Here is a 72,089-nt window from a genome sequence, read left to right as displayed (position 1 = left end):
CACTCATGGAATCATGGAATCACCCAGCCACTACTCAGGCAGTCATCGAATCAGTGATTCACTATCCATGGAGTTATTCAATTATCCAGAAATATTCATGTTCTCTTGCAAACAGGCAGGCAGATAGTATGTAGTCATTGAAGTATGCAGGCACTACGTATACATTCATCTATTCAGATAGTTTACTATTGACTTATGCAACTAACAAGGCTATAACATTATAACATTTGCACAGAACCTTTGCAGCCATCTAAACACCCACTTACAACCCATGCAGTTATTGAAATACTGAGGCATACAAGTGCACTACTCATGCCCACATATAATTAGAAAGGAAAATTGTAGTAAAACTATCACTCATCCAGTACCTATGCAGTCATTTAATTTCTGAGCCAATAGTCTTGCATTAATACAATAACCCCAGCAGTATACTCACTTTCATCCAATCTCTCAAGCTTTAACAATGGAATCATTCAGTCACTCAGGCACTAGTCACAAAGGAGAAAGTTAAATTAGTATCTTACTTAATAGCTACAGTGACAGTTTATGTATGACATGTCTATATATGTGTTTTACACTTGTCAAAAACTCCTGGAATTCGCAGTCTACCTTTGGCAATGGCAGTCATAGAATCACATAGGCACTACCTGTGCAATCATTAAGGACATCCTTTCTCCAAATGCGCCTCCTGGCATGGATGTATGACGTTACAACGCATACTTTTACAACGCCTACCTTTACAACACATTTTTTACAACGCAACATCCATTACAACTCATTCCATTACAACGCATGCATTTACAACACATTTTTAAAAACGACCTTTACAACGCATTCCATTACATCGCATACTACCTTTACAACGCATACCATTACAACGCATAACATTACATTGCATATAAGGTAAGTATTGGATAGTGTAGGGGTAAAAATTACTATTCTAACTCCAGGGGGTGCAACAGTAGGGTAAGTGTTGGATAGTGTAGGGGTTAAAATTACTATTCTAACTCCAGGGGGTGCAACAGTAGGGTAAGTGTTGGATAGTGTAGGGGTTAAAATTACTATTCTAACTCCAGGGGGTGCAACAGTGGGGTAAGTGTTGGATAGTGTAAGGGTACTATGTGTTGTAATGCTATGCGTTGTAATGGTATGCGTTGTAATGACTGTGTTGTAATGACATGTGTTGTAGTGGTGTGCGTTGTAGTGTTATGCGTTGTAATGGTTGCGTTGTAAATGCATGCGTTGTAATGGATGTTGCGTTGTAAAAGTTTAATTGTAATGGTAGTGCGTTGTAAAGGTTGTTCCCCCCTGGCATAGTACTAGTTGGGAGTTAAAGTCTCCTTGGCTATTGAGGGTATTTGGTGGTCAAGTATCCCTTTTGATACCTCTAGCAAGTTCTAAAGTAAGCCTCCTCTGGGAGTAGTAGATTCTAGTTTCACAGTATTCTTTCGCAGACAATGTTTTAATTCATCCAACAATCCTTATCCATTCAATCAAGAGAATCACTGTAAACACCAATGATCTACGTGTTGGCACAGATACCTACAATTGATGCATTGATATGCTGACTTTATTAAAATTGTAATACAAGATTAAAAACATTTAATATTAAGAGAGAAGCATAAACAATAAATCAACAATTTCACAATATATTCATAAAAAACAGAACACGAGAGATAATAAAGACATTAGATTTTTGTCATTAGGTACCACAACCAATACCAAAGGTCTATACACAAACACCCCAATGTTTCAAAATTCATCAATATTTGGGGTGAATTGAGAGCGTTGGGTTTATGGTGAACAGGCGTCAACGCGTTTCAAGGGTATAGTATGGTTGGACCTTCTTTATCAAGACTACATACGATTGCTCTCTCGGTGATTAAAATATCTATAATACAAATGCATATAACAAATGAATCAGTACTAAAAACTAAAACACAAATATATAGTACATGAGAATAGAAAAGCATTATCATAAATAACATTGTTCCTCCAGTTCGTACTATTCTTTTTTTAAAAGGAGAAAAAGAACAAGAAAAGACATCTACAGTTTGTGATACCAACACATCAATCCTCTTGGTCCCAACAATGCTCTCATTACATCCATAGCATATACTCTACTCCTAATTCACCACATAGTCATGAACATCCTATTGTACGTACCAATCTACTGTCGGTATCAAAAACAGCGCTTACCTATGGTGAATATTTCTTTAAAATCAAAGTGCTTAATTGGCCACTGTTACATAGGTCCCAATATCTATATGGGTGAACCGGAACTGGTTTCACCTGCTGGAAGACCACATGAAGAAACAAACAACAATATTGTCTTTTTTAGTTCAGTGGTAACCTCAACTTGTTTTTGATGTTTTCAATTTTTCAACCAAATACGGTTAAATAAACAAAATAAAATGCCCTACTTACTGCTATATGCTTTGTAAGATGAAAGCTCTTTTAAACACTTGGCAATGTTTCCTCATGCCCATTTGAACAATACTCTAAACTGTTCTTTACCTACATGTAGCAAATAAGGCACTTATTATTTTATAGACACATAAAAAAGATTCTATATTTCTAGTCGTTCTTATTAATATTAAAGACTATACTTCGCCCACCTCAGGTCAACTGTTAAGGTTTAACCTCTAACCGAATTCCCTTCGTGCACGGTGGTTGTTGATCCGAAATTCCAATCTACACAGAAAATGAAAAAACAATTTGTACTATTTTGAGTTTTTCACTGAATTGTTGCTTAAGTGCATGGTCAATAACTTACTTTTATATTTGCAATCTTTGGGTCCTTTTGTTTTCGTGGCCATTTCAAAGACTCCGAAAAAAAACGGGATGATTATTACCAATGCGATATTTTATAGAGGACCTAAACCACCATAAACTCGCCACTTTAAGAATTTTATAACGCTTGGCCCCTTCATGGACTGTGAAGGAACCGGGATAATTATAACCCTTGCGGTGTTTTCAAAAGCGACCTAGGCGGCTGCTGACTCACTACACTGAGGTGTTAGTAGCCCACCCCGTCATGTTCTACAGAACGGCTCTATCCCAAATTAATTGTCAACCGGCAATAACCGTCAGTTTTATATTAATGCTGGAAACTAACAACACCCCTCTGGACGTAGCTCTATCGCTCAAATTCCTACGCTCCTCCAAACTGCCCCTGCCCATGTTCCTTATTTATTGCTTACCTCGTACAGGGAACTGGCGTGTCTTAAAAGCTTCCGTCTATTTGTATACGGCTAAAAACGCTGAACCGATAAGGTCAGCTGTTTAAATAGTCCCAATTTTCTTGTACAACATTGACGTTAGCGTGAAGGACACGTGACTTGCGTCTTCACGCTACACGGGTCGGTTGTTTTTTCATACTGTTACCTGAACAATAAGAACTTTATTAGAACTCCAATGTTGGTCCTTACACGCCCTAAAAAAAGTTTATTTTAAAAATACTATACTCACATAAAGCAATTTAGTTCGTTCCTGATGAGTTACCTTGTTTCAAAAAGACACTAAGTATCATTAAAAACTGGGACAAAACAAATATCGATAAAAAGTAGAAAGATATAAATTTTTGATGCAGAGGGCCCATTCCTAGCTACATTATTAAAGGAACATTAATAAAGGAACATAGCTCCAATGGGAAATCCACCTCATTCAGTCTTCCGCGATGGTTACAAATGACCGATATTCTATCATCAGTTATCCAGACAACTATTGAAAGAATAAAGAAAACAATACATTATTAATACAAGGTGCCATTGCTCGCTCCATTGACCAAGGAACATAGCTACAGCGGGAGAATCAGATAGTACAATATTTCAGCCCGATGATTACTGATGACCAATATTCTATTATCAGTCGTCCAGGCAACATTCAAAAATAAAATTACTTATACCTATTCTAAACAGAGATCATTATTCCTCTCTCATGTACTGTGAGACGCGGTACTATGAAATAATAGACCTCTAGCAAGTTCCAAAGAGTCAGTCTGCTATGAGGTCTTTGGAGGCCACATGCCCTTTCTGCACCACTCTGCAAACACGTTTCTTGGCATACTACTGGTTAGGGGCTAAACTTGTCTTGGATGCTAAAGGACGTTGGGTACCAAGAAGCCCTCCTGGTACTTTCTATAAGTCCTACTCTGCGAAATTTCTGAGAGCTGGTCAGAGGCCCGCCCCTTTCCAGACTATTCTGCAAAGATCATTGCTACTTTAAAAAAACATGGAAATTCACTTGAAAAATCAAAGGTTACAGGTAAGTTATTGTTAGGAATTAGCATTAAAAAAAGCTTAGATATTCACGGAAAAAAACAAAGGTTACAGAGACGTTATAGTTAGGCTGACATTTCAGTTGTACAAAACAAGAAAAATTCAACAGTTATGGTTAGGTGAGCTAAATATGACTTGTGCCCCCGCAATGCACTACTTATAACTTCAAATATTACATCACTCATGACATGGTCAGTGACATCACTGATGACCTCTCAAACGACATCACTGGAATTGTACCTTTTCACTGCTGTGCTAAATGTGTGAAACATATAAATATATATATATATATATGTATGTGTATATATATATATATATATATATATATATATATATACATATATATATATATGTATATATATATATATATATATATATATGTATATATATTGATGCTCGTGCTTGGCTTCCAGTTGCTTGAAATGCACTCGAACTCCAATGCGGGGCTCCAAGCTTGCCCCAATAAACGGTATGAGAGATGCCAGCCAGCTACCCTTTCACAGTCAGTAGCACATTGCCCGACGTATTTCGAAATTAATTCTTCCTCAGGGGCGTGGTAGTTGAATCAATGTGTATATATATATATATATATATATATATATATATATAAATGGAAGAGAGAGGCTATGATCTCTAAACAAGAATTTGACTTCCTACATGTTGAATTTCCAGTGTTGCCGAAACTATATCTCCTCCCTAAAGTTCACAAAAAGGTTGTCCCAGTTCCTGGCCGACCAATCATCTCGGCCATTGCTGGAGTGGCGGAACATGTCACTGAGTATATTGACTACTTCCTACAAGATTTAGTCAAGGATTTGCCAACATATATCAAAGACACTGGAGACTTTATCAGTAAAATCAAGGATATTCCATGGAGTGATGACCTACTCTTAATAACTCTTGATATTGAATCGCTCTACACCAGCATTGTGCATACAACTGGTTTGGCAGCTTTGGAGCACTTCCTTGGTAAAAGACCTATTAATTGTTATAATCATAACAAAATGATAATTGAACTCACAACATGGTGTCTCAATAACAACTTTTTTTTATTTGGCAACAATATCTATGTCCAGAAACGTGGTGTCGCGATGGGGGCCTGTTTCTCCCCCAGATTTGCACGTTTACACGTATGCTAGTGGGAGGAACAGGTCCTCATGCGTACACACGGAGCAACCTATAACAAACATGTGGTGCAGTGGATGCGTTATATAGATGATGTTTTTGTTATATGGAGGGGTGATTATGTAAGTGCCAACAACTTTCTTTTGTCTATTAACACTAATCAGGAGAATTTGAGATTCACTTCAAATATCAGTAATTCTGAAGCCGAATTCCTTGATGTGAAAGTATTCATCCATGATGGTCGTTTAGCAACCAAACTCCATAGAAAGAGCACTGCGGGCAATAACATCTTGCATGCCAGCAGTGCCCATCCACGACATACAATAGACAACATTCCTTTTGGGGAGCTGCTCAGGTTAAAGAGAATCTGTAGTACTGATCGCGATCTGGCTATCTGTACTAATGAAGCCTTGGACAGATTTAGGCGCAGGGGATACAAAGAATCCGTTTTGAAAACAGCAATCCAAAAAAACAATGCTAGGACTCGTGAGTCATTGTTAACTTCTACTCACAATAGTTCTTCAGGAGCTGAAATTAGTATCAAGGATAAAGCCCCCAGGTTGATTACCATCTACATCAAACAGGCCAGACAGATTAAATCCATTATGAAACAGAGATGGCCTGTTCTAAAACCTGATCTATTTCTAGCACCTAGGCTTCCAGATAGTCCTACTATTACTTATCGGAGGGGACCCTCCCTTAGATCTAAAATCAGTCATGAATTCCCTGAGCTTGAGAAAAGGGAAGATTGGTTGAAATCCCGGCCGGGATTTAAACGTTGCTCTACTTGTAGGGCTTGTAAATTTGGGAGAAACACCACTCAGTATTCAACACCATTCAGTCCAGTTATGATGAACATTAAGGGTTCATTCAGCTGTAAGACTGATTTTGCTGTCTACGTCCTGACATGCACCTGTGGCCTTAGATATGTGGGCAGCACAAAGCTACAGGTGCATGCCAGGATCCTCCAGCATTTACGTGCCATCGTTAACAATGATGGCACATATCCAGTGGCCAGGCACTTTAAAGCCATCCATAATAACAACTTGCAGTGCCTGGAATACTATGTCATCGCCTCGGTTCCAAAGCCACGCAGAGGCGGTGACAGAGATAAAATGCTCAGGAGATTGGAATCACAGTTGATCTTAGAATTAGACAGCAGATTCCCAAACGGGTTGAATACTACAGAAGATTTACATGTATTTCTATAAACCATTATATTCTTTCCCTTTTTCATATTTCATTTGAAACATTCCGTCCTTTTCTGCCTCTCTAGCCTATGAAATTTTATGAATTTTGCCTTTATTTCACACTTTTGTTTTACATTTTATGTTTTTTTATACACATGGTTTTTTCTTTTTTTGGAAATAGGTTTTATTTTAATTTTTGCACCTTTTCATTGGACATAGACACTCTGACATTGTACCTGGTTTTGTTTTCCCAACTTAAAAATATCACTCATCGTGTGGGTCTTTATAAATTCATTTATCATCTGAGTTTGAGTCCTTTGACACTACGGAATTTGAATATATAATCGCTGCTGTGAATATGTTTGTGGCCGTTATTGCATTAATGCAGAGATACCTGAAAATACTGTGATGAACTTTGCAAATGATTTTATCATTGTTTGATTTTACCATGTCAATTTTTACACATTGGTTTATCAACAACGTTTTATTATGTAGTCGATTTTACATCTATGCAATTTTGCACAAATCGTCCCGCGTCATTTGCACAGTATATATTTGCACTTTATTTGCGTAATTTGCATTAGTGTGTACAATGCGAGGTTTGCACATTTGTAATCTGTATTTATATGAACAGTATTCGGGTCGGCTAGAGCATTTATGCTTTAATAAACAACATATTCTTTTCTATATTGATTAGCAGGATGTAAATATTTTATAATTCATCATTAGTGAATTATAAATGAATTGGACTCTATTTTAAATTTAAAATATGATATTTGTAACTAATTCATTCTACACATTGATGAGGTTTCTGTGTTTTTTGACCAAATGTTTGGAAAACAGACTGCATATGTCTATAGCTTGTAGTGTGTCCTTGCTTTCTACTTACCACATGGTGTAGCTGTTTGTGAAAAAACTGCATTGAGAAAAAAACGTGTAAAAAACGTATTTAAAGGGTGTTTGGTTATTTACCTGACGATCTGTGAGCAAGGGCGGACGCCCGAAACGCGTCAGATTTGGTAACTCTCTTTCAAATAAATCTTTGCCGATAATACGTTTGGACTTGCGTGGTCTTTCCTGTCCCTGCTTTCTGGGTGGCGGCGTTGTGGAAGACTGTTGTTGCGGTATATATATATATATATATATATATATATATATATATATATATATATATATATATATATATATATATTACCTACTGGCGGTCGCCAGTAGGTATATATAGTTAGGATTTTTTCTCTATGGGATTTTTGAAAATTCTATGTCTAATAACTTTGGCGTTTTATATATATATATATATATAGTGAAAACAAATCTTCACACATTTAGTACAACAGTGTACAGTCAAAAGGACATTTAAACAAGTGTTTGCTGCCTAACAGATAGCCTGTTACAATGTTTACAAAACAGTGCTTACGGAGTATGCTCTACTACACAATGTTGCTTCCTTGCATCCTGGTACAACTTAAAATCTTTTTTAATGCACATATGAAATAAAAAGGCATGGCATGGACTTCTTGCAGTAGTTCCAATTTCTCCATGGGTAGCCCCTATAAAGAGCTATTTGAGTGGGCCTTAAGGAGTTCTAACACCTAAGGCAGTGGTTCCCAAACTGTGCGCCGCGGTGCCCCGGTGCGCCGTAATGAGGTGCCAGGGGCGCCATGCACAGTCTAGGGTGACCAACCTTCCGTAAATTCCACGGTAGCCTTTTGTATATAATTTTGGCCATCACAGGGAGCAGCGCTGCTACCCTGTGAGAGGCCTCACCCCCCCTGATGGGGCCGCCTTGCGCTCCCCCTGGAGCACAAGAGCAGCCCCACCCACCCATTGAAATTCTATATGTGGCTGATTGCCACTTACTGAATGACAATAGGGCAATCTGGGGTGTGACAGCATGTGGCGGCCCGTCTCCAGCCTCAGTGTACAGAAGGGCATTCTGTTAGATAAAAAGTAAAACGCCCAAGCTGCAACGTTAGAGAACAGTTAATTTAAAGAAGCCTGTAAACAAGTTAAAAAGAACGGGTTTTCGTTCTTTCACTGTCTCGTCATTTAGAACTCAAGTATTTTCAATATTATATTCAACAGAGCCATGGTTGCTGCTTTTTTATTTTAAGGAACTAGCAACCATTGACAAAGCCGATAGTCCTGGCTTGTTGTTGGTGTAATGATACTTGCTGTAATATATATCTGGATGCAATGACAGAAACAACATAATACCAGTCGGGCGCAACACTATGCTAAGCATAGATTTTTAGCCGAGGTGTTTTAAACAGCGCTCTTAATTACATCCAACACCCCCTTTGAAGAGACCCCCCAGTTTTTTTACACCGCTTAAAGCCCTGGAAACAACACCATGTCACAGTCACCTCACATCCTGGCACTGTGCATCATGCATGACTCATTACTTCTACGTTTTCAGTCTGCCTATGTGCAGGGGTATAGTGAACCCTCCACCACCCCATCCCTTGCTGTAGTTCGTTCTTGATAGGCCTCTTCTGTTTGCAACTCTGCAGACAAAGGCTCAGCTCATAATGTGAAAAGGTGGGTGAGTAAATAAGTGAAGGAATGTCTGAATGGCTGGATGGATTACTGAAAGGATGAATGCAAGAATGAAAGGGGGGATGGATATATAATGAAAGAAAGGATGGATGAGTGAATGAGTGGAAGTATGGATGAGAGAAAAGGTAAATAGAGGGATGTATGGGTGGAAGGGTAGATGGATGGATACAAGTGTAGATGGGTGTGTGAAAGGATGGATGGATGAGTGGAAGGGCAGCTGATGGGCGAGTGAATTGGTGGATGGGTGTGTGAAAGGATGGATGAATGAAAGGGTAGATGATGGGCAAGTGAAAGGGTGGATGGATGAATTGATAAGTGAAATGGTGAATGGATGGATGAGTGAAAGGGTGGATGTAAGGATTGATGAGTGAGTGAAAGGGGGTAGATGGACAAAAGGATGGATAGAAGAGTGAAGTGAAAGGGTGGAGATGAGAGAACGGATGGCTGCATGAGTGAACAGATGGTTGGATGAGTGAAAGAATGGATGAGTAATAGGATCAATGGATGGATTCATGAATGGATGAGTAAATGGGTGGGTAGATGGATGGATAAGTGAAAGAGGGATGGAGAGAGAAAGGGAGGATGAATGACTGAATGGGTGGAAGGATAAATGGCTGGGTGAATGGATGAGTAAGTGAATGGGTGGATGGATGAGTAAGTGAATGGATGGCTGGGTGGAAGAGTGGATGGATGGATGACTGTACAGATGGATGGGGTGAAAGGGTGGGTAGATGAATAATGGACGGATGAGTGAAAGGGTGGATGGAGGGATGGATGAGTGAAATAATGGCCAGAAGGATATATGGTGGATAGGTTTGCAAATGGTTGAATATGTTTGGATATAGATGGTCACACAGATGGAAGGACAGACCTTTTTAGTGTAAAAATAAGGCTGGGGATACTGATTACGACAGACCAAACTCAATGTTCCATTTCTCAGAGCGGGACTCAGTACCAAAAGCTACTGAAAGCAGCAGCTGGCATAAATAAGGGATTGGGACCAGGCACTCTGTTGTGGAAAAAAACGATGGATTGGGATGCAGCCAAAGTGATTGCCAGTGGATGAGATTAATAATTCAAGCATTCCAACCATTATAATACCTTCATTGCATCCCAATTACTTTAAGGAAGTTAACAGGAGGTACATACCACCCACCCACCATAAAAAAAAATGGTGGGGAGCCACGGCCAACTGCCGATTAGGTCAAGGGAGCCACAGGTCAAAAAAGTTTGGGAACCACTGACCTAAGGAAACTCAGAGGCACCAAGTGCCTCATTATGATGTCAGTGGGACCACCACTGACAGGACGTTGGTGGCGGTCCCACTGTCAGACAGCCCTTCGGTCTGGCTGACACATTACAATGCCGGTGGTTGGACCCTTTTCTGTTGGGGGAAGGACTGCTGCCTCTGCCGGGATCAGTGATCCCGAAGAGGCGGTGGTCAGAATCATGATCCCGAATGGAGGAAGTGCCCAGACAGGCACTGGCGTCAGGATTACAATATCCCTCTCCAACAGCCTTTTCATGGCGATCCAACTGCCATGAAAAGGCTGTCGGGAAGGAACTTTGGGGGCCCAAAACAGGGCCCCATCTCTTGTGGGACACAGCAAAGTGGCCCAGGGTCCCATGTGGTGCCCCACACACATTTATTCACCGTGTGCCATACATCACATGGTGCATAGCGCATAGTGCATGGATGTACACAAAGTGCTCTTTCACACTGCGACTCGTGCTGCAGCCGTTTTTCTGGGTTGCAGCACAAACTGCAGTGTAAAATAACACTTTCCAACCAAGGCGGTCATATCGTAAGTGGGCGGTCGGACTGCCGACTGCTTGTCGGGTGGTCTCCAGACTACCACAACAGTGGACGGCTGTCCAACCGCCAATATCATAATGGGCCCCAAGTGTGGAGTGAGGGATTCAGAGGTCCTCCACAGTCACAACTTACAAGCAGATGGAGGAGGATGGGGCTGTTTCAGGGCTTCCGGACCTGAAAAACTTATGGGCTTGTGGAACATCACTGAAGGCATAGAAGTATTCTCCACTCCCACAGAAGGAAGAGAGAGAAGGCTGCAGGAAAATCGGAAACTACCCAGTTGAGAGGAGCAGCTGAGGCTTTTCCTGAAGACTCCTTGGTGGAGGACATTGCCATTATGAGTGCAGGAGGAAACTGAGGCAGCAATCAGCTCTTGGGAGAACAGCTGAACAGAACAAAAGTACACTGATGGTCAGCCCAGAAAAGAAAGAAAGAGTGAATACTGAAAGCAGAAACTTGGAGAGCTAGCATGTTCATACTCATCTCACTAAACATACAGGCCTGAACTCCCTTGGTAAGAGCAGTATAGTATGGAAGTATTTCTGACATTAAATCTTGGACAATTGATATTGCTACAAGAAACCAACTTGCGGAAGGTGGATCAATTCGAAATGAAGTATAGAAACTGCCCGACACAATTTTTGGCTTCAAGTAAAACTAAATAAGCAAGGGATACCATCATATGTAGGTATGTAAGATGAAATACTAGTAGCTGGCAATTATTCAAATATTCCTTGAAAACGTTTTTATTTACCTCGAAGGGACTGTAGGTCTGGCAGGGACCAAGATGTGGATCCTGAGTCACAGGGTACACTCTAAATTCGATTTGGTTCCCAACAATTCTGAAAATGTCCGGGATTGCTTGTTTCCACAGTGTGTATGAAATATGGCATATTAGCTCAGACTGTAGAGACGATTTTTAATATTTTTGATCCATGACAATAGTGGGACAGTGAACAATAAATGGACTGAAATGTGGTCTAGAGTTATTACTATTTACTGACTTAAATTCAAGCATTTCCCTTTTGTGTGTCTCAGTGAGAAGGCATTCATGTCACGAGGACCTAGCTATCAGTCCCAAGGTTTATTGTGGCTTTGGGAAGAAGCCGCAAGCCAATTATGATGCACAGCAAACATGAAAGATGGTTGTGGTTCCTTGTTTTCTAGTGCTGAGGGGATGAGGACTAGTAGTTTCTACTGGACTGTACGGCCACGTTTGATGAATACGTTTGGTCCTTGGCTATAGTGGCAAAAGAAAGCAAAAAGTATTATAGGTATAGACTTGATAAACAGCACCTTCTTCAGGACAAAGTATTGACAACAGAAGTTTAACAAAAAAATACATGAAATACACACAATTGCATTAGAAATGGGCATATTTACATACACAAGTTCAGTGTTATATAGGTCATTAGTACTTTCCAACCCGTCTTCAATCAACTGACATGTTTTTTTCTTAAATAAACTTGATAAACTTCTGTTGTCAGTACTTTGTCATGAAGAAGGTGGTGTTTATCAAGTCTTATCCACCAAAACGCTGCGTCAACAACCTGTGTTATTTGTGTAATAGATTAGAGGATCATATGATACGAGTTTTTAACTTTGATGATGTGTATATTTGATTTTATTGTTAGATAAAGTCTACCTATTATATACTATATATATATATGGATTCATGTATTTACCGCATGACAAGGATAATATTGACAACATTTTGTATAAGAAAATAATTTTTGTAAGTGAGACATTTTTACATATGTTCAGTGTTTAGACTATAGAGTGACTGGGAATAAGGATATATTGAGCCTGAATGAGATTTGATAGAATTACCTTACAGAACGGATAACTAGAGTAAGTGACACGAAAGGGACCTCTTTTTATTTTTACTATATACTTGTCAGGGACTGTACGGGACTATGTGGGGAACATAGTCAGGGACTTGGACAAGGACTGGGAACTGGGTAGAAGACATACACAGAAAGGAAGAGTACAGTGCTGCCCAGGATCATACAGGGAGACACAGGAGAAAAAGGGATCCAAAGGAGAAGCCTGTACAAGTGAACAAGATGGGTAAGACTCAGAAAGGAAGGGCACTCACAAGGCAATTTAGCATTCAGACTAACTACACCCAGGACAGACATGCAAGACATATATATAATACAACATTAACAATAAAGGGGGGTGTGGGGTAAATCACTCAGGAGCTCCACATGGTAAGAATGAAGCTCAGTAAGTCTCTTACCCACAATTGCTGTTACAGATACTGACTGCAAATACCCACATGTAGGATATGCATGCAAAGGCAGGGTCTGTGGAGCTTATACCTATGGTGATGTTATAAATGCAACTCATAGACAATACTCACAGTGAACAAGAAACACCACCAAGGTAGTCAGCTGTGCCCAAGGATCCTGGTGATCAAACAGGAACACGCAAGGCAGTAACAGCAAGGGGGTAGAACTAAACACAAGCACAATATACAAGGAGCTAGCAAGGAGGAGTGCTTAACAGGAAAGGAAGGAAATCACAGGGCACATTTGGCAGAAAGTAGGTAACAAACATACAAGGTAACAGAAGCAAGACAGCAGAATAGAAAGACCGCAAACTAGAACTGGAACCAAGGAAATGGGGACTGGAAAGGGGTGTACAGAAGGAGAGGCTATAAAGGTATACTAGAATAGTGCAGGTTAAAGATTCAAGACAAACAAAGTAGCATAGAAGGCAGTGCTGGGGCAGGAACAAGAATTGAGCTAACGCTCAGGAGTCTAGGTAGCACTGCAGGCAGGGCTAGTTTAAGGAACAGGGAATTACTAAAGCTTAGGAGTCAAGGTAGCACTGCAGGCAGGGCTAGTTCAGGAAACAGGACATAGCTATAGCTCAGGAAACAAGGAGTCAAGAGAACACTGCAAGCTGTGCAAACCAGGAACAAGGAAATAGCTGAATCCCAGGAACAGGAACACAGAATAACTATAGCTCAGGAACTCAGGAAACCAGGTACAAGGAATAGCTATAGCTCAGGAACTCAGGAAACCAGAGCACTGCAGGCAGTGCTAATTCAGGGACAAGGAATAGCTATAGCTCAGGAACTCAGGAAACAAGGTAGCACTGCAAGCAGTGCTAATTCATGAGAAGGGAAACTGCTGCAGTTCAGGAACAAGGAATACTAAGCCTCTGGGGTCAAGGTAGCACTGCAGGCAGTGCTAATTCAGGAACAAGGAAAACAGCAGCAGGTCAGGAACAAGGCATAACTAAAGCTTAGGAAACACTGGAAACAAGAATAGCAAAAGCTCAGGGAACTCTGGAAACAAGGATTGGTCTCACCGGTAAACAGCTACAATGACCAACCTTGGTCTGAAGGGAGCTGGGGCTTAAAAGAGCTCACAGTAATCATATGCATCAGGTGTGAGCAGGCTAGCAGCAGCCAGCCACAGGTGAGCTGAATCCCTCCACCTATCCTTGGCCTGCAGGGGTGGAGACAAAGCAGTGAGCAGGTAATTCTGGGTAATGGAGTTTCAGGCATGAGTAGGCTGGCTTTAAGTATAAGCAGGCTGGCTTTCACAAAACACGGCGTGGATTGGGAATGGATGTCAGTTCCCAATAAGTGTCCAAATGGCTGGAAGTCAGGATATGCATACAGGGGATGATCTGGAAGCTTATTAGAAGACTGGAAAGTCCCACTATGTGGCCCCCTGGTGGTGGACACGATAACACAGGGAGCGAATCGTGACATACTGACCCTGTCCCAGGGCACCTCTCCCATTTTGTGGACATTTCAAGATACATGTAAAGGAAATTAGCATGTAGGCTAAATAGAATTGATTTTTTATGGCAATATTACAATCAGTTGCCTATGGTATCACATCACTGTACCCATTGATTTTGGCATTCATAATTGTGTCTATTTCGACTATAAAAAGTATATATCAAAAGAAAACAATACAAAGCCGGAGGGTCTATAGTTTCCAGGAATTGTTGTGTTTCCATCGCAGTCCAGGTTTTGTGCCTAAATTTTACTTCTAATGACGTGAAATTTGTTAAAATATTCATGAACTGTCGAAGGAGGACTAGCAAGTTATTTTATTTTTTTGAGCTCATTAAACCTTTGACATAGCCTTCCCTATCTACCATGCCCTAGACTAAAGTTCATGGCACAAAATTCATTCACTTTGTAGACAGGCAAATGAAAATTTAACTGACAAGGAAAAAACTCTCAGTTGCTTCATGGATTGGGATTAATTACAACTAACATTTGACCTCTTTGCAAAATCTGGCAAAAGCTACATGAAGCAAGTCACTTGAAAGAGTCTCATTATTGCTCATTCTACATTGAATGCCTACAGGTGATCTGGGTGGTTTACAGCACCCCTACTTCCAGTCTGGGCCGGACTGGCCATAGCGGGCACCGGGCATTTCCTCGGTATGCCACTAGGTTAGGGGCTGATTTGGGGCCCCTGGGGGGTGTTTTTGTTGCCAGGGGTTGGCAAATATCAGCAAATATCGGCAAATATCGGCCCCCTGTAACAAAATCGGCCGAAACCGGCGCTCGCAAACTGCTCAGCTGCACTCCCCCTCACCCCAGGGGGGGTCAGCTGAGCAGTTTGCCACGGCCGGTTTCTGTTCCCAGTCCGGCCCTGCTTCCAGTGCAACTGAAGAATGGAAGTAGAACCCCTGGAAGATCAATGGAGCAAGCACATTCGGTATTCATAGCAATGCCAAAAATTAACCAGTATCAAAAATATTTAACAGGTTATAAACCAATGTTTGTTAGAAAAGTTTTTACCGTTAAAACAAAGGAGAAAAATAGAAAAGGAGAGGAGGGAAACAGAATGAAATATGAAATAACATATCTCTGTCATTTTAAATTGTTAGGAAATGATTAAAAAGGAGAACAGTATGACTGAAATATTCTCAGAAGTTAAAAAATGTCATCTTGAGACCATAAGAGGATGAGTATGTTAAATTTTTGTGATAAGAAATACTTAGGGCCTGTTTACGATGTCGGTCAGAAACTAAACTGCCCGACTCCTTGTCGGATTTGGTTCCGACCGAATCGCGGTTGGCAGTTCCGACGGACCGATTATGATGCTTCCAAACACCGGTCAAAAGGACTCCCGTTGACTTCAATGGGAGCCTCTGTTCTGACCTACAACACAGGCTCCTATGGGGAAAATGGATTTCTGAGGAAATCCTTGCACCCTGCTGTGTGCCCCCCATGGTGCGTGCCACACTGGGCATGGTTTCACAGGGGGGTCCCATGGGTACCCCCTCATCTCCAATACGCAGGATGAAGAGGGGCCTACTAGGGGACCCCAAAGTCAGTTTCTGACAGCCTTTTCTTGTTGGACAGACCGAGTCGGAAAGGCTGTCGGAATCTGACATCGTAATCGGTCAGTCGGAAATGCTGTCCATTGAGCTGTATGAATAGGCTCCAACAGACTTGGATTCCCCACATGCCGGTCAGAACCGATTAGGAATGACCTAACGGTTCCCCTTCTGACTGTGAGCATTGTAATCTGTCGGTCGGAAATGTTTCCGACCGAGTCGGTGGATGGGTACCGGCACGGTCTAGGAGAATCCGACTGTCGGACTGAAGCTTTCCGACCGACATCTTAATCAGGCCCCTAATTGTAACCATAAATTCTTCCAAATGTCTTGATGGAAAGCACATGAACTCCATCAGTTCTATAATTTGCACAGATATGTTTTATGAAGATAATTGGGACAATTTCAAAAGATATTTCAAACATGGCTTGATATATATAAAGGCAATAGAAATAAAGAAATTGAGGATTGTGTACTCATTCCTTCTGTTAATATTGTCTAACTGCTAAAGAAAACAAACAGATACATTTGAGAAGATGAGCTGTGCATTTCAATTCAATTCACTATATTTATTCAGTTTAATTAGAAGTATACCATAAAAGTACATAGAAATATTGCACATAACCATGATTTCACATAAAGTTTAAAAATAGTGTTGCATTGAGTTAACGAACAATTAAGAAATGGATATCTATACATAAACAGCTTTAAAACTCCACAGTACATCAAATTACCATGCATAAAAAGAGCAAACATTGCAAATCATGATTAAATTTTAAAGCACCATTACCCTGATATAGAAATTGGCCGAGGTTTGGAAAGAGTGATGAGAAAGGAGAGATAACAAAAACCTCTGATCAGGTCCACTATATGCTCCTGCTATCCTCCGATATTAGACCAAAACATCTCGGCCAAACTTCAAATACTGACCCACATTGCGCATATGATTTAAACGATTCACAGAAAGCCTACAGAAAGAAACACGTTACTAAATTATAGTAGCCACCATCCCCGTGCCCTAAGGGATTCACTACCCTATTCGCAATTTCTACGTATTCGCAGAAATTGCTATTTCAAACAAGACTACTTTTCAGAGGCAAGGACATTGAGCCTAAAACTGAGACAAAGAGGGTATCCACGCAAATTGGTGCGCCGCTCCCTTAAAAGAGCATGGTACTGTCCCAGAGAGACACTGCTAGAGCCACGCATAAAAAATAACTCAGAGAGAATCATATGTGTTACAACGTTTTCACCTGCCTCCAATGCAATTAGGAAGAGTGTAGTTAAACATTGGCCGGTACTCAATGCGGGGATCCTTAACTTAGAAAGGCCAATGTTCGCCTTCAAACGAGCGAAAAATATAAAGGACCACCTGGTAAGAGCATCACTTCCTCAGCCTGACATAAGAACCACGCTAGATGATATGTGGGACTTACCAGCCCTCAAGGGTCATGTCAAATGTGGTCAGTGTGTCTCCTGTAACTCTACCATTGAGGGCAAGACCTTCACCTACGGAACATTCAAATATGACAGACAGTATTTCACAAACTGTAATTCCAACAATGTGATTTATGCGATCGTTTGTCCATGTATGTTACTATATATAGGACAAACCAGTCAGAAGGTCAAGCTACGAATAGGCCAGCACAGGAGCAGAATCCGATGCCAAACAGCCAACGCGCCCCTGGTGGAACACTTCAAAGAAATGAGACACACCGAAAATGACTTTACTTGGACGGTCATAACACAGATCAAAGCCCCCCCTCGAGGAGCAGACATTTCACAGATCCTAAACAAGGTGGAGTTGCATTGGATCCTGAAGACAGATAGTATAAGGAAAGGGCTCAACAGGATTGAAGACTGGACTTCTTTACTGTAATCTGCTTCATTGTAGAAATTTATTGAACTGTTATGAAGGTCCTTGAATATGTTTTTAAGAATAAGCATGTATGAATCACCACATGTCACAAGAGCACTTTTTCATATATCCCCATTATCTTGTTCACCACTCCAAGATGTCCGCCCATTCACGGACTTATTAGTCCCTTCACTGTCTCTAACTTTCTCCTACTCCCACACCACTCCAAGATGTCCGCCGGTTTACGGACTTATTAGTCCCCTCTTTATTTCTAACTCCTTCTAATCCCAGTCCCTCCTTCTACCGGCTAGCGATCTCCGCCAGAACCCCAGTCGGCCCGCCATCGAGCAGGACCTGCTAAAGTAAGTGACTCCATATCCTTGAGCCCTTCTGATTCTGATCATACTTATACCCCCCTCTGACCCCTTGGTAACCACGCCTTTTGCCTTCCCAGCAATCGAATTATCGGAAGCCCGGCAGCACCGCGTCACAAATTTAGCCATGCAAGTTACCAAGTAAGCTTTATTTTTATTCCTTCACGGATTTCCGCCCAGGTTATAGTATCGGTTTTTAATTACCCTTCCCTTTACTCCTTAGTTGCAAGTAAACTTCCCGTGCTGACCGACCGCAAGTGAGTATTTTGGTCACACCCCTCACGAACGCGGGTCACTGCTAACGAAATGGCTTAAGTAATGCTAATTTCTAACTTCCTAGATAATTTGACGCCTGGTTAAACTCCCGAGGCCAATCCAGCATATTCAACCCGGTGCATCCCAACCAGGGTGGTCCCAGTCGACCGAGGTAGCGCGCCCGCCCTCTCTCCTAATTTTTTCATACTTTCATTCTAGCTTGTTCACTGCGCCGCTTTCATGTTCACCGCGCCGTTCACGTGAAAGTTTATCTTTATGCTTATCCCAAAGATGTCACGGTTTTATTCAGATTCACTGCGCCGGTTCATTTCACACTGCGCTAGTCACCTGAGATATTCAATTTTGTCTAATACGTTGAAGTTGTCACGGTTATATGTACAGCTCTGAAAAAATGTCCACGAGTATAATGAGCTCAAGGAAGCTTGCATGCATGCACAATCACGGAAGTCCTAAAATTCGAACGCCACAAACCACGAGTGAACCCTAACTAGTGGCTATAACGGAGGCAACCAGTCTAAACGAATTTTGAATCAGCCAAATTCACCCGCACTTTTGTGTAGCAGGCTTCCACTTTTAAATCTCTAATGCGCACGCATGGCACCAATGAAACAACTGCCACCCATGTTTTTTCAAATAAATAACCTAGTCACTTCTAAAGACATTTGACAGTAGTATCAGACTATATACAAAGTCATGCCTAGCTCTCTAACGAAAATTCTTTTGTTTATGTTTGTTTGTGTGTTTCCTTTTTCTCCCCATATTTATGTGAATCGCTAAAGAGGTTATGTAACATGTGCAAATTAATTTTAAGACAAACATGACTTAAATAGCTTTGTCCTGAAGATGATGCATGTATCTTTGAAATTGCATCGAAACGTCGTCGACTTTAAAGCACCATATGTTGTTATGAATCCACAATAATGTCGCCAACAATGGGTTGCTAGAAATGAATTTGAGTCTGTATTACTGAGTAATAGCGCAGACCGCCTTGTGCGTTTTCCACATGAACTCTTGTCACTTGTTTTGTCTTGCTTTCTGTGGGTCACAGGTCGTGCCCACTTTTTGTATTAATGTGAAACAATGAACCATTATATGAAATTTGATTAATAAATTCCTGTCCGGCTGGACAGAGGCTATATACTATTTAGTATATCTCCATTTTTCCTAATGATCCTAAATAACTAGGGTCCCCTGTCTCGTACAATATTAAACGATTAACCTAGCATAGTTTTTCTGGCCTTAATGGCTGCTTTTAGAAAAGCGCAGACACAGTAAGCAGTTTCAGGTAAACTTAGGAATTGTAAGTGGAGGAGAGCCGGTTTACAGCTTCGGAATCCTAGACTCCGTAACAAAGGTGTCAAAAAGTGCTTTCGTGCCGAGCTGTGAAATTTGCAGAAGAACATAAAGTGCAATAGTGATTGTGCAGAGTGATTGTCACATAGACAGATGAATACTACGTTTCCCTCTGGGTCTAAAACTTTTTTTTTTAAATAAGGACCAATGAATTGACCCTGCTCTGAAGCAAAAGAGCAGTGACTGCTCCCACCTTGACAAATCCAGAGATAAGTACATGGGAGGTTTGCCTGTGTATAAAAGACTGCAATAATTCAAAACCGAGGGTTTAGCTAACTCGTTTTTCAATTTTGTGTCTGCACAATGGTCCTTGAATAAAATGTTCACCTCCTCCTTAGCTTTTTTGGGAATACACCTAGGTTCAATGAACCAGGAAGATAAACCCAGCGATCCTAAGGTGTCCTGCATATAGCTTAACCATGGTATAGAATAGGCCTTGTCCAACGTTAGACAGTCCAGTATAATGTCCTTACAAAGCTTAGCTACTGGGTTCAACCAAATGCTAACCCATAGAAGTGGCATCAGCTGAACCTTATCCGCTATGAATACCTGGTTTAACTAGAAGTGGGTAATAGGACTAGAGTTGGATGGTGGTAAGCTCAGCAACCATAGCAAAAAGCTGTTTTTACTCAGCCAGTTAAGGACAACATTTATTAAAACCCCAAACTCCTGCACCATAAATGGCTGCGCTGAAACACTGTGAAGTATATACCATCAATGGAGCGGTACATTTAATCTAAGACTATAATTCATTTTATGACAGGTTCCAGAAACTAAACAAATTATCACAAGAAAACAACATGACATGTCTCCTTTCTTTTTATGGTATGCTCAACATAAATTATTAGCAGACTTGCAATCGAATTAAATTTTTTTGCTCATCTATGTAGTAATATATTATACATTAAAAATAAAGTTTGTGTAATTTTAGAAATGTGAATCTTAGTCCATAAATTACTCCACAAATCAATATGCCAAAACACATCTGTTTTTCAATTAGGTTTCATTGCAGATTTAGGGGCTTACATCGTGTTTGGGGGACAGGGTACTCTGCCACAAATGTGGCGGGGTGTCCTGTTTGTCCAACTCATAGTTCCTTTGCTCTGTTTAGAGTCCGGGGAAGTATCTGGCTTCTGCCAGCATAGCCTCCACTCCATGCCCCGGCAGAAACCTCTGACCAACAGTCTGACTGCCATTGAGCCGCCTATCAATTGCCCTATTCAAGGTAGATGTTCCAACGGACATCAAGAGAAAACCTGGTGGCCCCGAACAGGTAATACGAATAATGAGTCGTATGCACTGGGAAGAAACATGCAGAATGTTAGGGCCATTCATGTTGTACTTGTTACCAGCAAACTCCCGCTTTAGGAGCTTGTTTTTGTTAAACAAGATACCTAATTATATGAATGCAATGAACATGGTGCCTGGGCAGCAAAGCTTCAGTGCCTTCAGGTAGCTCCCATGGCACAGATCATTTGCCAGCACAAAGATATCCACCTTCCTGATAGGGAACTGTGAATAAGGGTCGCGGTCTATAGACAGTGGAATACATATTCCTCTGATCTGGTTAAATGGGCTATAGTCCACCAAGCTCAAAATAAGCCCTTTAGTCCTTAGGAGACACAGAGCTCATTATAAAACAAATGAAGCTTAGGTTCACCCCCTGTAAATGAATCTAATGTTTATGGAACAACAGATTTTAGTTGCTAGAATAAAAACTGAAGTTAGCTGATAGAGATAGTTAATCTTGTCCTACCAGTTCTTAATTTGATTTATTGTGTGAAAAAATAGCTTTGTAAATTAAAATATTGTTCCCTATAAGGAATAACGTAGTTGTCTTTCAATACTTGAGGAATCCAGATATACCTTTTCTCATATTATTTTTTGTAAAATATGGGTCTTTTTTTATTTATTGATATAAACTTATTACACTAGATCATAGGTAGGGTAATATTGGTCCAATTAGACATTTAGGAAAATATGAACTCTTCCATTAAATTCCAAGTTTGTGACTAATAAATAACAATGTGTCTTACTTGTGAGTAATGTTTAATTTAAAGAAACATTTATTTTTCAAGCTAGCCCATCTTCGAGTGTTAATGTTAACATAATATATAGTAAGCATGAGGCTTGTCAAATCCTGAAGGATTGGTGATAAGATCTGAAATCATAGGGGGGCATTGCTTGGAGCCACAAGATGGTGAATGCCTACTAACTCTGCGCCCGCGGGGGACCTAATGTCCAGTATTATCCAGGCTGCAGGAAAGACGCCTGGCACCGGCGGCATTAGCAGGGACTGATTGCGAGGATCCCGACCGGGAAAGCTGCTGAAGAGGCTGATCCTGGGCTCAGTGGCTGAGCAGGGGGCCAATCGATGGGACACCTGCATTCTGGGCCTAGTGCTGTGTGGCCTGCGGTGGGTGCTGCCGGGCGGGTTGTGAGAACCGGAGACGGAGTAGACTTTATTTCTCCTCCAGGCACAAAGGAGTACAGGAGGCCATATCTCGGGTGCTGGAGGCGACTACAGAGCGACTTTAGCTGTTCTGCTGGAGGAGGTCATGGCCCACCCAGACAGACTCAGGAGGAGTAACTCTTCCTGGTGGGGCTGAGTACAGGGGGAGTAGGAGCATTGCAGGATCTTTCCGCTGATTCCAGCTGCAAGGTGGGCTGGAGAGATCTCTTCCTGCTTCAACCTGCTTCCCACCTCCAAATTAATGATTGAGGGCAGGTGGGGGCAACGCACAGTGACTGGCTACCACACGACAGGCCTGGGGTCTGTGAAGGGCCACTACGGGACTGGTAACGGTTGTGGAGCAGAGGTTGCCACATCCCACAAGGCATACTTGGGTAGGGGGCTGCTCATGTCTCTCCAAAGGCCTTTACTCTTACCATGGCCCTTTGGGTAAGGCTGGCCCCACTTATCATTCTGTTCAATGGATCTTTGGACATTGGTCAAAGGCTGGCATTCCCCTGGAGGGGGACTGGCTCACCTGTGGGGTTATGCAGGCCTCCCTAGACTTGCTGGAATGACTGGGAGTCTGGTGGAATGGCAGGCCCTGCACCCCTATGACCAATGGCCCACTTGGCTCTGGGCCTCTCCCCTACTGGCCAGAAGCCTTGATGCAGAAACATCGCAAAGAACTCCATGATTAGAGGAGGAGCCAACTAACTCTCAGGATTGCATGTGCCTCCCTAGCCTGGTGGGATAGGGGGGACAGCAGGTCGTATCCTTGGCTGTATACGGATTCCCTGGCCTCCCGTCTCGTTGAGACCACTGCTGCGGACTGTGAAGCCATGGGTGAATGGGACGCAGTGAGGTGAGTGGGGCCACCCGTTGGCACTGCTGCCAACCAAACATCATGCTGCGAGCCACGTCCTACCTTGTGTTCATGAAACAACTACGACAATGCCCTCCATCACCCTATCTGAACCCATGGAGGGAAGCTGGATAACATTCTCCCTGCCATTGCAGGCACCAGGTGTGATCTTGGTGGCAGGGTGGATGTGGTGGTGGCAGAGCTGGGCCTATTGAGAGATGGCCAGCGTAAGCTCTCCGACAGAGTCTCACAGGCCAAATCAGCTACACAAGCACTCCAACCCAGAACTAAGGAACTCTCCAGCCGGGTAGCAGAGATCATTGACACAGTCTGCCCGCTGTAGAACAGAGCAGTGGATGCAGAGGAGAGATTAAGATGTAACAACCTCCGAATAACTGGGTTCCCAGAGGGAGCAGAGGGGACGGAACCGCTATTTTTTTTTATTGGCTCTCCACCCCTGTGGCGCTCATGGGACTGTCCCCTTTCTTCATGGTGGATCAGGCAACCAGGTGCCTATGAGGCACCCCCTGCCTGGTGTCCCCAACAGCTGGTTGTGGCCAAGCTACTGAAACTTAGAGACAAAGATATGATCCTTTGGCCGCTAGGCAATGGGGCCATGTCACCTTTGACAACATGCAAATACTCCTGTTTCCGGACTATATGCTGACAGTCCAACAAAATCTAACATCTTTCTGGGAGTAAAGAAAAAGCTAAGCATACAGGCTTCACATATTCACTGCTCTTCCCTGCCAAACTAAAAGTCATTGTGCATCAAAAAATTTATTTCTTTGCAGAACCAGAGGGTGCCTGGGATTTGGTGGAACAAAGATGTTATGAACCATTGGAATCGGAGCCTTTTTCTCCTGGACGAAACCTGCTGCACCCCTAGCACCATCTGTGCAGACAAGTGAAACCAGCTGCCAGTGTCCTGACACCAACTCAAGCTAGAAAGGAACAAATACAGGTCCTGTTTTCCGCAATTGGAGTCCACGCCTGGGGTACGACCCTTGCATAGATGACTCAGAGGGTTGGCCGTTTAAGCAAGAGTCGGTCACATTATGTTCTACTGCCACCTCAGTCTTGCTTCCAAGAGTTACACCACAAGCATTAGATGCCATTGTGTAATCACAGAGGGGGTTCCCCCTCAAGTGGCCTTTGGTGGCCCCAACTGACTATTGCGCTGCAACACTGAGTATTCCAGTGGCTGGGTGCCCCTGCACCAGCCTGGATACTAATGTCCTTTGTTAGAAATGGGGGTCTCTAGTTGGCAGAGGTAGGTACCTTTGTCCAAATATGGACCCTTGCTTCTAGTCAGGGTAAGGGGGATACACTCCTAAAATAACCCCTGCTCACCCCCTTGGTAGCTTGGCATGAGCAGACAGGCTTATCTCAGAGGCAGTGTGTAAAGCATTTGTGAACACTTCAAATGGACACCACACCAGTTAAAACAAATAAGGAAACTTTATCTAAAACAAAACAAGACCGAACAAACAAAAATCCACAATATAATATCAAAAATGGTAGAAATAGTTCAGTTCAATGCAAGTTGTAAATGCAACACTTTTCCCTCAAAGTACCTTAGATGTGTCACGCAAAACAAACAAAAAGGGTCGCAGGGAAGGTGATGTGTCAGTTCCTTGCTTCAGGGGAGGCAATGCGTCTGTTCCTTACTGCAGTGCAGAGGAGGCGATGCGGCTTTTCCTTACCCGAGAGGAGGGGATACGTCTGTTTCTTACTGCGTTCCTTTTACGACAAGATGGTGCCTCGAAGTGATGCGACAAAATGGTGGCTCGATGTGATGCGACGATCCGGTGCGATGCGTAAACTTTTGCAGCCGCACGGCAGGTGCTGCGACGGCATTCTCTGTGATGCATCGGGCCCGGTGTGGATGCGGCGCGCTTCTCCCCCACGGCTTGGCGATGAGTCGGGACCATGTGCCGATGCGGCACGCTTCTTCTCCGTGGCTCCGCGATGCATCAGAAACAGGTGCGGATGCGATACGCTTCTTCCTAGTTGAGTCAATCTTCAAGCTCCCAGCAACAAACAGTGTCTAGAGGTCCTAAAACAGCAGCAGGCACCTCTTTGCAGGTTGGAATTCCCAGCAAGGAAATTCAGGGGAGCTGGTAGTGAAGTCATTGTGTCCCTGAGACTTCAGAACAGGAAGCAAGCTCAGTTTCGAGCCCTTGGAGACCTTTTCTTCAAGCAGGTGACAAAGCAAACAGCAAAGTCCTTTTTCTCCTTTCCTTGGCAGCAAGCAGCCACTGCAGGCCAACCCCAGACAGCAAACAGCACAGGGGCAGTATTCCTCCTTAGCTTCTCCGACTCTTCTCCTTGGCAAATGTTCATCTTGATTTCCCAGAAATAATCTGAAGTTCTGGGGTCTGGGTCCCTCTTTTTATACACACAAATCCTTTGTTCTCTGAAGGCATGTTCACCTCTGGGTCTCTTACCCCGTTCAGGTGGCTCACCTTTTATGAACAGTCACCCATCCAGGCCACAATGCCCACTGTCCATGAAGGGCACTCTCCGGCTCTTGAGAGAGTGTTGCAAGGGACTCACTTTGTGGAACTTACTTTTAATTGTTTGGGCAGCCGGATGTTACTCTGCCATTCTGCGAGAGGGAGTTGGGTAATATGTTATGTTGTTGTAAATGAGCCTTATATCATGTATGCACTGCAGTTGTCCATCAGCCTTAACTCTTAGCGTCCGGGGCCTATCCCCTATGGTACCCCCTTGATACTTTACTGCCAGTAGCTATTGAATGCTTACGTTTTGTTTTTACCTGTAATGTCTGGAGTATGGATATGGCCAAGAAGCGTTGCTCCATCCATCAATATATTAAGAGGGGGTCCCATGTTGCATTCCTGCAAGAAACCCCATTGCAAAGGGGGAGTATATTAGGCTTCAAAGGAAATGGAGGAGCAGATGCTTCTGCATAGTCTATTCGGGCTATGCTAAGGGTGTGATCCTATGGGTATGGTCATTGGTTGTTAGTCCCCTTCAGAAGTGTAGTTGTTGAGACGGGCCTGGAGGAACGCTATATGTTTGTGGCGGGCCAACTGGATGGAACTGCTGTATTGCTCAGGAGTGTATACTTTCCAAATGTTGCGCAAACTCAGTTTCTGCGCCATGTGTCATCACTATTGATTAGATGGTTCTATCTACCCTGGATTATAGGATGGGATTTTCATTGTGAACTAAACCCTTAATTGGATAGATCATACCCCCCATTCCCTCACTCCACAACTCACTCCACAACCACACATGCTGCCGCTGACCGCGTGACCCGCAGGGGAACATGGGCGGGGCAGCGCTTTAGTCCCACCCGGCAAGCTCCAGCCAACACCGATGGGGCGCCCCTCCCCGCGTCCACCATTCACCGGCCAGGGGAGGGCTTACCTGTGGGAGGGGCGAACCCCCTATTTATACCGCGGTGGACAAGGCTCAGCCTCTCTCCATCCCTGTCCACCCGCGGCTCAAGCGCTGTTATGTCACAAAACTGGTGCCCATGTAAAGCGCTCTGATACCCGTGGACTCACCGCGCTATAAAAAGTTTTCAACATTTACTGATGTACATTAAACTTTTGTTCTATCTATCTTAATAGGTCTTTATTGCATCCGAGCCAGCAATGCTACAAAGTAAATTTCCCTTCATTTGCCAGTTTTGGAAAGAGTTGTATTCTTGTTAACGCGATTGTCAGGCCATGAACCCTGAAACAGCTGTGCTTGATTTTCGGTCTTGTTAATACTCTGTTTGCCCTAGTACAGCCGATTGTAACTTTCATAAGTGGGGTCAGTGGCCACTGCAGCTTTCACATGCTTGTCCCTGCCTGTTACACAACGATTAACATCACGTCCTTACAGGTGTTACATTTCAGACTGTTTTAGGCCACACAAAGCCGTAAGAACTGCTTGGACGGCTGGTAAAATTACTTTTGATCGTTTTTCCAATGGTTAAATATCCTGTTAATCGGTTCATCTCAATAATAGACAAACAGCACCAGCAAGTGTTAGACTGTCATAAATGTAGTTATTACGAGAAGAAAAAAAAAAAAAAAAAACCTTTATACAGCATTCAGCCTTTTACGATGTGGTTTGATCGACAGTACACTAGACAGACATACGAATCAGCTAATGAAGCAACAATTCAGAACTGGGGTTTACAGTCTCTAGCAACTAGGCAAGAATCTAGATGGAATTAATGTAAAAGTGTCACCACCAGAGGTTACGGGAAATATTAATGGAGAAACTATGTGAAAAGAAACATAATAGACGGGAGGCAAATTTCAGGCCAGAAAAACAACCTTGCAAATGAGTTGCTATGTCTGAATCCAGAATTTCAGCGGGGGAATGTAGTGCTTATTAAGAATGCGCAGTTTGGGAGTTGGCCTAGATCAGAGTGCCGGGATGTACTCCCTTCCTCTTACAAAAGTCTTTGATAATTAATTTGAGACAGGGTGAGAGGGGGTTGGAAAACAGAGGGAACGGCTGCGGGCACGTTTCCCTGCCCCCTGCAAACCCTCAGGTAGGAGGATAAGAAAGTGCGGAAGTTAACAATGTGAGGCTTGGGTAAGATTAAGCTGCAAACAGACCCTATATGACTTGTGTAAGATTAAGCTGCAACAGACCCTATAACCAACTTAAAACGCCATACGCTTACCATAAAATAGAGGTTTTAGATAGCGATTCTCAATTAGTAGAGAGCTGATGAACAGATAGCTAGTGGTGCCAAAACGCAGTCATGACGCTAACTCGAGATAAATACGATAAAGTACCATAGACAGGTATACTGCTGGAACTGGCAGACCATCCAACCACGAGAACCCACGGGGACGACACTTCCCTAGTCAAGGGAGTAGAAGTTTTATATTAGTAAAGGGGTTCACACTTCCTTAGTCAAGGGGAGTAGAAGTTTTATATTAAAAAGGGGTTCCCGTCAGATATGAAAGGGCACCAAGTAAATTTGGAGGTGTCTTCGACTAATGAGAACTTTGAGGTCAGTTTGAAGGCTTGGAGAGGGGAATAGGGGGATGAGTTCACGAAGTGACCCTAAACCACACACCCCTAGAGCTATGGTTGGTAGCAGAATGAGCAGGTGGAGACACCACTTCTGCAACTAGCGCTGGGGGCACGCAAGCGACCCTTCAACATACCCCTGCGAGAGGATATTGTGGGCAAAATAGTTCTTGCAACTCAGATGGACAAGTCGCTAAGTACAGAGTACAAGTAGAGGTACAACACTGCAATACATGACAGGCAGTCAAAATACACGGACAATGTAAGATACGGATCTCCTGGTGGTGAGCTTACATTAAATCGTCACCTAAAAAGGTATATTTAATTGCCTATGCACGGCCACCGAGCTCGCCTTTCTGTAAGCTTAATGAACGTTGATAGTAACTAGTCTTGACTGGAATTGAGACCTGTTCGTTGTAACATGATCAAGTGCAAGCAGTTGTTCAGAAGGGGTCATTACTATGCGATAAGCTTTGTATACATTATGTAATAAACCACTTTAGGACACCTTTACAGAGGGAAGAATGTATTGGCAAAGCCAGTAGGTTGGCTTTATTGTGCTCACACTGGCAGGGTAGGCTCATTGAGGCCTAACGAATAAACACAAGTGGACTGTATTGCAGGCTCCCTTGTTTGTTATGTGAATATATCTGGAAGAATGACCTTAGAGTCGTAGAGTATGGAATGATTCGCGTGCCTAGAAATTATTCCATTAACGTTTTCTGCCCCCCCTTCCTGTATTTTGATCCGGTTGAATCTGACAGACAAAATGTAAGATCCTGAATACCTGGCTGTGAGCCTGGTTGGGCCACCCAGGAATGAATTGGGGCAATTCAAGGCTCAAGCTAGACCAATACCTTGCTTACAGCTGGGGGGGAACAACTTAGTCACCAGTGCAAGAGGGGCACTGATTCAGGGCATGCAGAAGGCCTTGGTAGCGATGGGCAACAGGTAGGAGCGGGCGAGCTCCTGTGGTCTGAGGGTGTCCCTCGCAGGGCTAGATCACCGGTAGCAGTAGAACATTCCCGCAGGATGGTCTACAGATCCATGCAGAAGTTCATGGGAAGTGAGGCCTGGGTTTCATTAGGCAAGTACCAATACAAGAGGAAACTGAAGGGTACTACGATAAAGACAGGGCACATTTGTCTAGATTGGGAGTCGATATTTTCCTCCTGGACGTGCAAGAGGCAGTATACAGCGACAGGATGTAAGTTGCTAAGTAGGTGGGGGGCTCTGTCATCGATGGGGGCCTCCTCCAGAGCTGTGGCGGAGTACAGGGCGATCTGGAAGCAGACGGGTACAGTAAGGGTACCTCTGCGGCAGAAGGGTACAGTAAGGGTACCTCTGCCTGGCACAGTAAGGGTGCCTGAGCCAAGGACCAGGAGCCGAAGGAGGTTCAGCGAAACCGCGACGGCGCCCCGTTAGTCCTTCGGGCGGTCGGGGGGCCTGAACCGACCGGGGGTGTGCCACACCGCTCCGCCCTGACAGGGGGGGCGGGAGTATAACGAAGTTGGTAATGTGCTGCACCGTCAGAGCATTGACTCGCCATGCAAGATGGCTCCTAAGGCATGCAGGACAGCGAGGGGCTGCCTGCTTTGGATCGCCCGTAAGATGACCCACCATAAAACGTCATACGTGTGTTGTATGAAATAAACCTGCAGCAGTTCTTTCCCATAAATATGTCTCCAGAGTTTCATTTGGGAGAAATCGTGTATATGTACAAGCGGGCGGGAGTGAATGGCAGTGTGGGCACTATGCCGCTGACCGCGTGACCCGCAGGGGAACATGGGCGGGGCAGCGCTTTAGTCCCACCCGGCAAGCTCCAGCCAACACCAATGGGGCGCCCCTCCCCGCGTCCACCATTCACCGGCCAGGGGAGGGCTTACCTGTGGGAGGGGTGAACCCCCTATTTATACCGCGGTGGACAAGGCTCGGCCTCTCTCCATCCCTGTCCACCCGCGGCTCAAGCGCTGTTCCCACCCTGAACCCTGACCCAGCAGCTTGAGCGGCGGCGCGAAGTAATAGAGTGTTATAATGTTCTTCTTTGTGTTGCAGGCGGAGTTACAGGGCGATCTGGAAACAGACGGGTACAGTAAGGGTACCTCTGCGGCAGAAGGGTACAGTAAGGGTACCTCTGCCTGGCACAGTAAGGGTGCCTGAGCCAAGGACCAGGAGCCGAAGGAGGTTCCGGGAAACCGCGACGGCGCCCCGTTAGTCCTTCGGGCGGTCGTGGGGCCTGAACCGACCGGGTGTGCCACACCGCTCCACCCTGACAGGGGGGGGCGGGAGTATAACGAAGTTGGTAATGTGCTGCACCGTCAGAGCATCGACTCGCCGTGCAAGATGGCTCCTAAGGCATGCAGGAGGAAAAAACATGAAAGGGGTGTTCCCAAATAACAAGGATCAAAGTTTAATAAATATCAACAGTATACCCCACACACCACAAAAAGAATAAATTTATTCAAAAGAAGTTTTTAATTTTCATTTTGACAATCAACATGATTTTTTTTGTATAATAAATAGAGTGATTCCATTTGAGCAATACAAGACATTTTGAAAAAATATACATAATCAGAAACATGCAAGAACAGTCTAAAAACTAGGACACGCAGTGACACTTCAAACAGGGCAACAAAAATAGATCCACTCATACATCCAAACATCCCTTTTATACAATCGAATTCATACTCAGACATTCACATCCATATCACTACACACAAGGACAAGAAAAGCGCCGACGCGCGTTTCGGACAGGTGCCAATAGAGGCTTCCTTCATCAGGGCGCACTTCAGATATGGCACAGACAAACAGAATAGATAATGTCTGTGACACGGTCCTGACAAGCGGTCCTAGTAGCAGCAAGGCTGTGGGTGGGTATTCTGTGGGCAAAAAGGACAAATTAAGGACAACTCGGGAAAGAAAATTCCAATAATTAAAACATAGTGGCCTAAAGGTAGAGTCAGCAAGACAAAGTGATTCCAATCAGTCAGGGACATGCAAATCAGTAAAGATAAGCTCTCCTTATATCCCCAAAGTTAACAAACACCGAAAAGGTATATTCAGGGATTAAAAGAGTGTGTCAAGAATATAAGAAATAACATAAATGTGTAAAGAAAATGTAAGGAAAAACATGAGTCGGTCGCCCAAAAATTGGTGCACCTGTAACCAGAGACCAAGTTTCAAGTAATGGTAGCCTACCTAAATACCCTACAATAACGAGGCCCCTTTAGATATGTAAAAAAGAGGTAGCAGATTGAGAAATCATGAAGTACATCGCAATCCCAAGGTTTCACCGGTCAGAAATTTCGCATTTTGGAATAGGCCCACAAGGGATCCATTTGTACGAGGAAACCAGGTTTAAAAGCAATATAATGAAAACATTCCAGGTATCTAATGGGGACATAAAAATAGAAACAGGGGTAACACATCTATACATATAGCAAAATGACAACGCATAATGAAATAAGAGTGATCTGAAGAAGAGCAAAACTACCTCAAAAGGAATAGCAAGCACTGATGCAATACAGTTAGTAGCACCGGAGCCAACAATGAAAAACGACCTGAAAAGCAATGAAAACCGCAATAAGCTTCACAACTCATGAGGAGGTCGTGCTTCTAACACGGTACAGTGTTGACAAGCAGCGAACTGAAACCTACCTCAATGCAACAGAATTGTGCCGTCCTTTAATTGAGGTGAGACGAACACCGAAGACATCACGATTTGGCACAACTTCAATCCCAGGGAATGGGGGGCCTGAAGGGACAGAAACAGCAGAGGGATTTTAAATGAGGATACAAGGTAAGATAAGTGAAGGAGAGGTTACGAGAGAAGACGGGTCGAGGGGATGGAACACACGAGGCCCGCAAGAGATAAACACAGGACCCGACTACACTAACCTGAAACAGCCCGGCGGTGCACGTAAAATGGTGTCCTGGATCGAAGGAAAACGGGTGACTCCTTCACGTTCCAGCAATACGATAGGGCGGTAGGGGAAAGCGGAAGGGAAGGTGGAGTTATATACAGGTGCTGGAGGGAAAATGCAGCGCACCTGGGCGCAATAGAGATCGAGGAGGGACTACGACGAAGACGTAGGAAAATGAAAATAGACAAGGGGCAAAGAATAAACAGCTCCAACCTAGGAGACAATGAAGACAGACTATCGGAACCAGCTGAAGAAGAGGTGTACATGTCAATAAACCACAAGGCACGGTCCAAAACATAAAACACTAACGGTGGGGCAGGCAAGAAAAAATGAAATATGATGGATAAAAAAGAAAATAAAAAATCAGAAAAATAAAGAAACCAGGGGTAAAGGAATAACCGGAGACAAGATTTTATAAACACAATCAAGAAAAATAAGAATGAATAAGATTCAACTAGAAATGTAAAAAGAAGCGATAATAAAAATGAAGCAAACCAGAAAAACTCCAACTTCAACAGAAACTCTCTCCAAAATAAGTTTCGAACAGAAGGACTAAATGGATGTGAGAGAACAAAAAGAAATGCTGCATCTCAAGGCCATTCAATGAATGGCATTCTCCCAGGGTATAAATTCGTTCAATCTTGAGACAGCCGTCCCAAGATAAAAAATCCAGAAGACTTCTCTTTTGGCTCTGATAGCATCAATGTTGCCATCCTTAGGGTTTTTTATTTTCTCCAAGATAAGCCATTTCAGATCTTCCAGGGTGTGGTTAAGGGCTTTCCAGTGTGCAACAAGCGGGGCTCCAGGGCGTTGGTTTCTGATGCAAGATTTATGCTCCGAAAACCTGGTCCTGAATTCCCTGCCTGTTTCTCCTACATAGCCCTTGGAGCACGGACATGTAATGAAGTATATGACATTACTAGTTCTACAGTTTGTCATATCTTGCAACGTAATTCTTTTTTTGTTCCAGTTAAATTCAGGGACAGTCATGATATTATCACAAGCGTGACATCCGCCACACTTGTGACTCCCATAAATGGGGTTAGTCCCTTTGATGCTGCGTTGACTGACCATGGGTACGTCAGGGAGGGAAGCTCTGACCAAGACATTCCTGAGATTCCTATTGCGGCGAAACGCAATGATAGGTTTCTCGAATTTCTCCATATTTTTGTCTAGATTGAGCAGATGCCACTGCGAATTAATGATGTATCGAAGTTTCTCATTAAAGTTGGAGTGAGTAGTAACTAACACCAACTTGTCCTCAGGTTTTTGGATTTTTGATTCTAAAAGAGCCTCTCGGTTATAATATTTGGCTCTTTTGTAGGAATCCCTAATAAGCCTATTAGGATATCCCCTATCGAGAAATTTCTTCTTCATAACAGTGGCATGTGTTTCAAAGTCCCTAGGGTCAGTACAATTCCGACGAAGCCGAAGGAACTGGCTGAACGGTATGCTGTTTCTTTGTGTACGAGGGTGGAAGCTATCGTACATCAAAAGGGTATTCCGTGCTGTGGGCTTGGTGTAAAGGGAGAATTCTATATGTCCATTAATAGCCTGAATCCAGGTGTCAAGAAAGTCAATTTTCGAGGAGCTGATGTTCGCTGTGAATTTGAGATGGGAGTCACAGAGATTTATCCATAGGATAAATTCATCAAGTTGGTCTTGTGTCCCCCGCCAAATGAAAAAGATATCGTCTATGAACCGGTTATAGTTCGTGACGTTTTCAAAAAACGGGGCCATCTCATTGTAGATGTGTTTCTCCTCAAAAACCCCCATATAGGAATTGGCCACATTCGGAGCACATGCCGCCCCCATGCTGATGCCAAGAACTTGTTTATAGATGGACTTGTCAAATTCAAAATAGTTCTCCTTTAACACAATACCTAGACATTCGAGGACAAACAGTTTCTCAGAAGGACAATCAGAGTCTCTGAGAATTTTCCTGACAGCTTGGAGGGCACCTTCTTGGGGGATATTCGAATAAAGTGCCTCGATATCCATAGAGACAAGTAGGTCGGAGTCAGTATTGAATTCAAGTCCCTCAATTTTAGAGATAAGGTGTCCGGTGTCACGGACAAATGCAGAGAGGCCACTTACAATTGGAGAGAGACAAGAGTCTACAAATTTTGAAAGCGGTTCGGTGAGGGACCCAATGGTCAAAACAATGGGCCTAAAGGGTGGACATGAAAGGCTTTTGTGCATTTTAGGAAGTCCATAGAGGACTGGTATTTTGAAGAAGGATTTATTCAGAAAATCAAATTCCTGTTTGCAAATAGACCCACGTTGCAAGGCACTATATGTAACATTAGAAATCTCAGTCATAATTCTTTTGGACTGATAGTTAGCCACTCTAAGGTAGTGTTCTTGGTTACTGAGCATAAGTAAGATCTGTTCCTTGTAGTAATCACTATCTAAAACAGTGATACCTCCCCCTTTGTCGCTCGGTTTCACAATAAGGGTGCGATTAGTCGACAGTTGCCTAAGGGCCTGGTATTCATCGTAGTTGAGATTGTAAGGGGGCTTGGGGACGAACTTAGTAAGTTTAGAGATTTTAGAGCAGACACTTTTCTCAAATATTTCTACCTCAGGCCCAACTTGCTCAAGGGTGGGCGTGAAGACTGAAGCAGGTCGGAAACCAGAGGTATTGTTCTCTCCTTCATATTCTCTTCCCATGAAGAACTTTTTGAGGCGAACTTTACGAAAAAAGGCCTGTATATCCCTGTTTAGTTCGAATGCATTGAAAGGGGCACTCGGGACAAAGGATAATCCACGAGAGAGAACTGCTACTGTACTGTCTTTTAAAGGTTTTTTTTGACAGATTAAAAATAGGGATAAGAGACTGATTAGTAGGTGTCTCTAGTTTCTCCAGTACCGATTTTGTCTTGTCTCCAGAAAACGTGGCTGATTCTCCGTCTGGTGAAAACCTGTATTCTGGAAGCGTCCCCTTTCCGATGGTCTGAATCGAACACGATTCGTCCCTCGGCGGTTCCCTAAAAAATGATGGGATCTTTGAGGACCGTCAAAGTTGTTCCTTCTATCCGGGGGATTTTCATTAGAGGTAGACCCACCTTCATCAGATTCAGATGTGTTTGAGAAAGTCCGAACTTGCTTATTTGACCAATATTGTTGGTCATTTTGTTGGTATGAATCCCGGGTGGTGTAGTATTGGGCATGTAGGTAGGGGTATACTCTTTCTTCTGAAAAGAATCTGATGTCTTTTTTGAGTTTCTCTGCCTTTCTTTTAACTATATACTCATTGAAGGAGTCAAGTTCTAGGTTAACTTCTTCAAGTTTGCGTTTAGCGTCGCCCACTACATCATTTTTAAGGAGTGACTCCTCCATCTCTGTAATTTCTTTAAGCAGCTCAGCTACTACCTCTCTAGCTGTCTCAATAATAAGTAGCATCAGGTCTCTAGAACAACGATTGGCAATAAGAGACCATCTTTCTAAAAAAGCGCGCAATTCCACGAATAAGCCTGGTATATTTCTAATACGCAAACCATTGGGTATGACTCCAGCTTTTAGATATTTAATCATGAAGTCTGCATGGGACTCCGTTCTTTTTGATTTCTTTTTCAAGTTGAGAAGTTTAAGCCATTCATCATTAGTACCTTTGTTAAGTGAGAAGGGTTGGTCGGAAGAGGTGGTAGGTCCAAGCAACCTGGTGAAGTCTTCCTCACTAAAGCCAAAAGTTTTAATGGCATCCATGACTTATTGTCTGTCACAAGGAATAAGAGATGAGGTATCAAAGAATTAGATAAAAAAGAAAGAATATGTGTATCAACAGAATATTCTTCCCCACCAAGGGAAGAAGAAGAGAAAAATGAAAACCTAGAGGACACAATAATCCAGATATCCCAGGACCAGAGAATGATCCCACACGCAAACTCGTCTTGCTGAACTCAAGGCCAAAGGGAGGGACCTATCTAACCCTCACGGCAAAAGTGCCGGGAAACAATTGTAAAACAGAAGAGGGACCCTGAATCTATGAAAAAACTACAAAAGGGGAACAACCCGCCAGGGCGAGAACAAGAGGAAAAAACATGAAAGGGGTGTTCCCAAATAACAAGGATCAAAGTTTAATAAATATTAACAGTATACCCCACACACCACAAAAAGAATAAATTTATTCAAAAGAAGTTTTTAATTTTCATTTTGACAATCAACATGATTTTTTTTGTATAATAAATAGAGTGATTCCATTTGAGCAATACAAGACATTTTGAAAAAATATACATAATCAGAAACATGCAAGAACAGTCTAAAAACTAGGACACGCAGTGACACTTCAAACAGGGCAATACAAATATATCCACTCATACATCCAAACATCCCTTTTATACAATCGAATTCATACTCAGACATTCACATCCATATCACTACACACAAGGACAAGAAAAGCGCCGACGCGCGTTTCGGACAGGTGCCAATAGAGGCTTCCTTCATCAGGGCACACTTCAGATATGGCACAGACAAACAGAATAGATAATGTCTGTGACACGGTCCTGACAAGCGGTCCTAGTAGCAGCAAGGCTGTGGGTGGGTATTCTGTGGGCAAAAAGGACAAATTAAGGACAACTCGGGAAAGAAAATTCCAATAATTAAAACATAGTGGCCTAAAGGTAAAGTCAGCAAGACAAAGTGATTCCAATCAGTCAGGGACATGCAAATCAGTAAAGATAAGCTCTCCTTATATCCCCAAAGTTAACAAACACCGAAAAGGTATATTCAGGGATTAAAAGAGTGTGTCAAGAATATAAGAAATAACATAAATGTGTAAAGAAAATTTAAGGAAAAACATGAGTCGGTCGCCCAAAAATTGGTGCACCTGTAACCAGAGACCAAGTTTCAAGTAATGGTAGCCTACCTAAATACCCTACAATAACGAGGCCCCTTTAGATATGTAAAAAAGAGGTAGCAGATTGAGAAATCATGAAGTACATCGCAATCCCAAGGTTTCACCGGTCAGAAATTTCGCATTTTGGAATAGGCCCACAAGGGATCCATTTGTACGAGGAAACCAGGTTTAAAAGCAATATAATGAAAACATTCCAGGTATCTAATGGGGACATAAAAATAGAAACAGGGGTAACACATCTATACATATAGCAAAATGACAACGCATAATGAAATAAGAGTGATCTGAAGAAGAGCAAAACTACCTCAAAAGGAATAGCAAGCACTGATGCAATACAGTTAGTAGCACCGGAGCCAACAATGAAAAACAACCTGAAAAGCAATGAAAACCGCAATAAGCTTCACAACTCATGAGGAGGTCGTGCTTCTAACACGGTACAGTGTTGACAAGCAGCGAACTGAAACCTACCTCAATGCAACAGAATTGTGCCGTCCTTTAATTGAGGTGAGACGAACACCGAAGACATCACGATTTGGCACAACTTCAATCCCAGAGAATGGGGGGCCTGAAGGGACAGAAACAGCAGAGGGATTTTAAATGAGGATACAAGGTAAGATAAGTGAAGGAGAGGTTACGAGAGAAGACGGGTCGAGGGGATGGAACACACGAGGCCCGCAAGAGATAAACACAGGACCCGACTACACTAACCTGAAACAGCCCGGCGGTGCACGTAAAATGGTGTCCTGGATCGAAGGAAAACGGGTGACTCCTTCACCTTCCAGCAATACGATAGGGTGGTAGGGGAAAGCGGAAGGGAAGGTGGAGTTATATACAGGTGCTGGAGGGAAAATGCAGCGCACCTGGGCGCAATAGAGATCGAGGAGGGACTACGACGAAGACGTAGGAAAATGAAAATAGACAAGGGGCAAAGAATAAACAGCTCCAACCTAGGAGACAATGAAGACAGACTATCGGAACCAGCTGAAGAAGAGGTGTACATGTCAATAAACCACAAGGCACGGTCCAAAACATAAAACACTAACGGTGGGGCAGGCAAGAAAAAATGAAATATGATGGATAAAAAAGAAAATAAAAAATCAGAAAAATAAAGAAACCAGGGGTAAAGGAATAACCGGAGACAAGATTTTATAAACACAATCAAGAAAAATAAGAATGAATAAGATTCAACTAGAAATGTAAAAAGAAGCGATAATAAAAATGAAGCAAACCAGAAAAACTCCAACTTCAACAGAAACTCTCTCCAAAATAAGTTTCGAACAGAAGGACTAAATGGATGTGAGAGAACAAAAAGAAATGCTGCATCTCAAGGCCATTCAATGAATGGCATTCTCCCAGGGTATAAATTCGTTCAATCCTGAGACAGCCGTCCCAAGATAAAAAATCCAGAAGACTTCTCTTTTGGCTCTGATAGCATCAATGTTGCCATCCTTAGGGTTTTTTATTTTCTCCAAGATAAGCCATTTCAGATCTTCCAGGGTGTGGTTAAGGGCTTTCCAGTGTGCAACAAGCGGGGCTCCAGGGCGTTGGTTTCTGATGCAAGATTTATGCTCCGAAAACCTGGTCCTGCATTCCCTGCCTGTTTCTCCTACATAGCCCTTGGAGCACGGACATGTAATGAAGTATATGACATTACTAGTTCTACAGTTTGTCATATCTTGCAACGTAATTCTTTTTTTGTTCCAGTTAAATTCAGGGACAGTCATGATATTATCACAAGCGTGACATCCGCCACACTTGTGACTCCCATAAATGGGGTTAGTCCCTTTGATGCTGCGTTGACTGACCATGGGTACGTCAGGGAGGGAAGCTCTGACCAAGACATTCCTGAGATTCCTATTGCGGCGAAACGCAATGATAGGTTTCTCGAATTTCTCCATATTTTTGTCTAGATTGAGCAGATGCCACTGCGAATTAATGATGTATCGAAGTTTCTCATTAAAGTTGGAGTGAGTAGTAACTAACACCAACTTGTCCTCAGGTTTTTGGATTTTTGATTCTAAAAGAGCCTCTCGGTTATAATATTTGGCTCTTTTGTAGGAATCCCTAATAAGCCTATTAGGATATCCCCTATCGAGAAATTTCTTCTTCATAACAGTGGCATGTGTTTCAAAGTCCCTAGGGTCAGTACAATTCCGACGAAGCCGAAGGAACTGGCTGAACGGTATGCTGTTTCTTTGTGTACGAGGGTGGAAGCTATCGTACATCAAAAGGGTATTCCGTGCTGTGGGCTTGGTGTAAAGGGAGAATTCTATATGTCCATTAATAGCCTGAATCCAGGTGTCAAGAAATTCAATTTTCGAGGAGCTGATGGGCAACAGGTAGGAGCGGGCGAGCTCCTGTGGTCTGAGGGTGTCCCTCGCAGGGCTAGATCACCGGTAGCAGTAGAACATTCCCGCAGGATGGTCTACAGATCCATGCAGAAGTTCATGGGAAGTGAGGCCTGGGTTTCATTAGGCAAGTACCAATACAAGAGGAAACTGAAGGGTACTACGATAAAGACAGGGTACATTTGTCTAGATTGGGAGTCGATATTTTCCTCCTGGACGTGCAAGAGGCAGTATACAGCGACAGGATGTAAGTTGCTAAGTAGGTGGGGGGCTCTGTCATCGACGGGGGCCTCCTCCAGAGCTGTGGCGGAGTACAGGGCGATCTGGAAGCAGACGGGTACAGTAAGGGTACCTCTGCGGCAGAAGGGTACAGTAAGGGTACCTCTGCCTGGCACAGTAAGGGTGCCTGAGCCAAGGACCAGGAGCCGAAGGAGGTTCCCCGCGTCCACCATTCACCGGCCAGGGGAGGGCTTACCTGTGGGAGGGGTGAACCCCCTATTTATACCGCGGTGGACAAGGCTCGGCCTCTCTCCATCCCTGTCCACCCGCGGCTCAAGCGCTGTTCCCACCCTGAACCCTGACCCAGCAGCTTGAGCGGCGGCGCGAAGTAATAGAGTGTTATAATGTTCTTCTTTGTGTTGCAGGCGGAGTTACAGGGCGATCTGGAAGCAGACGGGTACAGTAAGGGTACCTCTGCGGCAGAAGGGTACAGTAAGGGTACCTCTGCCTGGCACAGTAAGGGTGCCTGAGCCAAGGACCAGGAGCCGAAGGAGGTTCCGGGAAACCGCGACGGCGCCCCGTTAGTCCTTCGGGCAGTCGGGGGGCCTGAACCGACCGGGTGTGCCACACCGCTCCACCCTGACAGGGGGGGGCGGGAGTATAACGAAGTTGGTAATGTGCTGCACCGTCAGAGCATCGACTCGCCGTGCAAGATGGCTCCTAAGGCATGCAGGACAGCGAGGGGCTGCCTGCTTTGAATCGCCCGTAAGATGACCCACCATAAAACGTCATACGTGTGTTGTATGAAATAAACCTGCAGCAGTTCTTTCCCATAAATATGTCTCCAGAGTTTCATTTGGGAGGAATCGTGTATATGTACAAGCGGGCGGGAGTGAATGGCGGTGTGGGCACTATGCATTTTATGTGTCGCAGTGGCTCATTCACTGTGCTTTTAATCAATAGTTGCTGAACACTGTCCCCGGCTACCAGGTAATATCCATATTACTCTCTCCATGTCCGCCTTGACCGTTTCCTTTGTCAGTCCGCCATACAACTGAAATCATGGGGTGGAATACCTGTGGAGAACCCTATCAGACCATAACCCTCTTTTATTACACGTTGGGTGGGGTGAGCCTACTCCGCCGGTACCTACTTGGTGCTTGCAACCCACGGCCCTAGAGAACCCTGGGTCTTAATATCCGTAGACTCCACATACTGCTGGTGGAGGCTACGCAGCAATGGACACACTTTGCCTGCCTGGTCTTAGACCATGAGAAAGCATTTGATACCCTAGACTGGGACTACAATTTTACAGTCTCATAAGAAATGGCCATTGGAGACAAACTTCTGTGGATGATCAGACTTCTCAACGTGGCGCCCTTGGTGAGATTCAAAATAGGCTGGCACATTTCCACCCCTGCAACACAACACCGCACATTTACACCCCTCTGCCAGTTGGCAGAGGCATGAGTCAGGGATGTCCCCTCTCTCTGTTGCTTTTTGTCTTGGCGGTGGAGCCTCTTGGGCAGCGGCTTCACCAGTCTGGGCAAGCCTGGGGCATATCCATTCAGGGCACGACACATGCTGTCTCCCTGTACTTGGATAACATCCTTGTGTATATCAAAGATATCCAAAATGGCATCAATGATTTTGTGCATATATTAGACATTTTCAAAACCTCCTCGGTTGGGAGTAAATTGACATAAAACCTGTCTGTTCCACATCCAACTGAGATTGGTGCTCATGTTATTAAGTGGGATCCATACACCTTCAGATACTTGGCCATCAATCTTTATCACAAGGCCCAAGATCTGATAGATGGTAACCTCACAAGGGCAATTTCCTCCCTGTGCACCCAGATTGCTTTTTGGTGCTCCCTTCCTCTTACTCTGCAAGGCCAGGTTGCCCTCTCTACAATGGACCGGTTGCCTAGACTTCTGTACTATTTCACCAATCTGCCAATTCTTGTTCCTCGTAGCACATTTCAGACACTGAATGCAATGTTGGGTGGCCTTGTGTGGAGCAGAGGGAGGAGCAGAGTGGCACTGACCAAACTGCAGTAGCCAATGGAGCAGGGAGAGCTTTGAGCACCGATGTTTATGCACTACTATCTGCTGGTACTGCTCCAATGGCCAAGTCATTGATTGGCCGGGTGTCACTTAAAGTAGGTGTACCAGGGTCAAACACAAAAGAGCAGCAGCTTGTGCATGAACTGTTACTCTCCAGATCAGCACTGCCCATGCCCTCGAATACCCTCCTTCTCCTTTGGGCAGCACATGATTACCATCATAGAACGATGAGAGTCACACCACAATTGCCATTGTATGCTCCAGAGATCTCCTAGTGCTCCATTTGTACCTTCCGAACAAGCGTGGGTCGAGAAGGAATGGCACTTTGGACATCAGTTGGGGTAGGTACACTGGCTGTCTTGTTGATTGATGGGGTCCTCATCCCCTTTGATCTCTTAGCTGAGCGAACAGGACTTTTGAAAGGTCAATCCTTGATGCATAGGCAAATTCATGGAGGGGGGGCTGAAGTGAATATGGGGCATTATTGACATGGAGACGGTGATGCACTCTCTGACACAGGTACTCCACACAATGACCAAAGGGCGGAGACTGATTACTTGGCTCTCTAAACCCATCTCTCATAAAACTCAAATCTCATTGGAAGCCCTCCGGCAGATCTGGGAGTGAAACATAGGCTGTGCATTAAACCACTTGGACTGCAACAGGGTGCTGAGATACCCGTGAAAGCAACATCCGTTTTAATACCAGCAGCGGTCGGCAGTAGGAGTTACTGCAGAGCGGTGACATGGGCAGGGGGAGGGGCAGGGTGGGGGGTGGCAATGTACGGATTACTGAGTTTTATTTATTTAAATGCTTACTTACCTGTAAAACTCTGTAATCCATACATTACTACCCCCACCCTTCCCCTCCCCCTGCCCACGTCACTGCCCTGCAGTAACTCCTACTGCCGACCGCTACTGTTTAATACATACAGTAAAACATATTACATTGAGCCTACTTAATGTCGGCCAAGATACACAATCTATACCCACATGCATCTCCTGAATGTTCTTCCTTGCACTATTTTTTTAAGCTGAACACAGCGTGATGGAAATGCAGAATTGAATTTTATCACAACAAGAAGCACTGGGAGTTTTTGTGGTGTAACTATGGGATACATTTCCCCTGTTTAAATAACTGGATTAAGAGAGCATGATGGGACACTCAATTTATTAGAGTTCCCTCTATACATTTAATTCTTGATTATAAGTACCTATGTTTTGTATATGTTGATTGTTATTGTGGGCCTTGAGGTATGTACATCAAATAATATCCAAGATCACTTAACAAAGCTATTTTTTGTTTACACTTAGCACTGGTTGTAGGCATAACACCATTGTGACGAAATACTCGTTGGATAAGAAGACACATTATTAAATTAAAGAGCAAGAGCATGTGGATATCAGCATGTGGATTACTTTGAAGTGATTGTGTGCTCATAATTTTTTTCTTTAGTGGAACAAGTCTATTACATTGTTGAAATGTTTTGAAGATATTTTCAAAACAGACAGAAAGAGTATTATTGATGACATGAATAATGCTTTTATGCTCCCATTGTTCTATTGGGTGTCCTCAGGAAGGCACAAGGTTCTTTGAAAAACAAGTTTGGTAGAAGGAATTCCTTAACCTGAAACCAAAACCGGAGGCCTCATTATAATTTTACACTGGTAATAGCTACATTTACAAATTAAGTACTGTTTCTATCCAAAGGACAACAGGAATCCACACCTTCATGGTTGTCCAGGGAGCAGGCTTGAAGAGCGGGATTAAAGAAGAAAACACAGAGTACACCCTCTTTTGGGATTAAAACTGGGTTATAATCACAATCAATAAACCTATAATAATGTAGCATTTCAGATCCTCTCTATGGCACTCAAGTGTTGTGGAAAAACCTGTATTATAACCTCCACCAACCAGGTTTCTGGTACAGTCTAGCCCTTAGATAGTGACACTGTATGCTCTACATGCCTGGAATTCTGGTGCTACTCTAGGGTTCACAAACATTAGTTTTGTTGCTGTCTCTTACTTGAAAAAGCAAAAACAATGGTTCCCAAAGAGTCCTTAAACAAAGCAATAAAGAATACCAGTTAAACTAATTTTTGGTACAAAAAGTACTCAGTTACTACTTAGGAAATAAACTGAATAGTGACAAATCAAATCACTTACAAAAGTGACCACAATAAACAGGTATGTTGAGATCCATGTGTATTAATGCCAAACACATGATAGATTAGGCTCAGAAGCAGGGGCAAACATTGCTTACTGTGCGGAGCCCGGTTAATCAGTGAGTCATCAATTTATATACAATGCAGCAGAGTAATACAGGAGGACATACATTAGTTATACAGAACAGGTATCAGTCTATGTCTATTCAATGGTATTGGATCATTCTTAACGCCTTAACCACAGTGGTTTTTCCGCTGCGGTGCGGGCGTTCTAAAGGGTGGGCAGGGCTGCGACGGCCGTTGGCCGACGGCAGCACTACGGAGGTAGTGCTCCCGTCGAGCAACAGCCGACGGCAGCACGGAACGGGTTAATATATTCGGTTCCTGTATTTATCAACAACATTTTGACCAATAAAGGCAACATCTCAAGGGTACTATCAGAATGTAATAAAACCCATCTATCTGTCACATCTGTGGGAATCCATTTTAATCGAACCACGTTGTAACATTCATCAGTCCCAGACTGCAGCAGGCACAAGGGACAAATTGCTGTACCATAGCGCAGTCGATAACCGCATCTTTAAAGAATCAGCAACATAAGAAGTATGAGTCCGAGACAGCGGTCTGTCACTAACTGTGGATGGAGCCTGATAGTGCCTGTAACTGATGTTATCGGCTCTATCGAAATCAGAAGTTCACTGTTTTTTTTTAACAGACTTTATTGAGGAACCGTAGCATTTGACAGCATAAAGTTATCACAATACGGTAATTTTCTTTCTTTTCTTTGATCCACATTGTGGGTGTATGGAAATAATACAGAGTAGGAAACCATTATACAGTGGTACAGATAATGTAGTTGTAGAGGATCTGTGATCATTTAAAAGTGCAAACAACATTTTTAAGTACAGTGCTGTAGTGTTATTAGAACATTCACATTATAAAGCTGATTTTTCCTCTTTGAACTGAAATCAACAATCCCAACTATACCCTCCCACCCTAACCCACCCTTCCCAAGCTCCTTGTCTGAAGTATAGTAATGCCATTCGCATCTAAAGGGGATCTAGACAGTATTTACCTAAGGGGTCTATATATTGCTTAAGTGACTGAGTGGGGGGGTCTGGGGTTCAGGGGCTTCTAATTACGTGGTCGAAGGGTCATAGCTATGTCGTCGGGGTATCATGTAGGGGCAGGGGGTCAAGAATTTCAAAACCCTGTAGCATGACATCCCATTCCATCGTGATGGGTCGCTTCCGGAGACCCTTCTCCTCCTCCTGCCTTAGGGCTACACTCTCAGCTTTCCCCCACTGTATCATGTCCTCTTGCCAGCTGGACAACGGTGGGTACCTGGGGGACTTCCATCTAATAGTAAGGGCTCTGATTGCCAGAACTAGGGCAAGGTCTGCAAATCTCAATTGTACCTTCAGTTTACTTGAACATCTACGGAGACCCATGAGACAGTCCAGAACGTTATCCGTAATGGGAATGTGTGTGATCTCATCCAGACAACCCCGGGCACTATCCCAGTAGTCCCGAATGCGAGGGCATGCCCAAAGCATGTGAAGGAAGCCGGCCTCGTCTCCCTTACAACGAGGACAATGATGGGGAGCCTCAGGAAACATCCGGTGGATCCACTGTGGGGTGAGGTATGACCTGTGTAACACCATGGTCTGTATAAACTTTAGTCTAGAGTTACGGGACACTCTCTTGGGGTGTTCAAGCAAGCACTTCCAGGCCTTGTCCGAGATTTCCGTACCGGAGTCTTCGGACCATTTTGCTCTAAGGGATATAAGAGTTGCAGCGGCATGGGTGCGAACACCTGTATAGAGCCATCTGACTAAGTGTCCCCCATTTCCCATATAATGTAAGAGGTGAACCAGGGTATGTTGTGGGGGTCAGTACGTTGCGGGGCCCAGTTGTTTTTAATGTAATGGGAGACCGTAGCATGCAATAGGTATAAGTGTGCAAGTGCACCTGTGGCCTGTACAAAGGATTCGTGATCCAGCAGGATTCCATCCCCCAAAAAGGCCCCAACGTCCTCCACTCCGTCCTCCGCCCAGCCACGGATCCTGTTCCCAGAAATTCTGCCCTGTGGTGTGGGAATACCCAGTAGGGGAATGTTTGCCGAATATGGTGCTGTGGCAGAGGTATATGACAATGCTTTTGTCCAGCACAATAATGCTGTTTTCAGGAGGGGCGGGCTGTCAGTAGGGATCTTAGCTTTAGGTAAAAGCAGGGCATGTAGCGCGCCCCAATCCAAGTCCCTGGGTGAGTATCCTAGCTCTTGTAAGTTCCTACCAGCAGTCCAATAGGAAAGCCATTGGAGTTGGCTAGCGTAGTAGTAGGCCTTGAGGCCAGGAACCCCCAGACCTCCACTTCAAGTGTCTAACTGGAGTTTCTGTAAACTTACTCTCCTACGGCCTTTCCCCCATATAAGTTCCACGAGTATAGTATTCAGGGTGGTAAAAATAGGCTGAGGGATCACAATGGGCAGATTCACAAAGTAATATAGGAATCGCGGGAGCAGTACCATCTTTGAGATGGCAATTCGTCCCATGACTGACAAGGGCAGCGAGGCCCAAATAAAACACGCTATTGCGGAGGGCTGTTATGGCCTTCCCTAAGTTGCCATCAATTTGATCGGGCTGTGTGCGGTAGACCTGGATACCTAAATATTTAAAGGTGGTGGGGGCTATCAGCAAAGTATATACACCAAATTGTATGTTGTCAGGGCGAGGTGTGTCTTGGAAGAAGTAGGCCAGAGATTTCCTTGGGTTTATGGCAAGGCCTGAAACCCTTTCAAACTGGGCGAAGATATCTGAGAGGGGTGCATTGTCTTTGGCCAGGTCGCGTAAGTACAGCAGGATATCGTCTGCATAAATTGAAATGAGATGAGTCGCACCATCGATAGGGATCCCGAGCCGGTGTGCTGACTGCCAGAGCAATATTGCCAGGGGCTCTAAAGCGAGAACGAATAATAAGGGGGACAACGAGCACCCTTGTCTGGTGCCCCTGTGGATAGTATATTGACCCGAAACATGTCTGCCAGTACGGGCCCTTGCCGTAGGGAAAGTATACAATAAATGCACCCCTTTAAGATAGGCATCTGGAAATCCAAAGCGTTGAAGTGTCGCAAACATAAAATCCCAGGAAAAGGTATCAAAGGCCTGACTGAGGTCCAGTATGCGAGGGGGGTAGCCATCATGACATAATGCAGACGTCTCGTGTTATGGTATGTACTACGTTTCGGCAGGAACCCGCATTGATCCCTATGTATGAGTGTGTTGAGGTAGGGTTGTATGCGGTTAGCGAGGGCCTTGCTCAGGATCTTGTATTCTGTCGCCAATAAGGAGATAGGTCTATAATTAGACATGTCAAGACAGTTCCGATCCGACTTGGGTATCGAGGTAACCAAAGCCTGCATGGTAGACTGGGGTAGGTGGCCGGTTTCTAAAGTAGTTCTATATACTGTCTCCAGTGTGGGTACTAATGTAACGTCATACGCATGGTAGAATTCGATAGGCAACCCATCAAGTCTGGGTGCTTTATTGCGATTCAGTCCTTTATTCACAATTTGGATTTCTGATTCTGTAATGGGACAGTTTATTTCTTTTTGAATCGCATCTGGGAGAACAGGGAGAGGAAGGTCCTGCAGAAAGTCTGTGATAGAGGCGTCCCCAATTATTGCGGGCGCCGCATATGGGGTACCAAGGTGTGTATAGAAGGCCAGCTTTATCTCCTGTTGTGTATGGGTCATACTGCCATCAGGCTTCCGAATTTGCGTAATTACCGGTGGGTCTGGTCTGTCTCGCACTAGGCGGGTTAGTAGTGTTCCCGTTCTATCTGCCTCTGAGTGCTTTCATTGCATGTATGCTCTGTAATCGATAGTCCATAAAGTTTCTAAAGTCTCTGCATGGTCGATACAGACCTTTTGCAGAGCTGCTTTTTTGTCCGGGTCAGTCACAGCCTCTTGTTCTTATGTAGTCATTTGGTGTTCGACTCTGAGCAAGCGTTGATGTGTCTCCTGTCGGGCCCCCACAATCTGACTTATCGATGCCCCCGTACCACCACCTTCAATGCATCCCATTCTATTAAATGAGATGAGGCAGTGTTCCAATTATCTGCTAAGTAATTTGTGATTGTATTGGAGAGTGATGTTCTGAACGGAGCGTCCTCTAAGAATTGCGGGTGTAGTTTCCAGGTAGATACTGGAGTTGTTATGTGTCCCCAGGTAAGTGTGAGCTCTAGAGGATTACGGTCTTTGCCAGGTAAGTAGACTGACTGATTTGGGCAACAATGGAGGAGGAGCATAAGACTCTATCTATTTTGGCATGGAGACCGTGGACAGGTGAGTAAAAAGAGTGTTCTTTATGTGTAGGGTGTATGTGTCGCCATGCATCATATAGCGCCCAGCCATCTGCCCAGGTGTTGAATATGGCAGCAATCCTGCGGGTATGTGTGCCATGAAGGGGAGGGTGGGATCTATCTACATTTGTGTCGAGGACAGTATTCGAATCACCTCCCAATATCCATGGGATGCCATCCCAGTCGGCCAGTGCTGCGCTTAAGCGGTGGAAGAATTGATCCTGATCAAAATTAGGGGCGCAGATGCTGCCAAGAATCACCAGGGAACTGTCTAGTGTGCCCTTAAGTAGTACATACAGTCCCTGCTCATCAATTCGGCGTTCCAGTTCGGTAAATGGAACCCCGTGACGTAACCATATGGCTGTACCTCTAGCAAATGCTGAATAATTGGTAGAGTAGATCTGCCCTCTCCATTTTTTACGTGTTTTTTGGGATTCCGACTTGGTCAGGTGGGATTCCTGTAAGAAGACTATGTGGGCTTTGCGTCAGAGTAAATAGGCATGTATATGGTGTCTCTCCTAAATAGCCCCCAACCCCTGCACATTCCATGTCAGTATGGTATAAGACCCTAAGGTGGTAGAAGTTCTGTGCATAGAATGTTGCCTTGGCCAGACCCCCGCAGTAAGTGGAGCCAGGTTACTGAAATCGACCAGGAGCCCCTTATCCCCTTAACACTAATTAAACGTGGCGCAGCGCTGGAACTATGCTGGGCCCAACAACAATTTATCACAATCCCAAAACAAATAATGGTACATACGCTCATAGGGAGGTCGCTGCCATATATCATGTTCTTGTCCTTATTGGGGTCAGAGCCTCGGCAGCTCCACGGGACCTAGGGGGGATGTGTCATTGAATATGTCCAAGACATCCCTATCATATGAGTACACTGGTGTAGACTGTGTTCGGCCCTACTGTATAGTATCAGCAAATCAGACTGGGCTCGGGACCCAACCGTCGGTAGAGATGCAACAAACGATTAGCCCATATTGTACAAACACATAGTGTAAAATACAGTTTGTTACATTACTGATCTCCACATGTAAAAGGATACATGAATTGCAGGGGGTCAGAGTCAGAGTCTGCCGGGTGGAAGTTCAAAACACCACAAGGGCATCCAGGGTCGCTTTCCCGCTAATGACAGGTCTTGGTTGTCAAGGATATCATCTGCTGCTCGAGTTGTGATGGTAGGGAAAAGGTTGATGCTATGTTCTGAATCCGAGTGAATAGTGCTATCCTGTGTCTGTGTGGATCCGGATCTGTAGGGTCCTCTCGAAACGTCTGAGCTACGGCAAGCTACGGCTTCCTGGTCAAGTTTTTGTTGTGCACGCGATGGTCCACTGCCACCCCCGGTCGGAGTAGAATTCTGCATATGCTGGTGTCCTATGCTCCGTCGTCCGGCGGAGCCCTGTGATTTGCCGTCCAGGAGCAAGCGTGGGGTCACCGCGTAAGGTCATGTACGTGTTACTCCAGTAAGTCTGCACCTGGAGCAAAGGTCTCGACTCCACGTAGAGAGGCAGATGAGGGGACCCTCATCATGCGTAAACAGGGGGGCAGGCAAGGCTAGCGTAGTCCGCAGTGAGCGCACAAGTCACATATAGTCAGGCAGCGCCCCAGGAGGCCAAGCAGATGTGTTGGACCGACTGTTTCCAGACCACCCCGCCCTTTCGCCTAGGTGCAGAGATCCATAAGGTTCGGGGAGAGTCCCCGGGGGCCCTCCAGAAAACACCCCGGTGGGGCATCAGTATCAGCGTGAGGTCCGGCCCAGCCCATGGCCATGCAGGAAAGAGAAAAAAGCTGTCCCGGGCCCGATGCAGCAGCTTGAGCACATAGAAACAAGAATGGGGTCCAGTGCAGCTAAGGGACAAGGGCGTGAACGAGTCCCAGCTGCGTCCCGGTGCAGTCACAGTCCTCTTTTGTGTATCTGTGTGCCCTTCGCCCCCGTTAACCAGTACAGTCTGGTCAGGGAATTGTCCCCGCTATAGTAGGCAGCAACCGCAGCATGCAGGCCGCACTCACCAGCAGTTTGTGCTATCCCGGAAGGGGAGGGAGGGCCAGCAGCGCAGAATCCGCAGGTTGGCCGTAGGGACTCCCCCCGCAATCACCTCCGACATAGTCCGGTGTCCCAGGGGGTCTTTGCCGCTCTCGTACCTCACCCGGTTCAGAACCGGGGCACAGCAGGGCCTCCCGGGCGTCTCCCAAGCGTCACCACGCAGCACTGCCACACGGTACTCCTGTACTTTAGCTTGCCTGCAGGCCGCAGCGCCAAAGTCCTATCCGTGTAATTCACGCACCTCAGAGCCGGTCGGGTCGCGGGTCCAATTGCAGCATCTCCAGAGTCACGGGGGAAGCCGCTGTGTAGTGTTGCGCCGGGACGCTCACGTCATGCGCAAGCCCGCAGCCTCCGCCCGGTCTCAGCGGCGGACAGGAAGGTCCTCTGTAGATTAGATTAAATTTATTGCACAGTTAATTAAAACTCACAATTTAAAATACATTGTTTGAAGAGAAAGTGGTTAATAGAGATAAAAGAATAATTATCAATAGTTAAAGTTTTTCAATGGTTCAGCTTGTTCTGCATTTGGGCCAAGAGTTCAAAGGATGACCTAGGACATATTTCCGGCTATTAGACGGTTACTTCTTTTTGTGCCTCCTTGATTCTATTTGCCACTGCGTCAAGGAATTTTGTGATTCTGCAGTTTAGTTGGGTCTCACTTGGGTTGAAGCACAGTTTAACTGCCTGTCGGCAGGTCCTGACCCCCTCCTGGTTCCATTTTACACGTAGTAGTGTTCGCCTTATGTCCATTAAGCTGGGACAAATACATATTATATGGGTTAGGTCTTCGGGTCCTGCCACGCAGAGATGGCAGGTTTGATCTTTATGGTTCCTTTCCCATGGCGCCAGATGATGGAGGATCGGTAGTACGCCTAGTCGAAATTTTAAGAATTTCTCCTTTGTCTTCTGCTTGAAGCCGTGGTCTAGGTATGCTTGTGGTTTGAGAGTTTTATAGTCGTTTAAGACTGTCCAACCGTGGGCCCTTTTCGCCAGGGTTTCTTTGTCTTCAAGTAGCAATACTATTTTCGTTGTTTTTGTTACTTGCTTTTTAAAGCTTTTGTGATCTACTGAGCTGTTCCAGAGGCCAGTCAGTTCTAGGCTTTCTAGTGAGTGCATCAAGTACTCTCTAGCGTGTGATCGTTCGCGTCTTTGCAGTTCGGTCCAGAGGTGGGTGTTTAAAGTACCTGGCTCTCCGTTTCTGATCTTGTGCCAACATTTTATAACGCTGCCCCTTCTTTCCACCGTTTGTTTTTGTAACCCAAATTCCAGACGAATTTGTGCTGGTGATGCATAACTAGGAAGCTGGAAGATTGACCTGTAGGTTTTACCGATCACTTTGTCTAGTGTCTGTGCATCCTTTCCGAGGGTTGATTCGCTCCCGTATGTTAGTGCTGGTTGGAGGCAAGCTCTCAGTACTTGTAGGAGGGGATCAAGCGTGTGGTCTGGCAGGATCTTCTTAAGGGGTTTCATTGCAAGATAGCTCATGGTTCCTTTTTGGTAAAGTGTCTCTAAATAGGGTTTGAATGACCCTCTGCTGTCCACCAGAACACCCAGGTACTTGTAGCTCGTCACTTGGTCCAATTTATGACCATCCAAGAACCAGGTGTTCTTCCTGATCTTATTCAATCAATCAATCAATCATGCCATTTGTATAGCGCACTACTCACCCGGGAGGGTCTCAAGGCGCTTGGGGGGAGGGGTATGCTACTGCTCGAACAGCCAGGTCTTCAGTTGTTTCCTGAAGGCGAGATGGTCCTGGGTCAGCCGAAGGTGGATGGGGAGGGAGTTCCAAGTCTTGGCAGCCAGGTAAGAGAAGGATCTTCCTCCGGCGGTGGCTCTTCGGATGCGTGGTACGGCTGCGAGGGCGAGGCTGGTGGACCGTAGCTGGCGGTTGGGCGTGTAGAAGGTCAGGCGGTCGTTGAGGTACTTGGGGCCCAGGTCGTGGAGAGACTTGTGTGCGTGGGTGAGGAGCCGGAACGTGATCCTCTTGTCGACGGGGAGCCAGTGCAGGTTCCTCAGGTGGCTGGAGATGTGGCTGCGTCGGGGGACATCCAGGATGAGTCAGGCAGAGGCGTTCTGGATGCGCTGGAGTCTTTTCTGTAGCTTGGCTGTGGTTCCGGCGTAGAGGGCGTTTCCGTAGTCCAGTCGGCTGCTGACGAGTGCCTGGGTGACAGTCTTCCTGGTCTCGGTCGGGATCCAGCGGAAGATCTTGCGAAGCATACGCAGGGTGTTGAAGCACGATGAGGAGACGGCGTTGACTTGTCTGGTCATCGAGAGGGAGGGGTCCAGGATGAAGCCCAGGTTGCGTGCGTGGTCGGTTTGCTTGGCTGCGGTGCCCAGGGCTGCCATGGTTCTTGTTTTTTTCAAGTTAATAGTTAGGCCGTTACGGTGTGAAAAAGAACTGGTGGTATTTAGGAGATGTTGGAGGCCTGTTGGAGTGCGGCTTATTAGAACAAGGTCATCGGCATAAAGGAGATTGGTCAGTGTGATGTCCCCCAACCGGGGTGCATGCGAGTTGGTTTTATCCAGTTCCTCTGGGAGGTCTGCCAGGTAAAGGTGAACAAGGTTTGGGCTAAAACGCACCCTTGTTTCAGGCCGTTATGGGTGTTGATTCGCCTTGAAAGGTGCGTCCCTTTGCCCAGCTTGATCCGGACCCAGGTGTTGGAGTAGGATAATTTGTTTCAAGAGCAGTTCTGGAATCCCCCATTTTTTGAGCTTTTGCCATAATGTGCCCCGGTCCACGTGGTCAAGCGCTGAACTGTAATCTATGAAGCATAGGAACAGTGGGGTTTTTCCTAGTTTTGCCGCGTCTGTCAGTAATGATAGAGCCATGATGTTAGTAGTTGTTCCCTGCCCTCTGCAGAATCCTGTTTGGGTTGGTGGGATTATATGCTCTGTCTCCGCCCACAGTGTCAGTTCTTCTAGTATTATACCGGCGTAAAACTTTGCCTCTATGTCTAAAAGGGCTATCAGCCGATAGTTGCCTGGGTTGCTCCTGTCTCCTTGCTTGTAAATTGGGCTTATAATAGAGCCTTTCCAAGATTCCGGGCATGCTTCTAGTTCCAGTGTGCTTGTAAAAAGTGGCACTAGTGTTTTGCTCCAGAACTCGATATCGTGCTTGAATATTGACGGTGGAATCCCATTAGGACCCGGGGTTCCCTCCGTTTTTCCCTTCTTTATTTGGGTTTTTATCCGGTTTGCGAGTATTTTGATGTCATATTCAATGTTGGATGTTGGGGTGCTGTTATCCTTTTCTCCCCCTGCCATCTTTTTGTTGACTAGTGCTCTTGTGCTTTCTGCTACATTACTGAGGCCTTTTTCTACCTTTGTTGCTGCTCTGTCCTCATTGCTATGGTATCTTTTTTGTGCTGACGAGCCTGTGGATGAATCTTTGTTTGGTTTGTTAAAATGGTTATGCAGATAATCTGCCCAGACTGGCTCTGCTATGTATGAGCTTATCCCTTGGTACCCTGGGTGTTGCAAGCTATGAATTGTTTTCCAGAAGTTGGCGCTGTCTTTTAGTTTGATATCATGCTTTATTTTTGCCCAGAATTCGTCATTCGCCTGCCTTTTATTTTCCCAAGTTGCTTTTTTTAGGCTTGCTTATAGGCCGTGTTGTAAAGGCCCTTGCATAGGCCTTATTCGCAGTTGTTTTAGGGTATACTTTATGTCCTTTTTAAGGCTTTTTATCTCCGGTGTGACTGTCTTTCTTAATATGTTCTTAGGGGGTTTGCCTATTAATATCCTTGTTTTGGTTGTGTATTTTGTCCCGAGGGCCTTAGTGAACCCTTCCCAGGCCTCTATTTCGTTTGCAGCCATGTGGCCTTGCTGTAGTATCTCCTGCACATCAGTGAACAGAGCTTCGATGTTGTTTTGTTTGAATCTGATACGTTTGAAGTCTGTTGTGTATTCATTGCCTATAGTGGCACTGGGTTCGTTGGGGTTCTCGCTTGGGGTTTTTAAGACGATTTCTTGCGGCAGATGGTCGCTTTGGTCACTGGCACCTAGTTGAAATGATCTGATGCTGTCGAAGAAAGGGAGGGTCACAAATGTGTAGTCTAGGTAGGTGGAGGTTACGGAGGTGTGATAAGTTGATGCTGGGGGGATATCTTCTTTAAACCAGCCGTTCAGCGCCCTCAGGTTTAGTTGCTCTAGATCTTTTAATAATTGCTTTGAGCACTTTGTTTGTTTAATGGCCTGCACTTGTGCTTGTGGTGGGATTCCCCAGGCTCTATTGAGTTCTTGTGCGAGTTCCTCGTCCTCTGTGCTTCCAAATAGAAAGATTTTAAAGTCTCCTGCCAAGATCAGGTCATCGGCGTCCCCCTCTTCCAAGATTCTTGCTGTTTCCTTAACCAACTCTCTTGTGCCCTTCTGCTTGTGTTTCGGTGTATATATGAGTTGATTATTACGAGGTGGTGGTCGGGCTTCATGGGGTTGAATGTAATGTCTGTCGCCTGTATCATTTTGGGGGCTATGTTTTTTTTTTTATTTCCTTCATTGTTCCTTTTGTGAGTATTGAGGCAAGGATCATCAGTCCTCCTGAGCTGTGACCAAACGATGAGGACCTGGTTGCTGGGTGAGTTTGCGTCATGTATCCTTCCAGGGCTATCTCATCTATTTCCCAGGTTTCGTGCAGTAAAATTATGTCAAATGACCTTAGATATTTTAGTGTTTCCTCTTCTTCCAGTTTGTCAGTCAGTTCGTTGATGTTCCAGATGCATATTCTAAGGGTAGTCTTGTTTACGAGTACCCGGGGCTTTGCTAGGTGCTCTTGTCACTGCTCACCTCTGTTTGTTATTGTACGTAGTATTATGCCTGAGTTCAAGGTTAGTGGTTTTGTTGGTCCCACTTTCGTATGAAGAGGCCTCCCTGAGTGGTCCAGTGTCTGACTGAGTGCTCCTTTCAATATTGATGTAGCTTTGGGACGTTGTTCTGTTGCACTTTCGATTAAAAAAGGTGTTGGGTAGAGTGGTCTTCTTCCTGGTTCGAGTTTTATTCCCCACTGTGCAAATTTGTTCAGTTTTCCTAAAATGCGGTGTTTAAACATACAGGGTCTGATTAAAATTGCATGGTATAGTCTGTATTCCATCAGAGTGATGGAGTAATATACTATGTCATCTTTGTGGAGTACCCGTTATCCACATTTAGAGATGTCAGATTGCCCTGTTGACATTTCTAGTCACTGGCAGACGCTGCCGTCATGTTGGTTCCTGTCAGTGTCTTAAAGGTTTGAAGGATGGCTCCGTTAAGCATTATGAACTTTAAACAAGTTTTTGCTTTTCTCAAAGTGGGATTTTTTTTCTTTTAAGCAAAAACTAATGACCCCCCTCACCATAGGAGCTTTCTATACTTTGGCGGTCATTAGTATTTTATACTGTCGTTTTTAGCCAGGTTTTACATGGTGGTGATGAATAGCAACAAAACAACAAAAAACAAATAGAACACCGTCCACTCTGAATCAGGCGGACTGTGTAATATGTAAACCTCCAATGGTCCTTACTCCGCCAGGCTGTCAAAGAAGTATGTTCAATTATCAAGAGGAGAGAGAGGATTAGAGAACTAGTCCTTATCCCCAAATTTAATATGTATCATCAATAAGAACTAGTTTCTAGGTACGTGATAATGAGGGACTGTATGTTTTAGGTAAAAAGAAAAATATTTTTTTCTTTTTTATGAAGCCCTCACCCACCAACCTAGTTGATGATACATGTCAAAGGAGTATGTCAGCAAAAGAGCCAGAGAACGGTTTGTTGCTGACATATTTATAGTCCGCCCGCCTGGAAATCAGGCAGGCGGAGGCAGGCGGACCGAGGGTTTGGCAGGGAGGACACTGCATCGCATCTGTAACAAAGTACCCTCTCCGCCATTCTCTAAATGTGACCCAAAGTTTGTGCGATTCACACATGCACTTTGCATGTGTAGAATTGAGCTACTTGTGAGTAGTGTGTCCTCCTAATTCACAGTACTTAACATAGATTTTTACTCAAATTAGACTAGTGAGTGTTCCACGGTTCATGTGAGGTAAGTAGTTAGGTAAATACAATGCTGCACACTGATGCTAAGGAGTGCACAAAAGCAATATTAACTCTATCGCTATTCCCAAATTTAACTGTGTTACAATGGACTTCCCACGCCTCATTTATCTACACATGTACAGCTGAATTGACTCGCCGTAAGTGTCCCAGAGAATGTGGGACAGAACACCAATAGTTTTAATCTGAACAGGAGCAGAGTAATTTATTTTGATTTCATTAAAAGAGAAGCAAGTTAACCAAATAAATACACAGCAATTTCATACATTTCCTAACTGAGTTCATTTAGTTCACGCTGTGTCTACCTAGCACACGATCAGTTTAAAACAGGCTTAAATCAATAATGTACATAAGTGCCAGCTTATGTTGGCATAGGTCAGGAATATTTGTCAATCGGCCAAACACCTGTAAAGAATGATCACGTATAGGCGAAAATTACACATGGACTAATGTACAGGTTTTCTTTATAAATGTGGCTCAGTCCTATATACAACGCAGTCCAGTATTTTAAAAAAACTTTGGGGAGCAGAGCATGATCAACACGAAAATATTAAAGATGCACCTGAAAGCACGTCATTGGTGTAGATGAATGTAATAATGAATGTCAGGCAAATGTGGCTTTTTGTAATGCTCATTATTTGATGCATTAGTTCACCCAGTCATCTTCACAGAGAAATACCTCAGTTTACCACATGTCACAATGAGATAAGTCCTTGAAAATCTACCAATTTCTGAGATGGGTTCTCAGCCGTCAGGTTTTTTTATGCGTGAACTTTTAAACAAAGCCGTCGTGCGTCTCACCCAAACATTGTGCAATACGACAGAGCACGTAGATGAAAAATTAGTCACAGCTTTGAAGAACCTCCATTAGCCTGGCAGACTTCAAAGGAGTGTTTAAGAAAGGTGCTCCCTCCGCGTTTGTAGCGTATGCCTCTGACTTAAGAGTTCTGTGCCGTGATGACAAGTAAATTGGACACTCATATTTACCTATTTTTCATCATATGGGTGTAAAAGTTCGCTGACCTTGCAGTTTACTGCTTTGTTTTGTTATCGCTTCAAGAGGAACATTTCTCATCTCCTCCTCATTGGGGCCAGCTTGCACATGCATTTCTCGGCTTTGCTGTCAATTTCATTCGGTTTAAAGAGGCCACCACGTGTAAAGAAACAGTTCCCATTGCCCAGTCCTACACCTCTAACACTCAGCAACAATAAGCATTCTAGAATGTTCCTTTGTTTGATGATGTAACCTTGGGTTTTGAGATCATTGGCAGTGTAACCTTGCCCCCCCCCAATCCTAGTGCCCACGTCACCCTCCATTAGCTACATTGGCGTAACGATAATTGAGGGGGCCCCCCTGCCAGGTACGTGGAGGGGCCCCCTCCGGACTCTATTAGGAGCTCTCAGGCCGAAGTGCAGCGCTGAGGGGGCCTCCTTAAGCTTGAGGGCCCCCCCCACACTGCGGGGCATGATGACCATTGTGTGTGTCCGGAAGGGGTGGGAGGCAGCAGACCACCCGCGTAGAGTCGTCAATGATATCCCTCTGGGGCCATAGCGGTATGGTCCGCCCACAGGAAGGGTTCCTGCTGGGAAGAGAAAGCTCAGTCATTAACAGTCAGTAACTGTGAGGCCCAATAGTAGAGTCAAAGGCTTGGTAGGGCAATGCCTCCCTCCCTCTGGCATCTAATCAGTATGGAAAGGGCTATGCGTGGTATGCCACCGACCCACAACTGCATCCTCGCTACACTGTCACCCTACGAAAGAATTTGTCCCGGAACGGGAATGGGGTATTTTGTAGGACATATAAGAATTTGGGTTAGTATATCATCTTATATAGGGCCGCTGGGCCCAACAGCGAGAGTGATCATTTCTGGCATCTGTCTACATCCCTGCAGTAGGCCTTCAGAACTCTGTCCAGATTTTCCTGCATGGACAGTGTTTATTTATTTATTTATTTATTTATGTGCTTCTATAGCGCCTGACTAGATCCCCGAAAGGATATCTCTGCGTTTGCTCAGGTGTAACAAAGATGCCAAGATATTGGATACTTAAGTGTAATAACTTACTTCAGTTGAAATGTGATGTCATAATGACTGAGCCAGCAGCCAGAGTAAAAGGTAAGTCACAAACCATAATTACAGCTTTAGTTTAAACAACTGATTTATTATTCTACAATGCACAGTGAACAGCAATAAGGTGGCATTTATGGGAGAAAAAAAATTCGTGCAAACTATGGCTCTTAAAAGGAAACATAAGATCTCTCAGCATGTTTCTACACATTCTGAGCCACAGCACTTTTTTCAACTGACTGATAGTAATAAATTTTTGCAATAAATTAATAAATGCTTTTTGGTGTGTTTAATTTTGCTCTACCAGTTTTCTGCCTTATCCTTCATGGCTGCAATATACTATCACTTTATTTTGAAAGAGCAAGATCGCAAGAATTTAAACAGTTCTTGGAAAGTGGGATTGCGTGACCATGTATTTATAAGGAATGAAATTCCTTCTCACAGACATAAAAGTATATTGCAAGTCACCTCGGAGTTCGATGACCTGATATTGGAGCCCAGCCTTTGGTTTTGGTCCTCTATATGGTCACATAACTCATCTATGACTTGCATTATCCTGATACATACGGCAAGCATCCTTTATACCGTATATAGGACTTACCAGCATGTAATCCCTTTTTGAAAGTCTGGATCTACTTTCTTTAGTATAGTCAAGTTGTGACGTCTCTACTCACCTGTTATCACAAAATGATTTAGTTACTCAACTGGAATGTTATTATAGTTGAGCTGTGAATTCATCATCACTCTTGTTTATACAATAAAAATGAGAACTGGATTTTCATTCTTCCGATCTGTTTTTTTTTTAACTGATCAGTGTACAACAGAAAGGAGATATTTATGAAAACAAGTTTATTTTTCTCAACCGCTGTAGGTCCTTAGAGGATAGACACATTTTTTGCATGTTTCTACAAGTTCTGAGCTAGAGCAGTTTTTCATCTGACTTATATTAAACTGAATCTAATATTTTAATTTTTTTTTATTACAAACGGCTTTTTGTTCTGCTTAATTTTGCAGTACGCATTACACTTTTATTCTTCATGTCTCCCATCATACTATCTCTTCCATATGAAACAACAAGACTCCAAGGATTTAAACGAATTGTGGAAAGGGTTTTGGTGTGATATTTGTACTTTCCTAGCAAAATTGCACCGGTAGTTCAAACAACGAAATTGAAAATTGGCTTTTTATTCTTCAGATCCGCTTTTTTAAAATGAACAGTGATCAGCAGAAAAAAATATTTAAGCTGATTCTAATATCTTTTTTGCCAACAGATTACCAACTGTTCTTGGTCTGTTTAATTTCACACCAAACACTCCGCTTTAATTCCTCAAGTTTGCAACCATACTACCTCTTTCATATGAAAGAGTATGACACCAAGGATTTAAGCAGCTTTTGAGAAGGACGATAGTGTCATTGTGAATTATAATGAATGAAATAACCTCCAGCACTCATTAAAAGGATACTGCAAGTCACCTTGGAATTTCACAACCTTGCAAAAGGAACTCAGCCTTCATTCTCTTTCTTCTATATGGTCACAGAACTCCTTATTTAACAGCATAAACTGTCAGAAGAAAAAGTTATTGAATGTTACTCAACAGAGTTGTATATTTAAAAACATCTTGGGGCCTTATTTATGAAGGCCTTGCGCCGCCGGTGCGTCACTTTTTCCCATGTTAAAAATGACGCACCGGCGGCGCAAGGCCTTCATAAATCTGCCCCTTGGAGCCTTTCAAGCATAGCAAATGGCCAATGGCTTCGTCTGTTACATTAATGTGACTATTTCGTTTAAAAAACAAACAACTGAGCTTAACTTTCCTTTTATCCAGCCTGAAGTGTGTCAAAATCTACCTGCATTGGTTCTAGGCCCGGGAGCACAGTGCACCCACATTTTATACATGTTCAGTCTGTATTGGTGTAACTAAGAACAAGTAATATGCATCAAAACAATTAAATCAATAAAAACTCCACCGAAGTTCATTTTGTTTTGTTACACAGATCAGTTGTGCAATTGTGCAGACATGAGCACTCTTGTCCCGCTTGTGAGATTGAGAACACACCGGCTCTTGTGAAGAAGTTATACTTCTGACCACAGACACTCCGACATTGCCATTGATTGGTTTTATACTACACATGCATCTTTTTCATAAGAAATGAGTAAAAGAGTGTATACTGTGAAAATGAAAACCTCACCATAGGGATGCCTTTGTCGGGGAAATTAACCCTTTCGCTGCCAGGCCTTTCATCCCCTCCCCAGTGTCACCCCCTTTGTTGGATATTTGTGGTAGTTTGCGCTTGGGTCCCAATAACTTGTGAGTTAGCATAAGGCATCCACGCCATATTTGCATCTTTTTCTTCCAGCATACTGAGGATTCTAAAGGTCCCCAGGGTTTGTGGATACCCCTGAAGGGGACTGAGAAATTAGACAAAATACAGGTAAGTGTCGGTTTTTTTGCTGCAGAGGACAGAGTCTGTTTTTTCCCCTGCAAACGCTATCAATGAAGGGTTCATGGTGCTAAAATCACCATCTTCCCAGCTTTCAGGAACAGGCAGACATTTGTCAGAAAACCAACATGTTCTACTCAGTTTTGGCATTTTACTGGGACATAGCCTATTTTTCCTATTATTTGTGCTTTCAATCTCCTTCCAGTTACTGATAGAAATGGGTATGAAACCAATAATGGATGCCAGAAAGCTATACATTTCTGAAAAGTCAATACAATTCTGAATTTACCAAGGGGTCATTTGTTTAGATCCTTCAAAGTTTTCCTATTGAAACTAACAGTTAAAATAAAACAATATTCAAATTGAGTTGAAAGAACAGCCATTTGTGCCTACATTTTCACCTGTTACTTCTAATTATGGCAGATTTTCGAAAGCACTATACCGTTACGTCCGTAAGACCTTTCTGGTTTTGGGGATTGATAGGGCTTGTAGGTTCACCAAGAACCCGAAGTACCCAGAGCCAATAACTGATCTGCACCTTACAATTGTTTTTCATGATGATTTATATCTCTAATGAGTTTTCTTTTTTTTACTGTATGTATATATTTGACCATTGCACTATTGGCACTTTAGCACTGTTTTTATAATGCATTTTTAAAAAATGTTATGTCGTATATGTACTTTTATGGTTTGAATCAAAACCGAAATAAAGTCTCTATTGAATTGAATTGAATTTTTCATTGTGTATCGGGTATTCAGCAATTCATTTAGCAAAATAGAAAAAGTGAAAAATAGGGACCAAGGAAACCTATGTATTTCCTAAAGGGGAGCAAGATATGCCATTTAGAAGCAGTGGTTATTTGAACATCTCTGAATTTGTGGGTAGCCATACTGGCATGTGAATTAGACGGCATGTTTCTAATTTCTTCCTTTTTGCACTCTGTCTTACATTTAGAAAGTAGAAATGCATAGAAAGACAAAAGACAATTGATATTAACACTTGTTCTACTGTTTGTGTTCCCCTAGGTCTTCCAATAAAACTAGTGCCTCACTAGTGTGGGCAGGCCTAGTGTCCACAACAGGAAAGGGTCCAAAACGCAATGGACACATCACATTTTTCCACTGAAAACAGACCCTTTTTTTGTGCAATGTGCCTAGCTGTGGATTTTGAGTCCTAGCTAAGCCAACACCTACAGAAACCTAGTAAAACTGTATATTTAAAAAATCTAGAAAACCAGGGGAATCTAGGATTAGGTGCTTTGTGTGGATCTCATCAGATTATGGTAACCAGAATACCTTGCATATCTCATAATTAGTTTAAAAAACACATTTTCCTCACATTTCTGTGATGGAAAGTTATGGACTCTGCAGGGAGCCACAAACTTCCACCAACACTGCATTCCCCCAAGTTTCCTGATAAAAATGGTACCTCCCTAGTGTGGGTCGGCCTAGTGCCCGTGACAGGAAATGGCCCAAAACATACTGTGGAGACTATTGATCACAAAAAGACTTGGTTTTGCGAGGGAGTGACCTGCATTTTTGGTCCCTGGTTTGACGGCTATGTCTATATACGACGGCTATGGCTATATTTCTGAAAACTAGATATAAGGGGGGGGGGGGGGGGTCCAGTGAGGTGTAGCTTGCATGGATCACCCAAAATGTTCAAAGCCATAATCCCTTGCAAACCTCAAATATTGCTAAACAATCACATTTTCTCACATTTCTATGTGTCAGACTACCATTCTATGTGTCAGACTGCCATGGAAAGGCTGTCGGAAAGGGACATCATAATCCCTGCGGCGGTGCCCCAATTGTAGGGTATTACACTCTGACCAACGTTCGGAAGCATAGGTCATTCCCTCTGCCTGCTGCCTCCGACTGCCTGCATCATAATGCTGCAGTCAGTTTGCGGCACCAGATGTCAAACGCACCGCCACTCACAGATTGTCAGTGGTGGTCTGTCTGAGATCGTAATCAGGCCCATAGTCGGAGTGCATTAAGACTGCAAAAAAATATGAATCTGTTCCTGAAACCTTCAGTTCCAGACAGCACAAACTTACAGGGGCACAAACATACTGGATTTCATTTTGTGAAAAGGAAGAGAAGTAAGAGGGGAAGGGGTCATGGAAAGACTACATTTTAATAACAATAGTAGTCAACCAACTCCCAGAAGACCGCCACATCAAAAACTGTGAGGTGTGTACCATGTTGAACTGCATTTACCAGAATACTTCCACATTTTCAGTACTTCAAAGACTGAGAACGCAGAAGTATGATTCAAAAGCAAAGATTTCAATTCAACGGAACTCCCAATGTGTTTAGTTTGATTATAGCAACCTGGGTGGAGCTATCATAGATAATTAATGACCCATAAACCCCCTCACTTCCCTTGGAAAAATCACTGAGTGAATTGTAGCCAAGCAATTCGTGAATTACCTGGAAGAAACCAACTCCCTGGCAGCTTTGCCTCCACTAAGGGACTGGGGCCAGATGTAGGAAGCCTAATACCGGTCGGTAACGGCTGAAATTACCGAATTTCAGCCGTTACCGACCGGTATTAGGCATTTAAGATGTAGGTGGCTACATTTCATATTCGGTAATTTACTGAAACGGTAATTTAGGTAATCGGTAAATTACCGAATTCTTAAATACCGATTTGGTAAATTACCGAATCTGAAATGTAGGAAGCACTCAAGTGAGTGCTTTTCACTTGTAAGGATTCATTATGTACCACCAACTACAAGTTGGTGGAAAATAACGAAAACCATTAAAAAAGCTATTTTCTGCTTTTTTAACAGTGCTACGTGTCCCTTAGGGCATGTATGTGTGCCACATGTGCACCCATGCACTATACAGGGGTGCAACAGGTTGTCAATGTGACACCCTGCCACCCTTATAGGTCTTCCCCCTCTTACCGATTCGGTATTTACCGAATCGGTATTCCCCATTCATTCCTACGGGCCTGGAGGCCCATTGGAATGAATGGGGAATACCGATTCGGTAAATACCGAATCGGTATTTACCGAATTTTAATGATTCGGTAAAAATTACCAAATGAATACCTACATACCATTTACCCATTCTAAAATACCGAATCGGTAAAATTCGGTATTTTAGAATCGGTAAATGGTATGGTAAATGGTATTTACCTACATCTGGCCCAAAGTCTTTTGCCATTTCTACAGCAAAGTTTATAAGCATAGGACTAGCATGTTGTCCATTATTATCTCGGTGTGGATGGCAATGTGCTAATCCCATGCTTAAAGACTTTGATAGAAAAAAAGACATTTGAGGTGAGCAAATTTAGAGTGTTGCTGGTGTTGAGGGTGCTCGAAACAGGAGCTGCTTTACCTCTAAACTTGAGAAATACCCAGAGTTCCTCGCTTATTTTTTGTATAATCTATGCATCATTCTAAGCCTGAAAGGGTATTGTTTGATATATATATGTATATTTGCTTCTCGGAATGCGGATTCATGCGTGCTGCCCAAACATTAGGGGTGCCTACTCTTACACCGCTTCTGTCGACACTCTCCGCAGCAGAACACAAAAGAGGCACTCCAATTGAAGTTTTTCAAGTGAAAAATGTATTCAAGGCACAAGGAAAATGAACCTGTTTCAGTAGTCAGCTGCTACCTTGGTTACGATTAAACATGCCATTTTTTTTTACAAAAACATAAATAAAGTAAATCAATCCCATAATGCATTATATTGTTTTGAAACATTTCTGAAATTCATTGGAAACAGTATACTCCATATTGTAACATCAAAATACTTATACCAAGATTCGAGACTCAATTGCCTTTCCCTTTCATGAAATCTTCTGTGTTACTATCAGGAGATAAAACATACATTTGGTTGAATATATGAGTTTTGGGAAGTTGCAATAACATGGCAATTTCTCAGGAGCATAAATAAATACATAAATATTGTAATGTATTTTTGCGACACCATTGCAGGGCCCCCGTCCTCCGTGAGCCACGGCCAAAAATCCATACACACTGTGCCAGGCACCAGAGGGTACCTGGCACACGGTGCTAGGATGTTTGACATGCCATTTTGATTTGTCGCTTGTATTGCGATTCTTTTCTGGGCCGCAGTACAAGTCATAATTGAAAAAGTCATGTTTCTGACCATATTCACAGCGTTTGGATCGTAAAAAGGCGGGTAGAGCCGCCAACCAGATGTCGGGCTGTCTCCATCCCGATACGATGGCGGTCAGAAGTTAGTCTGACTGCCATTGTAATGAGGACCTTTGTGTCGAGCCTTCCTGCAGGCATGATAAGTCTGCAGGTAAGGAATGGCCCCAATGATGACACATGCCACCTACAATGGGTGGGAGATCAGCATCATTTGGGAATGCCCCATTGCACTGAAAAAGCCCAGAGAATCTTGGGAACCCAAGAGTACTGATCAAAGTACTTTTCGATGTTCATGTATGATTTCAGGAGGATGTACTTATGATTTTTGATATACCTGCACTTCCCCATTGATTGGTTTAATCTGTAGATACAAAACATAAAAAAGGAGGTGTGCCACTAGAACCAAACTATACCTGGCTGATTAGCCCTAAGTAGGGCGGGACAGGTCCTGAGATGCTTGTGTTCTGGTTCAGGGAGGACCTGGTCTGGTTGTTTGGGCTGAACTTTTCCCGGTGGTCTGGCAGTTTGGGCTGGAGCGGGGTCCAGACCGAGTTGCATATGGCTCGGTCCAAACTGAGAGGGCATGGTGGGCGAATACTAATTGATTGGTATGTTGCCACAAGCGATTGCCAATGGCTTAGATTAATTCAAGCAATCCATCCATCACTTTGTGTTTTGATGTCCAATGGAGGTGTGCTGCTATAAGTATTTGACGCTATTCACAGCCAGGTCTGCGTAAGTTATTCTTGAAAAAAAGTTACTTTATGCACCCAAATACATATTTAGGTTCCGATTACAAATGGGCTACATGTGTATGAAATATTTTCGCACCTGGTAAATACCTTTACCGCATGGTGATGCATTACTTGTGGATTCGGAATGTAAGACACAGAACTAAAAGCTTTTCTTTTGTTATGTTATGTTATAGAAAGCTCTTCTATAGCGCACGGCTACTCCGAGGAGTGTCCCGGCGCTTTGGCGAAGAGAGGAAAATGAAAAGTGCACAACATAGCAACACTTTGAGGCCGGCACAGAATTACTGAGAGAAGAGTCTGACCTTTCCTCTAATACATTTAGTCAGAAATTAGTGGGGGGACAACAGATTGCACTTTAAGCCCACTTTGTAATCAGGGCCTTTGTGACTTCCTTAGGCGTGCTGTGGTAAACTGTGATGTAAAGGCATTTCTACAATGCCCAGCTTAAACGTCAGAGTATATGTCTCCTTCTTTCCTCCGTTAAAGCTTTTTCCACCCTGACAATTTCTGAACTGAAACTGCTCACATGTTAAATACTGAATGACTGGAGCATGCATTAGTGGGAACAATATTTGCACTAGTTTACAAATATGTGTCTAGTTGCCCTGTTTTGACTTTGAGTATGACAAATGATAATTGTGTTTGGAATGATTGTAAGTGTACCTGGAGGTCAGGGAATGTAATATGCAATTAGTCAAAATTCTAGTGAGTGTCAAGGGCTTTGTTTAAGTGAGGTCAATACGATTCTGACAGCATAGTTGAATGCGTTATTTGTAGTAGGGGTGTATTTTCTTTGACTAAGGTTATTAATGATGTGGCAAAACTCCTGAAAAGTACACATTTCAATGGAACTCATAGATGAAGGCATGTAATGACAAGTGAAGTAGACATGTAGATGTCCGGATTAGAGATTTTGTACTAAGAAATATGGATTGGAGAAAACTGGCAGTAGAAAATACAAATAACATCATCTCTTTCGTCCCCTTTTCGGAATCCGACTACGAAACTGTGTACACTCACTGATGAACTGAAATATAATGTTCCACTTGGAAATCTTATTCCACAGATAAGTGCAACAATGATCACCGTGCATATTTTATTTTGAACGTAATCAGACGTTGCAAGGTTTAAACAAAAATGTGTCATAACCTATGCGGGCAAAGGATTCTAAACACCAGATTGATGATAATGTAAAACTGCTACCATTGCACGTGTGAAGCTAATAAACTAATTTGTTACACATATTAACTTCATTTTAACATTAAAGGAAGTGGCATGACGTTTGGCATCAATTACATGCTAAGAAGTGACATCACACAATGGTATTTGGGGAAAGTAAAAAGAACTGAATTAATAAAGTGCTGCAGCAAGTTTGAAACTAAAAAAGCTTTGTCGAAACCAAGAGGTCTGACTTGCAGTCTGCACAGTCAAGCTAGACATAATCAGCGATTTAAAAATCTGATAAGGAAGTAAAAAGGCAGCCATAAACAGTGCCTAATTAGTAAAAAACTAAGGGCCCAATTACGATGCCGGATTGACCACCACCAAAAGGCCGTTGGTGGCAGTCCGCCTGACATCCAAGGTATCGGTCCAACCGGCAGATTACAATACCTGCGGTCGGAGTGATTTGGGCGGGGGGAAAGACCACTGCCTCCGACAGGATCAATGAGCTTGTTGGGGCAGCAGTCAGAGCCTAATCCTAATCCCTACAATGGAGAGACCTCCTGATCTCCTGGTCAGAGACCTATCTCTCTGCCCCAGGTACTCCGCTGTAGTGCCACTGCTGCTGCCCCCTTCACCTCTCTGTTTTAAGGTAAGGTGCAAGGCTCTCCTCCTTCCGCAGGCTCCTGCCTACGCTTCATCCCTGGTGAGTCAGGGGGAGAGCCTGGCTGTCCTGCTGGTCCGTTGGTGTTTGCCTTTGTGTCTGTGCCCATTTTTTTCTGTTTCTTGTCTGTCTTTTTGCTCTGTTATTTGTTATTGTGCCTTTTAATTTCCTGTATTTCTGTTATTCCTGTACTTGTCTCTCTACTTTTTCTCTGTACTGCTGTGTGTGCCCTCCGTGCCTGTTTTATCACTGTCCTTTTCCTGCTGCTGCAGCCCCCGTGGCCCCTCCCCACTGTCGGTTCCCACTCCCAGTTGCGCTTCCCTTCCCCTTCCCTATGTAATGGCGGCTGCTGCACAGCCGTACAGCGGGCGTGCCGCTGGTGGGCTGAAGGTGCACCAAAGCCAAGCCCGGCTACGCCCATCCGTGACCCAACCGCACCCAGCACCAGGGACCCTGCCTCTCTGACCACCCACCTCTATGTCTCAGCTGACCACCGCGCACTCAACCCCAGAAGAAGCAACAACTGCCACCTGTGTATGCCAAACACCACTCATAACCAGTTCTCCTGCAGACACTTCCGACAATCATTCACCACCCTCTGCACCCCCATGGCTGTCACTCCCACGGTGGACGCTGCACCCATGCTGGATGCCAACAATTCCGAAGTGCTGAGGTGCATCTTCCTCATTGTGCGCTCCCTGCAAAGGCATGCTATAGAGATCTTGGACCTCCTCTGCACCCTCTCGCCAGACATTGCCTTCTTCGCTGAAACCTTGACCAACTCCCCCTCTGCCCCTGACATTGTGACCACTGACCGCCATCTCCGACGGATACCAGATCCAGAGGAAGGATCACCCCAACTGCCCAGGAGGAGGACTCCCAATCACACACAGGAGCTTCCTCGGACTCTCAACTCCAGCACGAACAACTCCCCTTTAACCACCGAACACCTGCATTTCTATTTCAAAACCAGTCCTGGTATGACCCTACACAGCATCCTCACCTACAGACCCCCTGGACCTCAAACTTCGTTCACCACTACCATCGCCGACCTCATCGCGCCCCATGCCGTCGCCTCCATTGACTACATACTCATCGGACCCCTCAACTTCCACCTCAACACCCTCAGTGACCCCAATCTGCCACCCTCTTGGACAACCTTGCCAACCTCGTACTGAAACAGCTCATCACTACCCCCACCCATAAGGCAGGACACACCCTCGACCCCTTCTTCGCAGGAGTAAACAACATCCATTTCAGCCACACCATCCAACCCCCCTGGACAGACCATAACTGCGTACACTTCCCTTTCAACAACTCCACTGCCCACAAACCCACACCATGCCCACCCTGAAGGAACTGGAGCAAGGTCACTGAGGCGCGCCTCAACTCCACCCTCAACCACAATCCCCCTCCCACCTTGTCCGATGCCAACTCTGCAGCCAATGATCTATACCAATGGATCACCAACTGCTCAGTCAAGCTCGCCCCCCTATGCAACCCTGACAGACAGCACCCCATGTTGACCACCTGGTTCACCACCGACCACCAAGATACCAGACGCACCTACAGATGTCTTGAGAAACAGTGGAGGAACATCAAATCCACTGAAGACCAAACCACCTACAAAAACGCCATTACATAATACCACCAACTCATTAGATCCACCAAAAGGACCTTCATCCGGAACAAAATACTCGCCAACTCCAGCAACTCAAAAGAACTCTTCAGCAACATCCAAGAATCACCAAATCATCCAGCGAAGCCACAGGCGTCACACCCTCCCAGGGCCTCTGCAACAAGCTCGGCTCGTACTTCCATCTGAAAATCAAGGCCCTATATGACAACTTCAGTGAACAGACTCCAGAAACCCCCCCTTCCCCCAGCAATGACAGCAAATGTAATGTAAATGTAAATGTAAATTGATACTTGTATAGCGCACTACTCACCCGCAAGGGTCTCAAGGCGCTTGTACGAATACCGCTGTGGAACCCATCCTGGCTTTCCCTGTGAGGTGTCCACTCCTGGGCACCCCCAAGGTGGAGGCCAGGCATCCTTAGCGTTGTGGGGGCCGTTGTGGAGATTAAGCAAGCTATTGCCCAGAGTTGCAGAGTGGGACTCCATGATTGGAATAGGCACCGAGGCGAGAATTATCAGGTCCGTGGAATTTTGAGCCCAAGACCCGCCGAGGCGGGGAATTGAACCCTGGTCCCGGGCTAGACCTCTGCATCAGGGTCTGCCGCTCTAACCATTGAGCTACACTTCTCCAGCCAGTCTCCCATCTCTGCCTGGACCCCTGTCACCACCGAAGATAGGGCCACGACCATGAAGAGCACTCACTCAGGAGCCCCCATAGACCCCTGCCCACTGCACATCTTACGCCGCCGCCATAGCACTGGAGCTACGATGCACCATAAACGCCACCTTTGAATCCGGCATATATTCCCGGATGACTGGAAACATGCAGAAGTCAAGCCCCTCCTCAAGAAATCCTCTGCAGACCCGACGGACCTGAAAAACTAGCGACCCATCTCTCTCCTTCCTTTCGCGGCCAAAGTCACTGAGAAGATCATCAACTCCCAGCTAACCAACTTCATTGAGGAGAACGCGATACTCGACCCTTACCAACTTGGCTTCTGCAGTATCCACAGCATCGAGACCACCCTCCTCGCCACCACAGATGACAGCAGCACGCTCCTCGACCAAAGCCACACTGCAGCCCTCATCCTACTAGACCTCTCTGCAGCCTTCGACCCAGTCTCCCACCACACTCTGGCAGCCAGACTCCACGACGCCGGCATACAAGGAACCGCCCTGGACTGGCTCCGCTCCTTCCTCACTGGCAGGACCTAAAAGATCAGACTCCCACCCTTTCTCTCCGAACCCACAGAGATTGACTGCAGAGTACCCCAAGAATCATTCCCATGCTCTACAACATCTACATGCCCCCCCCCTCGCCACCATCATTAGGCAGCATGGACTCAGCACAGTATCCTACGCTGATGACACCCAGCTCATCCTCTCCATCACAAAGGAACCCAATGCCACCAGACTCAGACAGAAGTCCTCATCCTCGGACCCTTCCTCTCAGCTTGGAACAGCACCTGGTGGCCCACCACCCTCAGCAACCACCCACCCCCACGGATCACACTGACACCTCAGCACCATACTCAACTGCTTCCACACCCTGACCCGCCAAATCAACTATGTCACTGCCACCTGCTTAAAAATCCTCTGCATCCTTTGCAAGACCTTCTAATGCATGGGTACTCACAAACTTTCTCTCGGGGGCCAAATTTACAGTGTGGTTTGTTTCCGAGGGCCGCACCGGTGGGGGCGGGGTCGGTGGGGGAGGGGGCGGGGCTAGATCAACAAAAAAAAACTATGACCATGAGGTTGATCACAGGTCCCTGCAGCGGATGCCTTCTTCGACTGCGCCACCACACCCGGCATACACACATCTATCTCCCTCCCTCGCTCCCTCTCTCCCTCCCTCGCTCCCTCTCTCTCTCCCTCTCTCGCTCTGTCGCCCTCCATCCCTCTCTCGCTCCCTCTCTCGCTCCCTCTCTCTCCCTCCCTCGCTCTCTCCATCCCTCGCTCCCTCCCTCGCTCCCTCCCTCCCTCCCTCCCTCGCTCTCTCCCTCCCTCTCGCTCTCTCCCTCCCTCCCTCGCTCCCTCCCTCCCTGTCTGTCTGTCTCTCACTCCCTCTCTCTCACTCCCACTCTCTCTCACTCCCTCTTTCTCTCACTCCCTCTCTCCCTCACTCTCTCACTCCCTCTCTCCCTCACTCCCTCTCTCCCTCTCTCCCTCACTCCCTCTCTTCCTCTCTCCCTCACTCCCTCTCTCGCTCCCTCCCTCCCTCTCTCCCTCCCTCTGTCTCCCTCCCTCTGTCTGTCTCTCTCTCTTACTCCCTCCCACTCCCTCCCCCTCTCACTCCCTGCCCACACTCCCTGCCCACACTCACTCGCCCACACTCCCTCGTCCACACTCCCTCGCCCACACTTCCTCGCCCACACTCCCTCGCCCACACTCCCTCGCCCACACTCCCTCCGTTGTCCACACTCCCTCCGTCGCCCACACTCCCTCCGTCGCCCTCACTCCCTCCGTCGCCCTCACTCTCTCTGTTACCTTCACTCCCTCCATCAACCTCACTCCCTCCATTGCCCTCCTCTGTCACCGCCCTCCCACTGTCTCCCTTTCTCTGTCTCCCTTTCTCTGTGTCCCTCTCCCTCCCTTTCCCTCTCCCCTCTCTCTCCCTCCCTTTCCCTCTCTCCCTCTGTCTCCCTCTCTTTCCATCCCTCCCTCTGTCTCTGTCCCTCGACCTCCCTCTGTCACCCTCTGTCATCTCA

The sequence above is a fragment of the Lissotriton helveticus genome, chromosome 10 (genome assembly GCF_964261635.1).
Source record: "Lissotriton helveticus chromosome 10, aLisHel1.1, whole genome shotgun sequence".
NCBI classification, from domain to species: Eukaryota; Metazoa; Chordata; class Amphibia; order Caudata; family Salamandridae; genus Lissotriton; species Lissotriton helveticus.
Note: the sequence above shows the minus strand (reverse complement) of the source record.